We start from the raw sequence: 72,089 nt of genomic DNA, 5'->3' as shown, positions 1-72,089 counted from the left end.
GTTTTTACTGAACTACTATTCATAGTTACCTGTAAACACTACATATGGTGGAGAATTCACATTGAATCAATCCACATCCTTAAAACGAGCAATTTTTGTGCACCAGAGACAAACATCAACATTAAAATTGAGTCACATTAAATTTTTGTAAAAAAAAATGTTTTATAGTTCTTTATATATTTTAACAATTATGAAACAATAAATTTGAGTTTATATCAGTTGTAAATAACCACTTGAATTGGGGGTCACCAAACATCCGTAAAGGACCATTTTCTCTGTGTGGGACAGGCAGACAAATTTTTACTAAATTTTCAAATCAACATTTATCGGTACAATTTCAATGGGGATGCAACCTTTGTCTTATAATGAATATGTGCAAGGACAGTTGAGACTTTGGAGCAACCGACAGACAACTGTTGCATGTAAGATGGATGCACAGTAACTTCCATTTAATTTACATACAATAAGCTGTATCATGCTAGAACTGTACAGTAGTAGTGACTACTGTATTTTACAGTACAACGGTTTTTGCTGTTGATGGACTTGACCATATTTAAAATGTTTCATTGTTTTTCTTGTCTTACCAAGGGTGGTTTATATGATTGCTTCACTGTAAGACTATGACCACTTGTACTAGTGGTGCAGATTGAACAACATGAAAAATCCTTCAAACTGTGTGTACAGTAAATATTGAAATGACCATCCCGACCCGGCCCCCTCCCTTCTGTTGCTTTTTGTACTTTAGCTAAAATGGAGAGATACAGATCAGTTGTCATACTGTACAGTGATCTGTTAATTGTCAGTGATAAAGGTATTTTAGGTCTCAAATAATACAATTGGTCATATGTACTGGTAGAGTTTTCCTACTTATTTCTATGTAATGGAACCATATAATGTCTACCTAAATATGTGTGTATCTGGACTCTTCCAATATAAGAAAGGGATGTGGAACACATTTATTTAATAACATTATAATACATATTTCATCACAGTCATATAGTGCCTTTGTTATGTGTATTGGGCATAACTTTAAATAGTTTGACCAATTTTTAAGTTTTGAGCACACGTTATCTAGTTTTAAAGCACCCTCTGCTTAACTAATGAATTATATTACTATCAGTGCAGAACCAGAGTGGCATCCTTAAATTCAATCAAGTTGGGGAGTCAAGAGATAACAGATGAAACATCATCTTGCTTTTTAAGAGTTTCTTTTCAATTGTGGCATTGAGTACAGACATATCGTCTTGTACTGTGCATTTCTGATGTCCTTCAATCGATTCACACAGAGATTTCAGTAACTACTGTAAATCTTAAAGTTCTGTACTACAGTGAAAACTGAATCGTGCAGATATGATAAATCGGTAGCATGTGTTTTAAGGATTACAGTACGGACTGAATATATGTGTAATTTCATCAAATGCAACTGGATTTGTTTGATTACACATATCCTCAGTTCGTACTGTAATCCTAATAGCACATGCTACTGATATATAGCACCATTCAGGTTTTACTTTGGTAAAAAAATTTCAGATTTACAGTAGTTACTCTGTTCTCTGTGTGTATCGGGTGTGTCCTTACAACATGTAGACCACCCCACCTATGACAAACTATGAACAACATTAATTTGACTACATACTATTAAGATCAATGTATTTAACTAATTGAATGTAAAGTAAATCATGCACCATTCCCCCCCCCCCCCCCCAGAAAAAACACAGTTTTGGAAGTATGTTTTTTTTGGTAAATTTAGAAGCTTCAAAACCAATACTGAATGTTACTTATTGAGATAACATCTAAATTCAAGATTTTGCTTGACCAGTTTCAGCTCTCACCAAAAAATGTTATGACTTCAACATTTACAATTAAACATCAAAAATGTATTACACATTATTTTCCTCATGAAATAACATAACTTTGGAACAACATTTAGAGCTCTTGTCATGGAAATTGAGGTACTACCTCAAGATTTTGGTAATGAAATGCTAGACTTTTTAAATCATTTGCAACATGTTCATGGTCAAGCACCATTCAAGGGCTGGGACGTCTTACATATATTCATATTTCTTATCGAATTTCCAGAGCTGTGATTCTCTTCAGTTGTGGCATCATGCAGTGCACTGTGCAGTAGGCTGTCCTAAAATGTCTTGTTGACAGGATATTTGCCTTTGAGAATGCCAGACTATATTGGTGGGGTTTTACATTGTAGCCTTATAAGTAGGGTTTTAACAATAGTTATTCTTTGTACAAAATTATTAGAAATAGATCACTTCGCTAAACAATTACATCACTACCACTTCCACCACCCCTCCCCCTCCCCCTCCCCCACACCACCAGTCTTTCCCAAAAGAAAATGTCAATTTCCAAAATCCGATCATGGATGTTTGGCTGCATCTGGCAAAGCCAGTATGCAAACCAGAATTAAACTCCCAAAGCCCATACATACCTGAAATATACTATACATTAGTAATGATAAAACCTTTACACTAACATGATGGAATAGGAGCAAATGATGAAATAGTAAAGTAAAGCTCTACCGGTAAGACAGTCCAACCCCTTCCATCCTGTGTTACAGCTACAGCCATATGGGTGGGCGAGGCAGAAAAGAAATTTACCGCATTTTTCAGATGCGTCAGTGCTAGAACATTGCTTTTCACATGTGTCTCCATATCTGTTACCTCCGCAACCTAACAGAAAAATATAAATTAATTAAAATTCCACCCTTGTCACGTGAGAAGCATCTCAAAATCATGGATATGCAACTTTATTGGTTTCCAGTCAACACAGAAGCTGCATGTTTTTTGTCATGTGCAGAACACTAAAATCTTTGAAAACATTAGATCAGAAACAAAAAGTGCAAAGGTTTATATGCATACTTTTGAATGTTTCAAGTGTATTCAACAATGTCCTATAATGAGGCTAGTAAAGTTGACCTCAGTGTCATCAACACATTCAAGACATTATTTAAAAATGACAAAATAGGATACATACACCCTTTAATGCAGAGTTGGCCAGTTTTAACCAAGACAGTTTAAACCGCCCGGTTTAAACCTGGTTTAAACCAGGGGGGTGGAGTTTGACCACATAAAAGTGGTCAAAACTAATTTTGTGCATAAACTGACATGTTTGTCAACCCAATAAGAGATTTTCATCTACAGCAAGTATCTAAGCCAAGTAGGCCCCTATCAAGCATTGTTCAAAGGACACATGTGGAACACAGATATACAGTATTATTAAAGAGTAGGCCTACTGACACATATATAAATTTCCATGAAACTTCCTTACTACAATTTACAGTGTAAAGTTAAACTGCAATTGAACTTGGAACAACTAATTTACTACAGCTCAAAAAGGCATTTCAAGACTGATTCTTGGGAAGAGAAGCAAATGGGAGAATACCTTAAAACAGATATTATGATCACTCCAATGGTATGCATAATACTTCACACTACCCAAGACCTTCTGCAGAACTTTGTCCGGAGCTTCCAAATTATTTTAGAGTTTTGACCGGTTTAAACCAGGTTTAAACCGCTTTGTGGTCAAAACAGGTTTTGACCAGTCAAAATCAAACCCTGCTTTAATGTATTTTACTGAAAAAAACATATTTGAGGATCCGTGAAACCATATGCAGCCTATAGTCACAAGTATGTTGGCTATCAATAACTGAATTCAATTGGCATGTTTCATGGGAACTTGATTGAAAGAGTCGTGCTGATTTTACTGATGTTATCTCACAATCACCATCACCATCACCAGCACCATCACCAGCACCATCACCATCACCATCACCATCACCATCACCACCATCACCATCATCATCATCATCATCATCATCATCATCATCATCATCATCATCATCATCATCATCATCATCATCATCATCATCATCATCATCATCATCATCATCATCATCATCATCATCATCATCATCATCATCATCATCATCACCATCACCATCACCACCACCATCACCACCACCATCACCACCACCATCACCATCACCACCATCATCATCATCATCACCACCATCACCACCATGACTATTACCACCGTCACCACCGTCACCACCGTCACCACCGTCACCACCATCATCATCATCATCATCATCATCGATCATCGATCATCATCATCATAACAATAAGGTCCTGTCTACAAAATAGGATTGCATATAAACCATTCTTGCTACTCTCTAGGTAAATTAATACTACCTGTAAGTATCCTGCAATTATTAAACTTACAAGTATATAATCTGGATTGGATTTTCAACTTTCTGGACACACTGATGTGCAAGTAAGGCCTAAAAGTCCCTATTTCAGAAATGCCTTTAGTCTGCAGATATGATAGTTGTTGTTGGTTTTTATTGTTTTTATTATCAACATCATACCTTTACATGTAAGATACAAGGTCTAAGCTTTGAAACTTTAGACTTGAGCAATTGCTTCCTGCCCTTATTTAACATCATATCTTTAGCATGAGAAGCGAAATGGATTACCTGTGGGAAGTTCAATAAATTGTTTTTTTTTCCTGTTATGATTTGCAAAGTGCATTATGCAGAATCTCTATCTGTCATAAAGATATGTCAGGTATACCTTTGCTTTCAGTTAAACAAGGAGAAAAGTGTTACCTTCTTCGCAATTTGCTCCTTTGAACCCAGGGGCACAAATGCATTTTCCACTATTCTCATCACAAATGCCTCCGTTATAGCAGTTATCACATATACCATGACAAGCATATGGACCCCATCGTTGAGCTGGACAAGCTGGTGTTATGAAAAGATCATGCAAAGATATAAATTATGATATGCAGCTCAATTTCACATTTTGGATCACAATGTACCAGCCAGGAACAAGTTTTGTACACTTTACTGTACATGTAGCAACTTCTTGTATCCAGACGATCTCTAATCTGGTCTCAATGGGCTTGGCTGATCCAGGTGTGATCACTTACATACCACAGTGACAAAACTGTAATAATTTGGAGAAAAAAAACAGTCTGAAATACAGACCGTTATCATTTGTTTGTATAATAGTTGCGCCTTCATATTTTGATCATATCCTCTCTTTAAGCAATGCACAAGTTTCTCAAGAACGCTCTCCTTGATCTCACACTTGCTTTGAAATTTACAAAATTGAGACAATTGCTTCTCTTTATTACTTGTGATGCTTATTCAACACAAAACATTTATATTGATAAAGGAAATTCCCCTAGAAAAACTACAGATGAAAGAAAGACCTATCTGATGTTCATAAATAAATGTAACTAATTCCAATTAGTCCATTTTTAATTAGAAGTAATTTCTGTAACTGCGGCATTCACCTCTCACATTTTGGACTGTAGCAATTTAACTTTGTGAAGGATGTTCATAAAAACACCATTCAAACCGGAGGTACAGTAATCTATCTCAGATAACAGAAATTCTTCATAGGATTTCAAATTAGTGAATAAAATGTTTTAATTAACTCTATAGATATTGTCAGACGTTTTATATTATTTAAATTAAATACCAGTTTAAGGTGATCTATAAAGTTGATTATTGGCCAATAGAGTGTAATCTGATGACTAAAGTTCATAGTTTAACGAAAGTGCTGGATTTTTTTTGCATCTGGAAGTAACAACCAACATCTAAAAAATAATGTAGAAGTACAATGTTTTTAAAACTTGGTGACATTTTATAGATGCATCTGGCAACAGCATGTTAGTTAATGTCATTATGGCAATACAAAAGAGAAAATCTGTGAATGGCAAAATACATTTTGTGGATGTTACGACACAAAGTAATATTTCTGTTTCAAGTGCCGGATTGTAGATGTTTGTCAAAATCTTGGCAAGTGTGTGAAACGGCAAGTTTTATACTTGTACCTTGTTACACAATAAGCAAATTTCTACAAAACTGCAATTTTCAGATTATTACAGTTCATACACTTAGTAAATCTTTTCAAAATAGTAAATTTTCAGATTATTGCAGTTTGGCACAGATACATTACCTCAGACTTTTGACAAAAAGCATACTGTGCAAAACACTGATTTTCAGAATGTTAAAGTTTTTGAAATCTAGTAAATCTCATAGAACACAAATGTTCAGAGTTTGCGTTTTGCAAGATGGTATTAAGCTTGTAACACTCTCATTGTCAGACTTAATGGTGTGGCAGTGAGTGCAATTAGATGTCAATGTCCATATATATTCTGTGCTTTCTTACAATAGTGATGAAGTGAGGATCAACACTTTGTGTCAACATTTCAAATCAACCACATTCCAAGGATAGCGGATATAACATGCAATGTTATACAAGGAAACTTAAGCTTTGAATTACTTCTTCCATGAAAACATCACCACTCGCGATCTTCATAATTGGGAAAGGAAGGATTTATCTTCTAAAAATAGTTCACAAATTGAAACAACCATTAATCTAGTCGCAAGACATAGACCTGTGATAGTCAAATGACCTTACAGAATATCCTATATTTTATTAATATGAGATTGTTATGGTGTCATGAACCACAATCCTGTTGGGCTTTAACACATTATGATAACGAATGTCTCTTAAACAAAGATGTGTTTAGTAAATGGCTATTAAGCAGTTCATATCTGAAATATGTAAGTGATTTACAAACCTCTTACTATCAACAGTTTTAGACCTTGTGTTGCATTAATCCTCTGGCCTTGGATATGACACTCATAGACACCAGCATCATCTACCTCAACTGGTCCACTGATGACCAAACTATCATCTCCATTAAAAGCACTCTTCCTTACATCATCCTTCAACCATCTGAAGTCTGCAACATTACTCGATCCGGTGCTCTTCATACCAATGCTTACATCTGTATCACCCGCATTGACAGTTAATGAGACCAACTCATCACTGGGTACAATATCGGCTGAAATCAAGGACATTGTAACAATATATACATGAGTTATATATATTGGCCTGTGTAAAATTTATGTGGTATTAAATACTAAATCAAACATTTAACAAGTTCTTCTTTACAAAAATATTGTAAGAACAATATTTTTCAGCACTTCTTATATTACATGTATATAAACATAAATGCCTCAAATAACTTAATGCTGCAGCAACCACATCCAGTAAAACTCTAGAAGAACGGTTAAATGGTATGATACAAAATTAGCTGTATTTTTACAATTTGCATTCTCCTGTATATTAACAGGCTGATGATACAAAGGGATCAAGTGTCAAGTATGGAATCGCATTAAAGTCCAAGATAAAGTTGATGCAAATTGTGCAAAGAAGCATGTAACGTTTTATCATTTGCTTTACATTTTCAACCAAATGTCGTCTTGTTACATATTGAAGTTGACATTTACACGGTCATTATCCTCATCCACATGACTGCATTGCAATTAAAGCCATGTTGAAAGTATAGTGCAACAATCGTCCAGATTGTTTCATTAGCAGTACCAATGCAGACCCTTAATTGCACTATAATGTTTTATGTAATCACTTCAACCACTTTTGCTACCCAGCTTGAATATTGTTCCCCCAAAAAATGTTCTTGTCAGGAATACATTTGTAAATATGCAATATATGCATATATGCAATATAACAGGAGACTTGTAATGTGTTAAGCTCATATTATGTAATCTATTCTAAACACGCTGCAGTAAAACGTCCACATATCATTATCATACCACCTGTGATAACGTTGTATTATTATGTAATGATATAATGTATGACAGGCCAATAACACAGGCCAATAACTACAGCTGTGAGTAACTCACCATCTGATCTCATAAATATCCCGGAGATTGATGTAGTGATCTTTCCATTTAATGCAGCTTCACATCCAAACACCCCAAAGGCGTCATTATTTCTATTATTGTCCAATGTTACCCTCCAATGTTTATAAGCACCACCAGCATTCCAGGCTGGAGCTGGTGGATCTTTATTTTCAACATCAGTATTCCTTGTCCGAACAGTCCTGAAAGACTCTACATTGGCAGTCTCTGCAATATTATTGGGTTCACTAATGTGACACTGGTAGTGTGTGTTAGTATTTTCAGACTCAAAAGGCTTTACTCCGAGGAAAGTCATCTTTACTGGCTCTATTGAGAGAGAACATGTTAACTGTTATTGAAAAGAAAAGAATACAATGAGATTCTTGCAAACAAAACAGATGTATGCTCTTATATTTAACTTTATACTATCCTCTTGTTACATTTAAACAATTTTTTGTATTATAACATGAGGCAAACAAATTTCCTAGGATATTTCCCACCTGTGTTGGAGTTATTGGGGGTCAGGGTCACAAAGAAACTAGTACACCAATAAATGTATGTATGTATGTATATGTGATCTTCCCGCATATTATGGCATAAATTTTATGGCAAAAATATTATGGCATAAAAACAATTTGCTCTGAATCATAATATAACCATAATATAACCATAATATAACAATATATAACTACAAACAACATCACTTACAAACCAGAGAGCCAAGTGGCTGAGTGATAAATTCCTCATTTTAGATTCAAGAACCTTGAACAGTAATACTGTTTAGAGTTTTAAGTGTTAAACATTACTCACATGAATTTATCTGCAAGGTCCACACTGTTTGTAGATTTCCATGTCAACTTACATGTTAATTCATGCTGTACTAGAGACATTTGTGTATTCAAGAGCTTTCAGACTTTAACTTCTAATAATCTCAAATGACAGTTGACTTCCCAAGAAGCAAACTTATTCTGGTATTCACTAATGTAGACCTAAATACCAAATATTATAGTAATTCAAGCTTTACATGTTTAAGTTATCAAGTTTACAAGGGTCTACATAGTTGACTTGAAATGACCGTAGATATTCTCCAAGCTCAACAGGTTCCTTCTACTTACTAACATGGATCCACTTTCCTAGCATAAAATTCATTCAACATTTTCACGGTTTACAGACTCGACCTATATTGACCACAAATTATCTTGTTCTTGTACTCACTCTATACCATTTGTGGTCATTGTAGCTTAACCTTTAATACAGTTATCATATTTTAAAGGTTTTCAGAATGTGACTCCACCAATTCAATTCAATAGGTAGTTTGCACACAGCATGGGGATCAATACACATCCCAAGTATGAACTTAATCTATATGTGCTAGTTTAAAATGATGGTGTTCACATACAGGGGCTCACATACATACACATTCACATGCCATCACACATATCATCACCATCTCACAGGTCACTTTGCCTCTGTCAAAAAATCAAAAACATACAAACCAGTTCTGAAGTTAAGACTACAAAACGTTGACAATATAACACATAGTGTTCACACTGTACTGTAGACTGCTGTGCACAGTATTCATTATATCATGTATATTATATTCAATATTTCACATATACCTTACACGTGTGATTGCAAACCTGTAACTTGCATTTGTAAAATGAAAGCAGGGTTGGCAATTTTTGTTTTTATTAAAACAAAGCAGCTTGACTAACTTAGGATAAATCAGATATTTGTTATTTGAAATGTTATGGTATTTTGTAATCCAGTGTGTTCATGCAAAAATGTTAGCATTCAATTGTTACTAATTTTGGTAGCTCCCAAAATGCTGGCTATTTACTGACTTAAATGCCAGTGGAATTTGCTGTATAGCAGTTAAAAATAAGGCTTTTGTTTACTGCCAGTAGACATCAAGAACAAAAAAACATAATAAAGTTAAAAACAAGTGAAACAAGTAAACAATCATAGTGATTCCCATAGGAATCAAAAGCCCTGTAATACGGCTGATTAGAAATAATGTTTTTAATGGATTGGCTGCTTTCTTAAGCCTCTGCAGTAAAGGTGTGTATTGTTATTCAGAAAAAAACAAGTGTGAACTTTAATTGAGCTAGGAGTTTCATTGTTACATAAATAACAGGACTTTCCTTACTGACTTTCAACACTATTTGCCCTTGCATAATTTGGAAATAAATGTAAACGTTAAATCTTATGCAATCAAATACAAATATTTTCCCAAAGTCTTGCGAACGTTGTGTCGGGATAACTTACCTAGTCTTTGTTTATATTGGTCGACCTATATACAGACCCGTCACTTAATACCTTAACAGCAAGAACATAAACACGTAAACAAGTAAAATATCGTCATGATTTCCATAGAAACCACTTATTAACCGCAGCTGTTCATTTCTCAAAAAGTAAAAGGGATATACAAAAATACAACCTAGACTGACAGCTGTGGTTTTTAATGATCTACTTTACATACAAATTAATTAAATGCCTGAAGCCATCCATTCATACCATTTTTGCCCTTCCATTCATAATTGAAGAAAGTTGGTACAATTCTTCATTTCAGAAGACATTTAGGCAAAATAGAATAAATGGGGACATTGTTTTCCTTTCTTATGTTTCCAAAAGGTAAGATCGGAGTAATATGAAGCACTGTATACGGAATGCCAAATGTATCAAAAATGTCCAAAACTATATAAGCATGTCCAAAAAAATATAAGCATGTCCAGCAAAATATAAGCATGTCCAAAAAAATATAAGCATGTCCAAAAAAATATAAGCATGTCCAAATATATATAAACATATCGAAACTAATATAAGTATGTCCAAAAATAATATGATCATGCCCAAAATAATATGAGAGTGTCGAAAAATTATATGAACATGTCGAATGTAACTGCTAACTTCAACTTTTTAGTGAACATTTTGACATCTGAATTCACGCCATCTGTTGCAAAATATCCAAAAAAATATAAGCATGTCCAAATTTATATAAACATGTCGAAACCAATATGAGTATGTCCAAAAATAATGAGAGCATGTCCAAAATAATATAAGAGTGTCGAAAGACTATATGAACATGTCCAAAATATAAAAAAGTGTCGAAAAATAATACAAAAGTCTCGAGCGTAACTGCTCGATTCAACTTTGTAATGAACAGTCAGGCGTTTGAATTTTACGCCATATGTTCCAAATATCAAACTTTTTATTTTGGTATGCTGAAAACAAAAACACCATATCCAGCGTAACTTAAGACGATATACAGTTCATCCATTACCGTATTAGTGTGTGTGTTAATATTTTAATGATATTTCGATCAAGAACGATTTTATTTTCGAGGAAATATTAGTTGAGTTGTTTCGTAGCGCGAGTGATCAACCTGGCCCCAAGGTGCTGTAACTATCAGTGAGTTTAATACGAAGAACCACTGTGTCCAACATTCCACGCGGTTTAATCAATAATATGTAGTTGGCGAGTTCTTCCCACGTTTCCATCTTGAAATTTAGTTAAAAGGTGAGAGTGAAGATTAAACGTTGAATACCCCTAACCTAGGCTTATTTTTTTTTAAATTCTGGGCTAGTGTCCGACTTCGCCTGGTAACCGTAATTAAGTGTCACAATTTTCCGTTAAAAAAGTAACACAGTATAGTAGTTCATTTTCACTGCCAACGTACGCATGTGTGATAACTACTGTACGTTGTTAGCGCTTGTGCATGTTGTACGTACTTTCGCACGTGAACTTCTTTGCCTTCGCAACAATATATGAATAATCTCAGCACCTCTAGGCAGGGCGAAACCACTCACATTACGTAGGGATGTAAAAAGGAAAAATGTTAGGTGATGGTCTTGTTTTTACATATTTTGAATTATTTGCGTCACAAAAACAGAAGAATGTTTCAATAATATATTGTCATAATGATAACCATTGTGTCAGTTGATACAAAGTACCTCCAAAGAAGGTATTGTAAGCTAATTTTTTTCGACATACCAATATAAAAGTTCGATATTTGAAACATTTGGCGTGACTTCAAACGCCAAAATGTTCATAACAAAGTTGAAGTTAGCAGTTACACTCGAGACTTTTATATTATTATTCGACACTCTCATATAATTTTGGGCGTGCTCATATTATATTTTGACATACTTATATGTGTTTGGACATGCGCGTATTATTTTGGACATGCTCATATAGTTTTGACATGTCTATATAAATTTGGACATGCTCATATAAGTTTGGACATGCTTATATTTTTTTGGATATTTTGCAACATATGGCGTAACTTAAAACGCCAAAATGTTCAATACAAAATTGAATTAGGCAGTTACATTTGTCCCTCTTGTATTATTTTTCGACATTCTTTCAATATGTTGGACATGCTCATATAGTCTTTCGACACTCTTATATTATTTTGGACATGCTCTTATTATTTTTGGACATACTCATATTAGTTTCGACATGTTTGTATAAATTTGGACATGCTTATATTATTTTGGACATGCTTATATTGTTTTGGACATTTTTGAAACGTATGGCATGCCGTAACTGTACCAGTTAAAACAATGCACATTGTTTGAGCAGCATATGTAACACGGAAGTGTTACAGCTTCAGACATGTTTCAAATTACCAATATGACAGTAACCTTTGATATATACAGGCATAATAAAGCTACAGTAAGACTCTGCTGTAAGCAAGCATACAGTTACTTCCTCTTAAGATTGAGACTAGCAACAAGACCCATTATATAAATTCAATAGTGCGTATATTGCATGCTAAAGGTTAAGGAAAACAGTAAACCTTTTTATCAGAAACAGTACAGTGATCTATAAGACCCATGTAGATATAAAAATGTAAAACAGGATGTTGAATTTCCTGGTAATTGAATAACATACACCTAACCGTTGTTGTAGGATCTGAGAGATTGAATATCTGATAAACATATTGACAAAGGTTTTAATTTTTCTTTCCTGCTTAAATTACATTCATGAAATCATAGCTACCATAGATGAAGGGAATGGGAAGGGGAATTGAAGAAACCGTTTCAAATTGAAAAAAGGCACTAAAGAGACGATGATGTATAGCCCTGATTTTCTTGAAGAATGAGAGGTGAACAGAGTTGGAGATTGAATGGCTTATAGTGTAACATGATTTTTGATGTACATTACCCAATGCACCAGCATTATCAGGATAATTACATCAATATCACTTTAGCTGATATCGCAAGTCTTGAAAGGATCCAGATAATCTACAGTAAACTTAACATTTTGATACTGCAAGGGTAGAAGTTGCGTTGCTTTTATTATTTAGTATATATCATATCCCAAGTATAGGCATAGCATTGCTACAAAATTTATAACATATCAACACTGTGGACTGCTGTGAAAGCAACAACACAAATACAACATTACCATTTTGTCCATAACTTAGGAGTATTTGCCACAGCAGCAACGTAGTCACAGCAATGACCTGCACTTTGTAAGTCATCTTTTCTTCTGACAATATCTTTGTTAAACCTGAGAGGAAATTCAAGTGAAGATATTTATATTATGAACAATCATAAACCTCCGTAACACTATGTTGTGTACAGGTGACTATCTATGTCTACACTAAACAGAACATTTCTGATGAATTGAATCAACTGTTGACTGTTTGGCATCTCAGAAACAGAGGTTGAAAATCAAAGAATTGTCAAAAATGATTATTTTTCAATGCAATACACAATTGATACTTGAAGGAAACAACATTTAAAAGTATGCAGGTTCACTATTGAAACTGGTTGATCACTTTCTCATGGTGGTCATGAAATGTTTCTTTCCAAACATGTCAAGTGAATTGAAGAAAATGCATCTGGTCCTATTAGCTGGCATTTGAAACTGGCATTTGAAACTATAGTGCTTATAGGAAGGTTTAAATTACTAAGTAATGTACATGGACTTTGTTAAAAACTCTTTAATCTGAAAACTCAAATATTGATGAATGAGCATATATCAGTGTACTATAAATATTGTAAATGTAGGGAATAGGGATGTGACAATACAGTTAACATGCATTTTGGAAATTTCATGACTTTACCAGATAAACAGAGAGTTAGCCAGATAGCCTAGTAAAGTGTGCAAGTATTTCAAAGTGCTATATTTTTCAGAATCAGAAGGTCTAAATCATTATTTTTATCAAGTTGTCTTGTATACTTTCATGTCCTGCTTTAAAGCCCTTGTTTCAATTGAAAACGATTAGGAATAGTTCATACTGCTCTTACAAGTGCTTTGAAGCATATGATATGGGAAGACATGTGCATTGACTGTAGCAAATTGCTAAGATTAATTAATAAGAAAAATTATCCCAATTGACCGATTACATGAACAGCAATGTTGAATACATTTTTGCTGCTCAAAATATTCATCCAAATATTACTGTCAAATTTGAAATAAATTTCCAATGGAATTATGTTATATTAAAAAGTTAGGTTTAAGGAGCCTAGGCTACTACATCCTACAGTACCAGTACAAAATTTCAAAAAAGTGACAATGACCATGATCACCACAAACACTACAACAACTTGAAGCCACATATTGGAAAGGTTTGGAGTGTCTTAGAATTCCCTGTGAGCCATTAATGCACAAGTTTTTAATGAATGTTATCTTACTAATTTCCAGTCCTTTTTAGGAAATTAATTTAATGAATTTGAACATGAACTGAAATAAGAATAGCCATTTAGGCTAGGACTACGTCTGGTTGACCAAAAGAGTTTGCCAGTTTTGTATAGGCTTCTTAAAAGTTCTTCCTGAAATTTGTTTTCTTACTGACGTAGGATCATACCACTTCTGTTGCCTGTGTCTCACTAGTTCAAAACAACACTTTACCTAACTTAGGCTACGCGAAATGCCCCTAGCCTTTAAACATAACGACCCTAGGCAAGGCTACCGTAGATTGAAGTGTATAAGACCTAGGAGTAGGATAGGACTAGGCTACTTATATGGAGCCCAATTCAAGCTAATTGTGTTTCCATGTCTGCGTATGGTGATGATTTAGCCTAATAAGCTTGTTGGCCTATCCCAATTTCTCATGTAACGAATACGAATGCTTCACATGTGAACATTCATTAACTGCGCAGAACAACTATATGCAAGCAATTTGGTCAACATATCCAGGCCTATCCAAAGTTTGAAAATCACCTCCCGGTGATTGAACCACACACAATAGGCAGATTACTTACCGCTGCAGGAAACTAGTCACTATCCTGTAAATCGATCAAAAGTATCTCAGTGCAATGGTTCATTGGGTATGTACATGGTTAGCCTTCTGCTCTCTCTTCCGGCATGTTTTCGTGTAAATTGTGCAAAACATTAGTTGCCTAACCTAGCCTGTAGGTGTATTTATTTTTATGTGGAGTCAGTGTACGGTAGAGTAGAATGGACACCACATTGTAACGATAACAAAACCAGTTACCACTTTATCGAGATATACTAATTAACGGTGCATAAACGGTAAATGTTTGCATAAAACTGGAAGGGCACGTGCCCCTCTGACCCTCGTTTATCCTGCCTTGTTTGTTACTACTGTTTACAGGGCCGGATTTAGGAATGAGCGACGTGGGCAGTTGCCCATGGTCCCCCACAACAAGGGGCCTCCACATATTTCATGAAAAAAATCTAAGGAAAATGTAGGCTGACACGTATCATCAATCGAAAATATTATTGTTATGATTGATCATGATTGCTCATTTGTACTGAGAGATATTGTAGCAACCTGTTAATTTGCATACGGTAGGGGTGGTATCAATATATTCATTTGTACTGAGAGAGGTGGTAGCAACCTGTTTGCTTGTAATGAAAATTGGGGAAGCAAACAGGCTTACATATCGTAATGAAAATTCTTGAACGTAAATTTACTTCAAAAATCACAAATTACTGCACCATGTTGCATCTAAGCACGGTTAATTAAATCAGAACATTACAAAGGGGAGGGGGAACCCCTCCCTTTACACCCTTCCTCGGACGGCGAACACTTGGGTGCTGTGAGCCTCCACTACCAGGGGCGTATCCAGGATTTTCCAATAGGGGGGCGCCAGGCATGAATGATCGCCGTCCTGGGGGATGGGTCTAAGGGGAGGGGTGGACAAATTTTGCTTTCGAAGAAGGGCTGAAATGCAAAATGGTGCCATATGTGACCCATATGTGAAACGGAACAGAATATGACAAATGTCAATAGGTATATGAGAGCGCAATAAAATAGTCAATAATCGCGAATAAGTTAAAAGTAGTGAAAAGCTGAAAAGGGCGCCAGCAGTCAAATTGAGTCCGTCAGGTGGGGGGGGGATCCGCCCCCTGACTGTATATATGGACGCTCCGCCACTAAGTAAGGGGATGTTGGAGAACTGGCTGAAATGAGGCAAGTCATTGGCCTAAGACGAAGTTGTGTTACGCTTACCGGTACTCACACTAACTGCTTCCACTTTTCACGGGGCGTGAAGACGCGGTTGGGGTGACAATGCGGTCTATAGCCAGAGGACGGGCCGAGGGACCAGGGTCCCCCAGCAATTACTAAAATTATTACACCTATATAGTATACGTGTGCATCTCAATTTTTTCATTGGGGGGCTGAGCCCCCCAAGCCCCCCGGTTCCGCCGCCACTGATAAGCAACATTTCCAGTAAAAATGGACACAAAATGCACAATTTAGTTTGGCTGGCATGTCACTTAGTGTTTATAGTGATAATACAAACACAAATACCATCTATGTTTCTAAAACTATTATGCCTCCGAACTTCGCCAGAACCTTTTTTTGGCAAACAAAAAATAAAGCATTCGGGAGGGGGGGGGGGGGTTGAGTGATCACCGACATCTCACATAAAGGTCGTCATCAATTTTTTTTTTTTTTTTGGCAAAACTTTTTTTTGGGGGTGACGGCCAATAGGGGGGGGCGCGCGCCTGTTGCGCCCCCCTGGATACGCCCCTGACTACTGAAGGTTGCCCATGGGCCCCACATGTCTAAATACGACCCTGAGTATGCTATGGGGATTTTTTAAGGAAGGCCTAGCTGAATTCTTTAGTTTTGGCGTGTTTGGTATTTCTCTTATCGTTACCGGATGCCATAGCTTTCACAATAACTGCAAGTCTTATGCTCACATAATATGACAGAACAGGACTATATCTAGGCTCTCGATCACGACAATGTCTGTAAATTAGCTCTGACGATGTCCTTGCAGTCCAAAGTGCGACGTCATTCTATAGGAAGTTTCATAGAACTACAGCGTCGCTGAGTAATTAGAGTACATGTATGTAAATATTGTACTGTTTGGTAACACTTCCCAAGTAATGAAGGTTTGGCCATAAAACACTTTCAACACGTTTCTTGTCAAATGTTGTTAACTTATATTTCAAAAGAAAATGCAAAGGTGTTCATTCAACAAGAAATATATGCTTTTTCCGCTTCCTAAACGGTCATATGATGCAACGGACAGAAAACGACGCCCCTTTTTTGAAGGGGTCTTGTGAAACTGGCAAAACGCATCTCGAAGATCATTATATCTGTCCATTATCGTTACATTTTCGCGGGAGTGTCATTGATAAACGCTATCTATGAAACATAAGCCTTCTGGGTCGACTTATATAAATGCAATGAATTTGTTTAAGAATTGTATACTTTGGGTCGTAAGCTGCAAGAATTTGTTTTAAATAAACGACATCGGTGTGCGCAGGGACGTCGCTAAAGGGGTGTGTGGGGTGTCTCACCCCCCCCCCCCCATCTCGTTAAAACTGACGATAGTTGGAAAATTTCCGACTGTCGCACTCTAATTTACCTATGCCTATTCATACATTCTTTTGATTGTGAATGACCTAAAAATTTTGTTCAAAATTGACCTTTACTCAGTCATATTTACCACGTTTTCCTTGCCACTTTGAGAAATTGTATCTCGCGATCCTTATACTGCACCATACAAAACTTCGTATGATTTTGAATACTCTAAAAAAAATGCCTAATTGAACTACTGTACAACGTTCGGTTTACTTATGTACTAATTTTGCTATTGGGTGGATTGACGCTATTCGCTAGCTTGAAATAAGTTCAGGATATATATTGTCTCTATGTTAAAAACACGCAATGCTAATCTACGCAAGCTTAAAAGTGCCATTAACATAAGAAAAACTTTGCCACATAAGTTGACATTTTTCAGTTAATTGTTTAGATAACAAGATTAAATCTTATCAAAAATCAGAAAAATGTTGGATTGCTCAGTTGCTATAACTAAGTAATTGAACAATTCTCTGCAAAATGTTTAACTGACAACTTATCGTAAATCGTCAATTTTTCTGAAAAATGTTTAACTGTTCACTTCATTCTTACTGAGCAATTGAAACATTTTCTGCAAAATGTTTAATTGACAGCTCATCGTATCTCGTCAACTCAACATTTTTTGCAAAATGTTTAATTGTTCACTTCATTCCAAATGCTCAGTTGGCATGAAGTGAACAATTGAATCATTTTTTCATGTGAGTAATAAATAGCCCCGCTTCCCCCAAAGAAAATGATATTAAGCGCGCTAAGAAAAAGCACTGTATTTTTCGGTAATTCACTATGTCGCCGAATATAATTTGTTGAAAAAAAAAAATTACCCTTTGTTACATTAACATAGCTTTTGTAGTCAGTAGTCTATGTAGCCTTAACCCTTCAACTACTCCAGAAGTTTGATCACGGGAGGAGGATACAGTGTGGATAAATAAATGACAAATTAAAAAAAAAAAAAAAAAATCAGTGCCCTGGTGACATGATTCACGCTGCAATTGCCAGATGGCTAACATAATGGAACAAAATTTAAAACAATATTTCTCGTTGTGATACAAAATGCTATGAGGGCGAAAATTGTGCAGCAAGTTTTCTAAGCAAGCCACTACTTCAGCTACTAGAAAAGTCTTAGTTCTTGGTAGTTTATTTACAAATTGATATCTTGGCAACCAAGTTCAAACTGACTTCAAGTTGTAACTATAGACGGTTCTATGCTTCTCCCGTGTGGAAATTATGTTTTCAAGTTTGCATTTAAGCCCAGTATGGTAAAAAAAATATATACATTTGTTTTCACTTCAATGAAGAAATATCACTCCGAAAGGTGATAAGAATTCTGATGCAACGATGAGATAAAGTGTTCTATAAGTACTCTGACAATTATTATTATATTTCAGCACTAATATATTTATTTTTTGAAAATTTAGAATTACAAAAATAACCGAACAGGTTTACTGTAAATAAATATTTACTGACGGAGGAAAATGATCGACATAAAAACTCCACACAATCCTTATAAGTTGCTCTAATCAGAGCTGCAAATTCTCCTTTTAGCTACTACATAAATAAGCTTGAATGTTATGAATTATCGTCAAATCACTTTATCGGTGCTGTACGTGGTTGCATAACATTGGCTTATCAGTCAAAGGGTCAAGAACGTTTCGCCAGTACTGTTTTTCTTAGATGATAGAAACTATTTAAAAAAAAACTGAAGAAATCGTTTTTAAATGACAATTAGACAACAAAACATTTCTTTATTTTCTTCGTGTTTTCGATAACACTGATGGATTAATACGGACAGGTTTGCTTTTCCTCTGTATATGCTGCTTGTTTAATGTTTATATTTCTCTTTCTTACTTTTTGATGTCCATTTTTATTTTACATTTACTTTTTATTCTTTACGTTTTTCTTATGTTTTAAATACTGCTCGTTTAGTGTCATACTTTCAAATATTTAATATTTATAGATTTTGTAACTGAGGTCCTTGGGCAAGTTTAGCCTCAGCTAACCAAGTTACCCTCTACTATGCGAAGTTTAAACAAAAAAACCATAATAAATACGAGGAAAGCAAAACAGATAAAACATATACAGTAAGAATAGTTATTTTCTGTTGTTTAAATTTCTGTCTGATACAGATCATCCGTTGTTTCTCTTTCCAGATTTACGTAAATTGTCCAACCGCAATCACTTTCACGTTTACATTACAATAACACGTTGAACCTTAAAAAGTGAAACCTATAGTCACGGTTTTATAATCTCTTGTTTATTTTCTCATGCCATAACGTAATTTTGTATTGGATGTATTAATATACTGATGTTGAAATACTTTAGCTACTCCACGACTACACATCCTCGTGTTTTTAAAGAAATAAATGCACCAAGTATAGGAAGCAGAGCAAACTAGTTTCACTTATCAAATGTTGTGATGTGATTTGAAACTTTCCATGCATTAGTCCTCGGCATTATTGAGTGTACTTTAAATACCGTTACTTTTTTTTCTTTGTTAAACCATGCAGAATATGTCACTCTCCCAACAAAACGTACTGGCTATACCGTTTACGGACTCGTTTCCATATACGATTTATTGTGAATTCATACTAACATACGGACAATATAAAGCTTATTTTATGCTGGTTGTCTATATAGAAATGTGCATTTATTCTACGAATTCTACAATGTAAAATAGAGAACAAAGTTGCATGGACGGTCTAACAAATGACAGAAAGATATTTTGTGATCGAAACTTAAAAATATTTGTGTAGAACAATGGTTTCAAATGATATCAATTGTGGATACGATGACTGTTACTATTATAATGCATGTCTAGTCAACATCAGTGTCCAATTACTGACCGTCATATACCAGATATAACCAGTGTTATTTGTCAAAAGTTTATCAACCGTTTTTAGAAAGCTTCTAAATTCCAATTTAGACTCAAGAAGAGAAAAATACATGTATAGGTGGTATAACAATTGACAAGAAGATACTAAAAAATCTAAACATAAAATTGAAATTTCTCACATAAAAAACAAGATGAAAGGCACGAGTGCTTTTATATATTCAATTACCTGTGTTAAACAATGAATGAAGCAGAGTTTATAAAGTAACGTTAAGTCCCATTTACCGAAGGAATTTACAAGTTTTTTAGAAGTGTAAATTACTAAAACGAGATCTCAAACTAAAGAATGTTAAGATGCAACTTACAAGTCCTGGTAAGTGCCATTACCGGCAAACTGGGAGGCAATTTTAGGCAAATATTTCCTTGCTATGATACGCCAACCGATGTCCGCTTAGATAGTGTCAGTTTGGTCCCTGTCTGGGAATGCCACCCTCCCCCATTTATTCTTTTAAAAAGGCCATGGTATATACACACATCAAAAGCATCAATACGTGACATTTGGGCGATACGTGATGTCTCTCCGCTGCCCGCTGGGGATTTCACCCAGGCTACGGCTCTTTACTGAATTATATTTAGACAAAGAACTTTGAATTATTGTTACACATACACGTTTTCATCTATTATTGTAATTCGATTACATAAAGTTTTGTTCTTAACACACACACATCATTCATGTCATTTGCTTAAAGCAGTGATATTCATAGTTATGTAATACAAATGTTGCTAATATCTTGCAATGATTGAAGCATTTATTAAAGACAAAATATCACTGAGCATTATACGTGACCTGCGTATTATTTTGCGGTCTTCTAAAACATACATATTTGTGTTTTGTTATCATATGTTGGCATAAACTGGTTCTTCCGGATTATCTTCCTTGAGAAGGTGATGACAAAGGCCGTAATCATCCTGTGTACAAAATGAGGATACATTATACGAACTGCATTTAAAAGTTACAACTGCGTTTTACTGTGCTCGTTATTTGTGCTTTTACACTACATTGCTATACCACATCCAAATATTTTGCAAATTAAAGGAAATTGTAATCAAGATAAAGTTTTAGATATATTTGAAAAGTTTGCATTAGTCATGTTACTGCAAAGTTCTTTAGTTAAGTGAATCACAAAGACAGGAAACTTGGACTACATTCCGATGACGATCGTAGGTGGGAACCGGCTTTTACCAACCATTATTATTGTACGAGTGTTAAGTGTGTTGCGAGGCTAGCGTGTACTTCTCGTACCCTCGCCTGCACCAGAGACCGGCACCCCTATTGATCATCACTACAGTGTAGTCACTGTTAACGACATTTGCAAAAAAATAAATTTTTTGTTTTTAATTTTCAAACCAGAAAGGTACTATCACGAAATACTCCTTCCAGTAACACTTCATATCCGCATTTTGATGATATGTGAAGGGAATCTCGTTTCCGGTAAGGGCTGAACGGGGAATGTATTATTTTTGCGGAGGACATTCTAACCGCTACTCTTACATGTGCGCATATGACAAGTGGTAGGAAATATCCCCGAAAGACAAGTTGATTAGGTCACACAACCAAAAGGATATTCTTTTCATTTTTTAAACGAGTATGAGTACTCAAATAGAAGCCAGTGTACTTAGTATGGTGGAGTACATTGCTATGAGCAACACGTGAACCAACCTTTGAAAGTATCATAATATGATTGCTTCCTCTCAGCTGTCGAACTGTGTTGAATAAATCAACTTCGTTTTCCATCCTCATCCTTTCCATTTCGGATTTTACTGCCAGGAAAATTCCAGTACGACCAGCACCATTTCTATATAATAAGTATTAAGGAAATAGTGAATGAGTACAGTATCACAATGTACATGGGTTCGCTGTTATATTCTTAGATACTTCGACAATGCTGAAAATATCCAGTTATTAAGATATTTCAAGGAAAACAATTGAATTCACTGCAGCATGAACGCACATCACGATGCCTATAACACTTCGAATTTTTCATGGATATAACACTATGGCATCACCCTGTATCTGATAGATATTCTATATACTTTCACCAGTAGGAGTACCTTTAAGTTTGTGTGTGCTTAGAATGCCTTTGTCTTTGTATGACGTGTTATGGGAAGATGTTTTTGCAAGGAGAAGCAGAAGATCAAGAAAAGTTATCAATAAAAAAAAGAATACACTGAATAGTTTTGTGCAGAAGAGGACAGTATACCCTGAATGTTCACTAGAATTATGTACGGCATGCTCATTCGTTCTCACTAAAAACATCGTTTGGGTGAAGGATAAATCTGATTGTTTTGACAAATTCAATAATTCATCAATATTTCTCCAAAATTAGAAGTGGTATTGTAAGAGGACAACATAAATATTATTTCTTGCCAGACCAAGCGCCAAATATTTTTGTTGTTGTTGTTGAACAAACCGGGATTCGAACTAATGACCACTGGATCCCCAGCCCGACGATCTACCAACTGAGATTCCGAGCCCTTTGTATGTGGCAATCCCAATATAGCCATGTATATGCTATGGCGCCAGTCAGTAGCTACATTTCCTTGTATCTAGTGTAACCAGGATGTAAACCTCAGTCTCATTCGACACAATGGAGGGAATGGACTTCATGAAAATATCGGCTTTTTATATATACTGTAATTCTATAGTAAATGAATAATTGGGAAAAGTCAGTTTTGCGTTATTATGTATATATATATATATATATATATATATATATATATATATATATATATATATATATATATATATATATATATATAATATATATATATCAAAAGACAATCAAAATGTAAGTGAGATGAAACCAATCACGAGCACCGTTAACCTACATTATCTGATGATGTAGGCTTCATGCTAAATCTTCACTGCAGCCGAACTTTACTTTTGATGAAGTACAGCTTCATATGGCAACATTTTCAGTTAATGAAGATCGCCTAAGCCAAGTTGTGGAAGCATTCCTTCACAGATATTTGGTTTCTTTGCAGTATCAAAATGGTTATTGATAATTATGTGCTATATAACATTAGAAAGAATGCTTTCGTGGAGGTCTCGATGGTCTCACTCTGAGTTTCGAACATCCATGTCTCGTTCTTTGATTAATAGGTCTCGACATCAAGCTGGTCAGTCATGTCACCTAGCATATCTAGTAATCTGTGGAGACAAACAGCTACTTGAAATTATACACCTACGGAATGGCCGTCTTGATTGCTCACGAGCAATCTCTTCACGTTGTATAATTACCGGTGCTATATAGCCTGTATGTTTATAGCACACTATACTTATAAGTTAAGTATATTCCTCATACTACGAGACACTACGCAAAAAAAAAAAAAAAAAAAAAAAACCCAGGCTACAGCGAATTTCATAATCAAACGATCGAAAACTCCATGCACAATACCAAACAGTATTATATTAATTTGATAGTTAATTTATGTAAGAAATGCATTAGCGTAAAGAAGAATGATGGTATTTAATGAGTAATTAAGTACATTTTTTAACTTACGTCTTAAGTCACCGGTATGATGACAGCTAAACCTCTAGTAACCAAAGTGGCAACTGGTTCGGGAAATATTCCTTAAATAAATATAATGCATCAAACTTTTATACCTAGGATTTCCGTTTTAAATTACTATCAAGTCAAATGATTGATTTCATATGTTCGTATTAAATTTACTAAATAAGTTACTCGGCTGTTTAATGTTAGGCTACTTACCCTCGGTGATTAACTTGTGTGCACAGTGTAGTTGGCCTAACAAGAAATGCAAACTGAGAGTGTTGCTGTCTACCAATTTGAACCTCAATGGTTCTGGACAACAATAGCTCACCGATATCATTAATCGTATTCATCACTATTTCATGGCTGACTAACTTTTTTTAAATATTTTTAGGCGTTTCGTTGATATTCTTTGATGGTCAGCCTTTCATGGTGCATGTTTTCTTCTCAACGGAGCATTTTTTTTTCAGACAATGAGCAAAGACTGGCATGTTTCAATGATTTCATAAGATGTCCCATAGAAAGTGCAAATGGTTTACCATATTTATTAGCAAATTTTATAATATATGATAAATTACTACAATATAAACAATTTCAATTTAAATAAGACAAACGCTTTAAAGTACCACATAATACAAGTTCCACTTGTTCCCTATTTATTATATAAAATAACTCAATTTACGGAGCTTTAAATCAGTCCAGAAAAAACAATATTGGATCTCCTCGCTTTGAAAAAAAGAGAGATTAATATATAAGAGTTCAAACGACTGCTATATAACCGTCGTACTATTCAGCCTTCTAAATTAAACCTCGTTTTAAGGTTGCAGACAACGTAGGTCATTGTCTAGTAGAGATACCCTACTTAGGATACTCTTTAAGGCTTAGTAGTGAAACTATAATGTAAACGTGCAAACGTCACCTCAAGTAATTTGTATCGTGAGTGGAATGAACTAGCGTTACGACTGGAAATCCCAAACTAATCCTGATTAATCAAGAACGAATTTTACTCCAGAACCAATTATCCGCGATTTGTGATATTTCTTTGTGGTAAAAGGAATGAATCAGCAAACGTTCAGCCTTTGCTCACTCATACCCGCAGTGTGAAATGGGGGTGTAGGCGGTTTTACACTATCTAACGCAGTGGCGTAGGAAGGTACTTTTGAGTGGGGGGGCTGAAGACTGATGGCCGACCTGGGGGAGGGGTCTAAGGGGAGGGGATTTTTTTGTGGCATTTCCAGGTGGCCTCAGATGCAATTTGGTGCAATATAGCACACTTCAACACCCACTCCATTTTAAAAATTTTGTTGCATTTTCACCTGGCCTTAGATGCAATTTGGTGCTCGAAATGAGATTTTTTTCTCATTTGGAAATGAAAAAAGGGTTTTCTGACTTGCGAAGCGGGGGGCGGAATGATACTTCCGCCCCCCATATTTTTCACTGAGGGGGCTGGCGCCCCCCCAGCCCCGGTTCCTACGCCCTTGATCTAACGCAACGTAGTGGCCAAGAACCTGAAGTATTTCTTAGGGAGGGCCCGAAGAACATGAACTTATAGCATGCTCCTCATGGTGAAACATAATTGCACCTATTAGGTGAATTGAGTGTACTTTTAATAGTAGGAAAGACTATCGTAGGTTCTTATGACCAACTAGACCGGTTTCTGCTCTCAAGTTTTATAGGAGGAGCTTCATCAGTAGTAAGCCTTTGAATATTTTATATTCGGCATGAGCGTCTCGTTCTCAAAATGCATCTATTTTCTGTGCACGAGTTTTTATGGACTCATAGTGCATCTATAAGAGCATCTAAAAGAGCTTCCTGTGCACCTTGAGAGTCAGCTGATTTTTCGTTAGTACAAAACCTTGAGTTAACAAGTAAATCTTTGAGATTTTGGGCCCTTTTGTAGGCAAGAATCGGTTCTTTTGGAAACAGTTTGGATAATTCCGCGTGTTGCGAAATTAGGTGCCAATGTTTAAAAAGTGCTTTTTTCAGATGCGTGGTTTTGATATGGGGTGTATAGGTAAGCTTGAACACCAGTGGTGGTTCCTTTTGTATAGGATTGGTAGTGAGGTAATGCCTACGGTTTTCAAATTTTATGCCTTTAGTGGCTGTGGCAATTTCCTCTTTCTTATAGTTACGGAGTAACAGTTTCTCTGTGAACGCGTTCTTTTTCTGTAAGAAATCAGTCTCGTTGTTACAGAGACGTGCGTATCGTAATATTTCCCCTTTAATGAAGCCTTTAAAAGTGGCAAGTGGGTGTGCAGAGTTTCTGTCGAGGTATTGGAAGGTTTCCGTGGGTTTAGTGTGGACTCTAGTGTCTAATAACCCATTGGTTTCGAACCTTGTACCTTTGAAGATTTTCAAATCTAGGTATGTTACCTCGGTGTTTGATATTTCTACCGTAAACTTTAAGAAGTGGTGAATTTCATTCAACCTTTTTACTAGGTGTTCAAGTTCCTGATTTGTACCGTCGTAGAGCAATAGAATGTCATCTCTATAGCGGAGCCATTTTAAGATTTTATTATCTGTCGGTAAAATCTGGTTTTCAAGTCTATGCATGACGATATCGCAGATTTCCGGAGAGGCTTGGCTACTCATGGCGCAACCGATCTTTTGTAGATAGAATTGGTTATTGAACTCGAAACACTTTCTTGTTAAGATGAGTTCAATTAGTTTGCGCATGGATATGGAAGATATTTTATTTATTCCATATTCGCTTTTTTCCGTCTTTTCATAGACTTCTTGACATATATCTAATGCCTCCTCTTGGGGAGTATTGGTATACATGGCGACGACATCGAGTGTAGCAAGTAGTACCGTTTTTGGTAACGGGGTGGCTTCCAAAATTTGCAGAATGTGATTTGTGTCTTTCACATAAGTGCTTTGTTTTATTACAATAGGAAGCAAGAAATAGTCCAAAAATTCCGATATTTTTGCGGTCGGTGATCCGTTTCCACTTATTATCGGTCTACCGGCAAATTTTGAGTTAGCCGGGGTGCTTTATGAATTTTTGGTAGCACATATATGACCAATGTGCGGATCTTGTGGTTATATGGTGACAAGTACTCGAAGGTGCTTTTATCGATCTCTTTTGCAGAGAACATTTCAATTAGTGTTTCCTGGACTAAACTTTTAGTTTGAAACGTCATATCACTTTTTAACTTTTCGTAGTGGTGACTAGCAAATTGCCTCTCAATTTCTGCCTGATAGTCTGAGTGATTCATTATAGCAATGTCTCTACCTTTATCGAAGGGTTTGACAATAACAGATCGGTCGTTTTTTTTTCCAAGTAGTCCTCTAGGTTTTTACTAAAAGTCATGTTAGGTGACCATGTAAAGGGTAGACGGAATTTTGTAATTTTTTTTTGCAGTTTATTCTGCATGATGAAGCGGATTCTCATTTTTCATTTTAGGTCTTTTAAAGACTTGAGAAGATCACTTCGTTTAGGTTTTACTGGAGTTGCTATGAACTTCAGACCTTTTCCCAGCGCAATAAACTCTATATTGGACATGTTTCTGTCTGATAGGTTCTTTACGAACTTCTTTAGTGTTTCTGCTTCTTTTCGAAGATTTTGGGCTTTTGAGTGACTACGTATAGTCTGTAGCTCCCTGTTGGTGGTGCGGAATTTTTCGGAGCTTTTATTAGCTTTCACTGATCGGACATATTTGCGTCTTTTAGATGACGATGAGAGAGGTTGAGAGAGAGAAAGTACATTTTGCATGTTGGAGGAGAGGAAAGTAGCTCTTTCTGGAAAAATTTGTTGGCCCTAAAAAGGGCCGTTTTTCTCGAGCACACTCCTATTTCTACCTTTTATAAGGTGACACTCTGGTCTCCTCTCTTTTCGCTGACTTCTGGAGGATGGTCTTCAAAAGCCTGTGTGCCTCCGGAGCTTCCAGAGTTGACTCTAAGTCCGTCGCAGTGTAACTTTGGCGCTTGCGTTAAACTGTTAAACATAATTTTTAGGGTTTGCCCAAGTGTGGTTCATCTATTTGCAATAGTTTTAACGTTTCATCATTAATTGACTATTGTATATACAGGTCAAACTATGAATTAGAGATTTTTGTGGCTGTGTTTTGTACATTAAATAACACATCTTGAACGAAATGATAACAACTAGTAAAACTCAATCTCTTCATCCACATATTACCCGAACTTTATCAAGCAAAGAAACCAGATTCAATGTGCATCTTACCGCGAGACACGTTTATTCTTGTTTAAAGCAAAACTGGCTTACCATTAACCCCATACGTTAGTTATCATACACCATGGAGAGCTTCACCTTAAGCATTTAATTACATCCATCTTCAATTGACGTTGCCTTTTATAACTAGAATTTAATTTTCATTATTTCATATTAACACAAGTTCCTGAGGCTAGCCCAATGAATGATATTGCAGAAGTCGATGGAGAAGATCAGGAAAATGTGAAAATATCTTAGAAGGTTTGAATTTTTATATTTTCATTCTCCGAGATATTGTCAAGTTCTTCATTTTAACTGAATGCCAACACTATTGGAAATGGCTACAGTTTTGTCGATTATTATATTATTCGGTAACATTCCTGTATTTATTAAACCTTATAGTTGATACGAAGCCATTAATGAACGTTCTTTCAAGGGGAAATTATGCAGAAAAGTTGGCTGCCCTTTTTCATATTATGCTTTGGTAAACAAGGTGGCAGCTTATCTCGCTGGATTTGATTGTCCAAAAGCATAAGAACACTTAATGTTTTACACTTGTAATTGTATTTTAATCCGTTCTGTTTTCCTAGGTTCCCACTGATGACATATCATGTAGTTCTGGTGTGACTGTGTTAACTATATTCTATGCATCAATTAACTTGGAAACACTACACGAAGGCAAATTTACCATAACAGATCGTTCAAATACCTCATTGACGCTCACTGATCTCAAGTCAGAAGGGAATTACAGCATCCAAATGACGCTGGCAACAAGTGGAGGTGAAAGTTCTAGCAGTGATGAAATTTACTACTATGTTCCAAGTATATTTGTTAATCTTATAACTTTCTAATTTTTATGTGTTATATTGAATAACCGAGCTTTACATCATATGCCATAATTTATATATTAGGATTTTTATAAAACAGATAGGATAACGCTTTTCATTCTTCAACGTGACTACGTTATAATGACTCTTACGCGCTGATCAAATTTATGCTGCGAGCATCCGTATGATAAAGAATGAGAACGTGCGAATTAAAGGACTAGTTTGGTGTTTGTATTGTACACATTGCATCACCCTTGATACAAACTTTGTATTTTTACATGGATCAAATTTGAAAATATTGAGATTATTAACGTAACGATACCTGTACCACCAGGGCACAACAATAGAAAAGTAACGTTTTTCTTAGAGATAATTATCTCCGTGTAATAGCCAAAAATATGATGTTTCAACAACGCAGGATGACAGATGATATGCTAAGGTGTATATATGTATGTTACATTCATTTGGCTTATCTATATGTTTTGTATTATTTAAGCATTCACTTGTTGCATTGAATTTGAACCACCTTGATAAATAGCTTACATCATCGCTAAAGTTTAGCAAATGCTTATATTTATGTTGTCCTGATATAATTTGATCAAGCTTTATTGTACGGTCCAAATATTTGAATAAAACTCATTATCAACAAATATAATAATACGTTCCAATTGTCGGTTTATTGTTGCTACCAGTATCATTCAATCAATTCATGAACGTCTTATAACAGTTGGTTAATTTGAGGAACCGTTTATCTGTTTAAACCAATGTTTGTACAATTTTTAACATTCTTCACTTTCTACAGAAAATGGATTGCAAACAGAAACTTCTTAGCACACATACCTATGCATAACAATTGATAGTAATTAATTCTTATCAAAACGTTAAAATTTCTTTAGTCGTGGACTTCTAGTAGCACGATATATATAAATAAATAAATATATATATATATATATATATTGTTTACTTTACTACTATTGTTTTTTTGTAGTATCTTTCATATTTTACATAATAACTTGTCTAGGACTTCCAGAGTACCAAGCCGCTCCAACAGTCATTCATGTCAGCTCAGATTCACTAACAGTTAATTGGCCTCCATGGGATGGCGTCATTGGGACTCCTCCGGTGGTTGAATATAGATTATTTACCAAGGAGTCGGAGAGCGAAGACTGGCCGAGTACCTTTATCACAGTTAATGCGAGCGACGACCAAGAAATGTATTCTGTGATGATGACACCATTTGAACCAGACACAGAATATGACTTCAGAGTTACAGCTGTGAGAGGAGGGCCTAATGGAGATGGAACACCGGGTCCAGTCTTAATTAGGACTAAAACATACTGCCGCGGTAAAGAAATATAGAAGTTCAATGTAGAACAAGTTATTAAAATAAATACGGTAATTGTCATTAATGGTGGAAGCATGTGAAGAGGACGTCAAAAGAATAACAATGACACTGTTACAGAGTTTTCGATCTTAAAATATAATATTAACAAATAGAAAAACAGATACAACAAGATACAAATACTAGACAAACACATTGATTGAAGTCCCACCCTTTCTATGATTCTAGCTTTTATTCAATCCATGGTCACTACATTGGTTGCAGAGAGGATTATTGGTTTGATCTATGTTAATCACGATAAAGCTTACGTGACTTAAACGACAATTTGAAATACTACACCTATATTAGGGGCTTGTGGTTTTATGACCATTAGACATTTTCTCATCAACTGTATACTCATAGGATATTTCTTTATCGCTTTAAAGGTGAATTAGACACAAGTCTTCATACCATTTGCGTATATAATACTTATCAGCTGTGTATATAGACTAACACGTGTACGTGTGTAATACAAGCAACATGGTAGAATATGTAAATATTTCATTCCACTTATTGGTCCGTTTAAGGATTCAAATCCATTACTTATCTTGTTAAGAAAATAATGTCATGATCTGTTTTGCAGCAACTTCGTTATATATTCACAGATCCGGGCATCACACCAACTAATGCCTATAGCTGGGGACCAACAGGAGCTTATAAATGTGACTTGGACGGTATAGTATTAAAACAATTATAGTATCACATGTATTTATGAAGTCGTTGGACAGATACATCTCATTTAAAGCGAATTGTTTCAGTTACTTAAGTTCTTATTATGAGTATTTTGGATAATAAACAAACACATTGAACATTGACTAGTGATGTTAATTTGTAAAATAGGCATATCCATGTATTTACATGCACATTTTTGAAGTCGTCTCAAATATTTTGCCCTCGTGTTAATAACAATTTCTCGACGAGGGGGCGTATGTTTTTATTTATATTACTGAAAAGATTGTCCATAAGCACATTTCAGCCTTACAAATGTTGGTTCAATGGTTAATCAAAGTAAAAATATTTTGTTTTTATCAGATCGCAAGAAACTCTCATGTCTATCAAAAAAAAAGTGATAGATTGTCAAGTTCATGCCCATAGTCTTATTTTCTTCATTGTTCGTTTTCTTTCCTATTCTTATTCTCAGTGATTCTCTTCTGTGAAACATTAACTACTCAGTGGGATACGTGGACTATTGACAGAGACCAAGGCATTCCTCCAATCATAGCCTATGTTCTTTACCACAAGAACACGTCATCTAGTCAATGGCAACGTGGTGAAAATGTGAAACACAACGCATCTATGGAAACCCATTTTTATCAATTTGAGAACTTGATCGAATGTACACTCTACAATTTTAGTATTGCAGTTGTAAGAGAAGGCTATGGAGGAGAAGGATATCCACGTGAACATACAGACTCACCAGCCTGCAATAAAGGCAGTAAGAACATTTGTTTTTGACCCAAATATAAATAGCTGCAGACACCTTTCATGATTAATTAACCCTAACGGCTTAAGAGGTATCGAGTATATATTTATGTATATATATATATATATATATATATATATATATATATATATATATATATATATATATATATATATACACACACACATATATATATTATATATATATATATATATATATATATATATATATACCCCGGGTAAGGAAAAGGGGAGAGAAAAAAAAAAGAAGAAAAAAGGGAAAAGGAGGGGGAAAAAAAGAAAAGGAGGAGAGAAAGGAAGGGAAAACAAAAAGAAAAAAAAGAGAAAAAGAAAAGGAGGGAGTAGAAGAGAGCCAAGACCTCGGGAAGAGAAAGAGGAACAGTCATAGTTAAAGCGCTGATCCCTATTATATACACAGGGTAGCCAGTGACAGATCAAGGATTACGGAGGGGGTGTGCGCCTCACTCTACCCCTTACACCGACAACTCCATTTTTGACGTTTCCACTTTTCCTCTCTCACTAATGTATCTATATAAATACTATTTATGGTCTATCATAACGTCTGTGTGTGTATGGACGCCTTAAACAACTGTACAAATTGTAGTATAATTGTTCTATATGGAACCAACTGTGGCTGGTCTTGAACTCGACCGAGTCGTCGAAGAACATGACGCATTTCGGGAAGGGGACGACCGCCCCCCCCCCCCGAGCAAATTTTCTTTATGACATCGCTAGTAATTTCAAAATAGACAATGCTTAGATGCAACTTACAAGGCCTGGGAAGTGTCATTTCCAGCGATCTGGGAGGCATTTTCGGCCAAAATTTTTATTGTACGCTTCGCGCCAACCCATGGTGGCGCTTCGCTTAGATAGTTTGCCTACAAGCTTCGCCACTTCCTTGGCAAATACTCGCTACACGCCTGTTCGAATTTGTAAAGCAAAGAGCAGATACAACATCATATCATGATGTTCATCGTGGATCATGCATTTCAATCATATCATGATGTTCCACGATGAACAGCCTCAAAAAACTGTCTATGTGTGTAGTCAAAGGCGTAGGAGCCCAATTGGATTTGGGGCTGTAACGACTTGCTCGAAAAAAAAACCGAAATTTTTCGCGCGCGAAGCGCGCGTTCAACATCTCGATGCCAATATCATATAAGCAAGCATCGGTCATTACATTGCATGGCATCGTGTTCCGCACGGTCCGTGAAAGTTGCACAGTATACCGCCGGATGCTAATGTAAACAACCAAATGTCTTATGTAGATGGAGAAAAAGCATTCATTTACAGCATCCATTTATGTCAAAACTCTCTTTTACAGTAGTAATGTCGGCCAAGCTTAGAACTTTATTTGAAATCCCAAGGAGGTAATTTTTAAGCTATTCATTGCTATGTATTTTTCTTTCAGTAGGTGCCCCCCAAAAATGGAAAAAAAATTGGTTGCGGGGGGGGGGGGGTTGCAGCCCTTTCTTCTACTCGTGCAATTTTGACCTGTCTATTAGGGGTTGAAGAGGGTTTTTCTATATTGGTTGTCCATAGATTTAATTTTGTGCAACATTATGGGTATGTTTTGAAGTGATTTTTATTCACGAGAAATGTGAATTTTCAAATTCTCAAGAAATAATGGGCTTAAAACCTTCAAAAGTGGGGCTTTCGGATATTGTGGGCCGTGACGTAGAATCACCTACAAAAGCAATGATCCATAGGACATGCAATGAGGTCGAACATGAAGTGTGACTGGTTACAATCTTCAAAAAGGTTATGGATGGAAAAAAAAAAATTTTGGGAAATACTTGGTTCTCAGGCAAAAGTGTACATCTGGTTGGTCATTTTCAAGCCCGAGAAGTGCCATTTCCGATGATCTGGGGGGTATCAAAACCAGAAATTTTCGTGAACGCTCCGCGCCAACCGATGGTGGCGCTCCGCTTAGATGGTAATTCGCCCCCCCCCCCCCGGGTTAGATCCTGGATACGCGACTGATATATATATATATATATATATATATATATATATATATATATATATATATATATATATATATATATGTTGGACTAGTTGAGACTAGTGGAACACTAGTAGTTGTAACTCAGAGTTTCAAGCGTTGAGCGATCATCAGACAACTCAATATATATAAATATATATATATATATATATATATATGGGTGGGTGTGTATGATAACCAGTTACATAGTTACACCAGTTTTTTGTGATTAGTAGATTAATACCTCCTCCTGCTATAAAAGCCTACTATGAACTGTATGTAGCACATTAAACAACATGCTCTCTGCATGTAGAGCTTAACTATAACTCTGCTTTGTTTTCGTGAAAGAACTAACAGTGATCACTTTGAGAATAAATTACATACCATGTTTGCAATCCAAGTTTTAATACAAAAGAAATAGGGGTACTCTCTTTTTCAGTTTCTTTACTGAAGGCCGATTGAGAGTGTAACATTATAACTAACTAGGAAGCTTCTTTTACCTGTAGGAAAGCAGAACCTCAATTCTATTTAAAACCTTATGTATTGGTAGGCAGGTGTAACCAGACAGGGGAACAATTGGCACTTCGAAACATGGCCAGACATGGATGTCCCACATCAGGCTACACCTTTGATCGGACTGGCAAACAAGGTTAAACTGTATCAAGTAACATATGACGGTCCCCCTCTGGTACACTGCAGGTATTCGTTTGCTTAATTCTGTATTTCTTTTATCGCCAATTGTGTACAATGGGTACAATGGAACATGTGTACAGTGTACAAAATCGCCAATTGTTGCAATGACCTATGCATTAGTCTAGTAAGAAGTACAATTTTGACACTTGCCATGAAAGGGAAAATTGCCCACTGTCAGAACATGTCTCTGATCGTTTAAAAGTGCCCCAAATAACCTGTCCTGGGCCCCTCACAAGTGCAATACGGCAGTTATTGCAATTGGGATTAGCACATCTTAAAGAACTAATAAAGTTGTATGAATAGCCTCGTCACAGATGGCCTGATGGTACATCATATTACACAACAGTTGTAAACATGACAAGTGTACTGTAAAAGACCAGGTATTCTGCAGGTAATGTATATTACAACGATATCACAAGGTTGATCTTGATTTGCAACTGTGGCGACTGGAAAAAGTAAATGTGTAGGAGGGTTTGCTGGTCCTGGAGTGGTGTCTTATGTAATATTGAAACAAAACAAGATCTCTTGGGGTTGGGTATACAAAGTGGCAACTCCACTGGCAGCAATCAGGAATCCAGAATTTAGCACACTTACTTCTACCTCTTATTATATTAATTTTTATTTTCATGGTGTTTCTGTTTGGTATAGTGCTGGTGTTGGAAGGACAGGTACGTTCATAGGACTGTACAGCCTGATGGATGTTATCCAGACCAGATTGAGAATCGATGCCTTTGGTTACGTTGAACAGATGAGACAGAGTCGAATTATGATGGTACAAACTGCAGTGAGTACATTATAAACCAACTCTACATCCAGTTAGCCATACATGCACACACTTGGCTCACCTTACCTTTGATCCTTTGTTGTATAATTATATATAGATAGTTCCACTTAACAATTGAACACCTTTAATGATTCCACTCAGCTTGCACATTGTCAAACAATACGCAATGTATTTAACTTTATATTTATACGTTGCTTTCAGTGAATAAACAATACAATTTTTACCTATTGCCTTGATCTTTATATATATATATATATATATATATATATATATATATATATATATATATATATATATATATATATATATATATATATATGCGATATTTTAGTATCATATAGTGTTGGCATATTGCTTTATTGACAGGCTCAATTCAGATTTCTACATGAATGTCTCTTGGAATTTTATCTGAGTGGAGATACTGTGATATCAGCAAAAGATATTGCATCATTTAGTATCCATGACAACCGGGAGAAACTTGTCAGGGAATATTCTGTGAGTACAAAAATCACCACTCAGCACATGAACAGTCAAATATAATACTTTGAACAAAGATCAGACACTGTATTCTCATTTTATTCATCATTAACTGCATTGTTCTTAATTCTTCATTTTATCCATGATGTTTTATTTTAACCAGCATGCAGTGCATATTTTTTCTCTAACATTTAAAACTTATACAATATAGTGACAGACATTAAGAGATGTCAGAGGTCTGGAAATTTAATTGGTTGTAGCAAGGGGAAGATTGATAACCTGGTTCACCATAATTTGCTGTATTTTCATTTTCCAGTTTCCAGAAAAATTATAGCATTAACATTTTTTTCATCCCAGCTTTTAGCGAAATTTGACAAAAGGTTGAAGAAAGCTAATGAAGTTCTTCCAGAAGAGGCAGACAAGTCCAGATTCCCATCATTGTTACCAGGTAAGTGTAAAACAATGGGAAGAATGAGCTGCCAGAGCTAACAGATATGCAAGATTCCATCCACAAGACACTAGCAATTAAGGCACTGGTGCAGGCTTCAGATGTAGCTTTAGTACAACAAACATCCCAATAGAAATATTAAACTTTAGAAATATGTAACGATGGACAGCTTAAATACTCATGAAAGTAGAACTAAGGTTTATCGCATTATATGTAACACCATAGTAACACCAGTCAGTAAAATGTTCATTATATGTGCCTATAGAAGACTGAACCTCTTTGGGTTGTGCTACATAGTAATCAAACCACATGCTTTGTACACTGATATGTGATTTGTAGAGCAATCTTTTACTAGCTGCTTTGACTTTACATTCCCGAATACGTGTCACTTAAGGGTTTTCATGTTATAGCAGTAATATTAACAAATTTTGGCCGCAAGAAATACTTGCTTAAGCCCTTATTCTGTCAGTTATGTCTATCTGCATAGCTAAGGACTTCTAAGGTCAACCTTTGATCTGCAGATATTGTAGTTAGATGATTTTTATCATTAACTCAGTCACAATAGAATGCAAGGATCACAGGTGACCCAAGACTCCAGTGGTTGACCAATGTGAGCTAAAAGTTGATGACTTTAGGGCACTACGACTGTTGTCAAGTACTTTAGATGGTATCATTGTCATTATCTAAATTATCTCTCACAGCAAAATATTCCGTTTGCTGTTGAAACAGAAATTAAGTTGTTAATAGTTCTGCACTTGTTATCCTTTAACGTATGTTATTGATGAATGATAACTCATATTGCTACATTTCATGTTTTTTTGCAATTGAATCAAAGCGTCCTTTCATTGAAAGCCAGAGCAATTCCCAGCCAAGTAACTTCATTAATGCCTGTTTCACATCTGTAAGAATTCCTTGCAATTGCTTGTTCATCGCTTTCTGATATAGATGCTTTGACTTAGATGAAAAACATTCCAGAATTGTTTTAAATGCTTGAAGCCTTTCAATTCAATAACTTCATCATCTTGATTCTTTTTATATTTTTATAATTCACAATAAGATATTTAACTGGTACAAATGGAAAAATTAAAGTGTGTAGAGATGCTAAAATGTTCTTTAAATAAGTTATTTCAAATGTTGTAATAATAGCAAATATATCAACGATTAGCATCGATGAATTTCCGGCTTCATCAGTGTCAAAATGGTTACCCACATAGTTAAGAAAATTTAACTTAACAAAATGCTAGCTGTTTATATAAAAATTGTAAATATCAATCACTAGTAAAAGTGAGAGATAATTGTTTGTTGGATGCAACGAATGTTTCAGCGATCGGTGTGATTTATTTGAGGAATCTCTCTCTGCTTTATTCATTTAATAGCAGGGGGAATATTTATCAAGGATTGCTGTAATTATTCTGTAAACAGTCCTCAGCTACTAATCACAACATTTGGTGGCTGCAATAGTACTTCAATGATTTCACCTGACCTCTTTAATCTCTGATTCCACAGCTTCTATCGAGCTTGTATTATGTTTTATTGTTCAAAAGTGGCATTAACTTACTACATATATTTGTCATATTTCATCCAGTCCTTGACCAAAAAGGAAGCCTTCATTGCAACTCAGTCTCCATTACCAGCCACTGTCGAAAATTTCTGGTCTCTGATCTATGGATGGAAGTGCCCTCTTATTGTAATGCTTAACCCACTGAATCCAAAGGATGAGGTAAAATTAACTTCACTAAGTATCCTAAAATATGAGAAGCTATTCTTGTAATATTAGCTTTGTAGATTAATCATTTGGATCATTTGGTTAATTTCGCATATAAGCATTTCATGTTAGAAAAGCCTTGGTAATTACAAAATGTTAAAGTTAAGGATGGTAATATAGTTCTTTTCCCCAGGAGCACCCCTTCATTACCACAGGATGTAGAACATAGCAGATGGATTGTGATGGATGGTATTCTATTCTTCTCACCAGGTTAACCCCTTCATTACCCCCAGGAAGTAGACCATAGTATAGTGTGTGTTATGGATGGTAATATAATTTTCTCTTCAGGGGAGTACCTTCATAACCCAAGGAAGTAGACCACAGTAGATGATGTGTGATGGTGTGTGATGGATAGTGATCTAATTATTCTCCCCAGGGGAATACCTTCATTACCACATGATGTAGACCATAGCAGATGGTTTTTGATCGATCGTATTCTATTCCTCTCACCAGGGTGACCCCTTCATTACCCCAGGATGTAGACCACAGTATATAGCGTGTGATGGTGCGTACTAGTTGTTTCATGGTAGATGTTCATCAAATTGAGTCTTATTGTTTGTTCTGCCCGTGAAATGTGAAACAATTATCCTACTTCCTTTTCACAGCTACTAATGTACCCTTAATAAGCTTCACTTTCATTGGAAAAAAAGTACAGATCATGCGCTATGACAAGGGAACTAATTCCATACAACTTACCTTATCAAACAAAATCAATATAGGTCTGATGAATGAAAGATGGTTATAGAAAGTGGTTCATTTACCATATTAATTGCATTAAAAGCCAGTAGCAATTGTTCAAACAGCCAGCTTTGTTCAATTACTTTTTCCTCAAATTAAAAACAAAACTGAAAACTAATAAGGTCTCATGTGCATGATGAATTTCCTCTTTCATGATACGTATGTTATTCTTAATGTTTAAATGCTACAGCTATCTTCAGAATGGCTCAGATGTATTTATTTACACATTATGTAAAGACATGTAGGATAGTAGCCATTTTAGTCACATTATTTTCTCAATCATGGGCTTAAATACATAGTTACATCTTCCTCCAGATTGGCTCAGATGTAGTTAGTTTTGCATTAGGTAAAGATGTGTAGGATAACAGCCATTTAATCCCATATGTCAATCATTGGCTTTAAGGGTTACATAGTACCATATATATCCAGAGTGGCTCAGATGTAGATAGTTTTACATTAGGTAAAGATGTGTAGGATAACAGCCATTTAATCAAATATTGTCAATCATGGGCTTTAATACATAGTAACATCTATCTCCAGAGTGGCTCAGATGTAGTTAGTTTCTCATTAGGTGAAGATGCGTAGGATAACAGCTATTTTAGTCACATTATTGTTTCAATCATGGGCTTAAATACATAGTTTCATCATATTGACAGAGGATACTAGCCATTTTTCTATTGCATGTTTGATTTATATCATTGCAATGTTCTGCTGGCATGTAGAAAAAATATTTCAGTTAATGTTAGATTTATATTATTTTCCAAGAAGTATTCCTATTTTTGGATTTATTTTAATTATACTTCTAATTCTTTTGCAAATTTTAGTTTCTGATTGGTATTCATTGAACACTATTATGATAAGTCTTTACATTTTACCTCCTTTGCATGCATTGATAGATGTAAAGATCCTTGGTTTCATTATTCATTGCCTCATGTCTGTATGATCGGTTGCCCCCTCTCTTTAATTTGATACCAAACACTTTACTTGTTGATTTCATTTGTCATACAGGACTCCTTAGTTTTTATTCTTCCAGTTGATTTCAGTAAAGATTTTAGTAAAGAATGGAGTCTAATTGGTACCTAAATGACATAAATAGTTACTATAAGGTTCAAAAATATTGACAAACCGCTATGGTTACCTTAAGGCATAGATATATTGACAAATCACTGTAGTTACCTAAATGCATAGAAATCTTTACAACTCATTGTAGTTACCTACATTGAAATATTAACAAATAACTGTAGTTACCTTAATGCTTAGAACTATTGATAAATCTCTATATATTTACCTTAGTGCTTAGAACTATTGATAAAACTGTAGTTACCTTTTGATGTGATGAGGTCACTGGTTTCAAATCCTGTTCTAGCTGTACATGTGTTTGCTTTTTTTCCTCAGTAATTAAGCACATCTATGCTGACCTAATCGAATAAGTTTAAATCGAATAATTGTAGCATAATGTGGTGAATTATTTTGTGTTTTTAATTCATCATATGGTATCTTACTTTGATGTTTCCATTTACAGAGTTGCTGCAAGTATTGGACGGACTCGTGTCCATTTGAAGTTGGTCACATGACTTTGGAGCTGACATTTCAAGAGAATAAAGGGTTCTATGTTCATAGAATGTTCAAGATATCTCACATTTATGAAAAGGTAACTGAACGTATTCATTCCCTGTGGCGCATAGTTGTTCACTTAAATCATCCAAATTGTAAAGTTATCTCTTAGATCTTTGATAAATCCATATTCCCCATTTAAGGTGAAGAACAATGCTATGAAACTGCTTTCTGAAATAAGTTACTAAAAGCATAGTATATCGTAAATATTGAATAAGAAAGTCTACTTGAATGGATAAGATGTGTCTTTCACTTAAACCCTCAACGTCTGAGTCATAAACAGTCTTCGACTGAGAAAAGTTAGTTTTGGGAAATATATACTGGTTAATAAGTCAATCGTCTGCAGACAAGTTTGCATCCCTTATAACTAATAACAGGTTGTTGCTATGCAGCCAGGATAGTGAGGGTACCATTTATATAATCAAGTGTATTCAGTGTTTATTTAGGTTGTCAGAAACTGAAACCCACATCTGTTAGTTTCAGGTAATTTAATTTTTAGGAGTTTGAAGAAAATGCAACAGGAGAGTTCCACCTCTGATGTACGGTTAATGAACTAAATAGCTAGCAAAACCAATCCATAGAACCTATGTAATAACACCCACACCCACAACCCCTCTGTTGCCCTTCTTCCGCGAAGAACATTTCTCTGATTAATTCTAGGAAACTATGAGAATCAGTTATGCATTTGGAAAACTTCTTCACTCAGTTGTGGTTCCTATGTTCTTTCTGTTTCAGAGAGTCATGAAAGTCCATCGCATGCACTTGAAGTCTTGGGATGAGGAGAACCTTTTCGATATCACAAGACTCATTCATGAAATGGATACATTACTAGATGGCATTGCAGCAAAAGGACTTCCAGTTGGTCACTGCATGTTAGTATTACATAATATTAGAGGGATTATATAGTGACACATAGTATTCTAGATATGTAAAAAGACTGGAAATTTACAACGCATAACATTGCTCTGAGTAAAGTTTTACAGATTTGGAATTTCATATGCCCATGCTAGTTTAGGGATCAATTGCTTAAGGCTGCCTTTCGCATGTTTTTGAATAAAACTTCCACAATCCTAAAATTTGGGGAAATATTGCTCTCAACTATTGTCATGAATGAAGGATTGAAACAGTTTAGAAGCCAAACATGGCAGCCTAGGTAAAGTAATATATTCTTTCTACATCATTAGAGGATTATAAGAAAAATACACAGATGTTGATGAATGTTATGATTCATCCAGTTGTAGTATAGTGAATGAAATTATAAATCAAATACTGTCTGGAAACCACTTATTTTTCCAACAATGAGCTGTTTTACAGACAATTATATGGCTGTTCCATGTGGAATCCCATTTCTCCAATTATTGCCAATCTTGTTATGGAATGATTTGAACAGCGTGCTCTAAACACTTATCCAGGTGTATCCCCGAAGTTGTGGCTCCGTTTCGTCGATGACACCTTTGTTATCACCAGTAAGGACGAACAAGATAACTTTTTCACGCACATCAACAGTATTAACACCAACATCAAATTCACGCAAGAAGAGTGTCATAACAACAACCTCGCTTTCCTGGATTGCCTTGTTCAGATAAATCCTAAACGCAAACTTAACACGGTGGTGTATCGCAAGCCGACCCACAGAGATCACTACCTGCAATTTGGGTCACACCACCTGCTCATCCATAAGCTTGGCGTCATCCGCACCTCCACTACCGAGCCGATACAATCATCAGTGATCAAAGTGACATTCCATCGGAGAAAGATCACATTGAAGGAGCGCTAAAGAGGTGCGGTTATCCAAACTGGGCATTTGAAAAGGCTAAAAAACAAAAGCCAGATACAAACCAGTGCTCTAACAACGCCAACCCTGATTCTGAATCAACAACCAAAACGTTGATAACCATCCCCTATTATTTGGGTGTCTCTGAGAGAGTAAAGAACGTGTACAATCTTTTTGACATAAACACCGCATTCAAGCCGACCAACAAACTACGCGGCAAACTTGTCCACTTTAAGGACAAGACCCCCAGAGACAAACAATCTAATCTAGTTTATGGGATTAAGTGTGCACAACAAGACTGTCCTGAATCATATGTTGGTGAAACAAAACAGTCTATAAAAGCCCGTGTTGCCCAGAATCGCCGCCCAAGTTCAAGCGATAATCAACCGGATTCAGCGGTGTACACACACGCCCAAACAACTGGGCACCAAATTGATCCCAAAGACGTTGTCATTCTAGATCGTGAAGAGAGGTGGTTTGAACGAGGAGTTAGGGAAGCCATTTGGGAACGCGTGGAGAAACCTCCCCCAATAAAAGAGGGAGGTTGCGTTTGCAACTTTCAACATGCATGGAATCAATAGCTGTTATTTCCCGTCGACTCATGTGAACAATCCATCAATATCGGATCTACACCTCTGCAGTTGCCAGATGAAGTTCAATGATATTGGACGAAAATTTGCAAGTACTAAAGGCCAGTACAGTATTTGATTTATAATTTCATTCAAAAATACACAGATTTCGACATATCATATGTTTTGCTTTGACAGTGATCTTGAAAGGTAACACTGAACCCCGCTGCCTAGCAACAGAGATCATCTTAATACAGTTGATCATATTGTGTTGCTAGGAATTAGTCAATGCTAGGCAAAACTACAATCCAACATTGGAAAAAATAATGGATTGCAAGGAATGGTCAAATATCATGTCTGCCAGCGGAAAGAAGTAATTATAATGTCTAGAAATTTATTGAAGAATCATATTTTTATGATTGTAGTTGTGCTCATAAGGCTTCCTTGTGAAAAACACTGAGGAAGTAATTTGTTAAGAGATCTTGTTCTTTACAATCCCTTATTGACACTATGACTTTGAATTGTGATTGGAAGAGGCATCCTCACACATTTCTTGAATAGACATGTGGCACGAAATGACAACGTTTTGTCATACTATTTTATAAATGGCATGTAGCAGGCAAAGTTTTCATGTGTGGCAGCATTTGGCTTCAGCAAGTGCCAGAACTTTTATTGTGGACAGCCTTTATTTAGATGTATTATGTACTACTAGCCATGATTGATAATTATATTACAAATACCAAACAATTATCGCAGAGTTTGCTCCCAACCTGCATTGATTTTACCTATCGGATAAGCCTACCCGATAACAATATGGCAATATGTGTGCAGAATTTACTACCTCGTGGTGACCATGTTGAATGCCAAAGATATATGATATAGTAAGGTATGTTTGTTTTACGGGATGAGCTTCCATGGAGAACTGATACAGTTACCTTCCTCATTTCCTGTATGCATGTGGATTTGTCATTTCCAAACTTGTTTTGGGCGTATCAAGTTTATACGCTCTTATGTCTATACTTCCTTGTTCTCCATATAATACTAGGATGCACAGCATAGCCAATGTTGGCAGTTTCCTTGTTCCACAGGGTTTTATTATATTTGTCAGAATCTATATTACTACAGCACAACTGTTATAGAATCAACAGGACTAGGTCAATGGTGATTTTGAAATATGAAATGCAGGAAACTGCAGAAAGAAACCTCTTAAATTAAATCTCTGTCAATCTAATTGTCTCGTGTTGAATTTCATCCTTATAAATTAACTCGAGTGCTAACCCAATATTGGGTTTCAAATTGACTTCCTTACGAGAGCCACGGAGAAACACTGTAGTAAATATAGGGTGCTTAACCGTTAGGCTGTCTTAAGTGCTTGCACATGCTATAGGTGAAAGATTGTGGGCGGAATTCATTTTCGTGAGCCTGATGGAAATCTCTTGCAGATTTGCTGCTCTCTACACATCACTTGCTGATTTCAGTACTGATGAAATCATTGGTGGGAATATGAATGGTATAAATCATTTGTTACACAAAATTTGCAGTTGAGAAAAGAAGTTTGATATTTTGCTTGTTTTATAGCAGAATTGTTCATGGCATTTTAGGGTACTCAAATTTCCACTCCTACATATATCTAGCCGTCTATTAATATTGTTTCTGTTTGGTCTTCTACTACTTTTGAATTTTTTTTCAATTGCAACATGATGGTCAAGTCTGACTTTAGAAAAAACGTCCTCCTTAAAGTCACTTGAGCATTAATAATTTGTTACTTGATAGCATCAACTGACCCCCCCCCCCCCCCCGCCAATGATTATAAACACAAGTGCTTTAATGGCCAGCACTACAGCCTTGTTCACATTAAAAAAAGCAGGACTTAGGGCTATTGTTGATATTAAGTCCGCGAGAAGGATTATCAATTAGGAAAATGACGTGTTCACATTTAAGAATGGGTGAGTTTCGTATTAAGTCCGCTTGCGAGATTAATTTACTGTGCAGACCTGAAAAATTCATACCAGCTGTTTACATTTCTCTGTGGTTTGCCGTTGCCAAATATGTTGTACTAATGTGGTACGTACTACTCCTTACACAACTTCGCCATAACGTTCAATCATTGCACATAAACAGTATAATGTATATATTCAAATTTCAAACTAATCTGTACCACTACATACCAGTAGACGTTAACCCAGGTTTTTACTGCTGATAATCGTATTTGAGGCTAATTCAACATCGAAGGCATAAAGACCAATTGTAAGGTCTTCGGTACGCTAAAGTAACCCCATTTTAGGCTAAGCAATACGTAATGGTGTTATCCTTTTAGTAACCGTCGTAGCAACTGATTCCAAAATCATCGAAATAAACATAAAGCTACCGATTATGGCCTCTTCAAAAATCTTATGTCTACTGCACGTTCAAAAATACCCGCTAAAAAGCAACTGGATATAGCGGATATTATAACTAAAACCTCGGGTCCCTATAAGTTTGCGACCATTCACATTAACTTATTTAGAAATAAAAAGGGATTGAAGAAACCATGAAAGGAGGATTATTCTTAAGAATGCATAAGGACTTGAAGTGCGGGTACGCGAACGTTCACACTAACGAAGTAATCGCCCTTGCAGACTTAAAGTATGGGTGCATTCTCAATTGTGAACGGGTCCCACATTCCAGTGTAAAGGCAAATTTGGCTTAACCACTGAAATATTACACTGTGTGTTTAATCATGAATTATTGCAGAGGAGCATTCACCATTGATAGCATTACCAACTCTGGCACTCAAGTAGATAATCAAACTCTCATGTTGTCGGCCAAAAACAGGGAACCCAGGCGGCATTTGCTATAGGCAGGGGGAGATCATTAAGCACTCGCTAATCTATTACATATGATAAGTACACTTAAATTAGTTGCCAAAATAAATCGCAATTTAATATCATAAAACTCATGTAAAGAAGTAAATTTGTTTTTTTTCTCTTTTCTGTAGTGATGGTGTTGGAAGAACTGGCATATTCCTTGTAACCAAATCAGAGATGGAACGATTGAAACTAGAGAATAGAGTAGATGTGTTCAGTACAGTCAGGCAACTGAGAGGAAGTAACCAACATTGTATTCCTACACAGGTATTTTATACAGTGCTGTTGTATCTGTATATAGGCTCTTCATATATCATAGTCAATGAGGGCAGAGTCTTAAGGACATGAAATTGTTATATGACACAGTAAAGTGGTTTTAATAGCATTTCTGAACTAAATATCTGTACTTTAAAATTTAACATGGACTTACTTACCTCATCTGCATATGCGTTATCCTCTTATACTATGCTAATATTGGTCAAGTCGTTAACCAGTGGGTGTGGCTACCAGCCTTCCAGGCCGTAACTCCTCCATCCTCTCTTGGCCATTGGTATGGAAAGTCGTGAAAATGTGTCCAATTTTGATTGTATTGATAACATAAGTCTTTGACACGGGGGAATTTTTATTCTTACCTTCTATGTGGCTAACATAATCCTACATCGTTTTTGTGCAGTTTTAGCTAAGTACCATTCTTGCATACGTGTTTTTTTTTAATGACTTTTATAGCCAACATTGTTTACGTCATTTCGGGCCCTTATATTTTATCTCCATACATATTGCATGTTAGGATATGTTAAATTACTAGCGCTATTTCCCATACTTATATATTGGCTTGTTTGCATTTGATTCAATTCACATTGATTCATCGTACACTGATGGTCGATTCGTTAAACCCTCCTTGATGTTTAATGGATCAGATTCAAGTGTTACTATAAGGATTAGATGCATGATTGATGTTTTCTTAAAGCTTTGGGAGGAAAATATACCGATTTCTAGGTCAGACTTCGTACATAATTAGCAAATAGAAGAACAAAATCTGGGTTTAGAATTCTGAGTTATCACCAACACTATACGTTAGTGTTGCTATTTATTTTCAATTCCCCAAGGTTTATTCATGTCCCCGCGAAGACCCTTACATGTCTTTAAGGCCCCTTCGGAGTTACAGGTCCCTGGCTGGGATTGTCCTTAGCAACTCAGTTTTGAGATCCCTCCCCAGGATTGACCCGACGACTTGTTTATCGTAAGAGATAAGATAAGATAAGATTCACTTTATTAAACCCGCCACGGGTAATTAAATGCTCGTTGTACAGAATAAGATGGATATAACATTAAAATACAGCACATGGAAATTGACTCACGTAAAACAATAAGACAATAAAATTCGTCTCAAGATCGGAAGAGGACTGACTCATAGAGAGACACAGACTTGACTTCTTTTTCCTCAATGGTCATAGGCTGGTTAATAAATGAAAGTAAGTCATCTCTAACACCAACCCAAAGGCCTCACGTAGCTAGGAGCATTATTAGATCTAAAAAGGGACTGGGTCCTCCCAACAGAAGAAAGGTAGACGCCCTGTGACTTCTTACGAAGGACTTTCTATCCGAACAACATTCAAAGGCGAGATCATGGCTCAAACTGATTGGCCTGATGGCGGACCACAAAGGAATCCTATCAAGGTGCAAACCCTCAGATGCAGTCACTACAGATATACCTTCAGTGGTACAATCCAAAGGATCCGGTGAACGTTCCTCACCTGGTTGACCAAGCGACACGTTGCCTCGGGCAGACTGTTACATAGAACCACACAGTCTCTTTGATCAGATACCACAGCGACAGTGGCTTATATCAAATACCAAGGTGGAGAGAAGTCTCTCTTATTAGGTCAGAGAACATGGATCCTCCTTCTACTGTGTGACAAACACAACATAGACATCCACACTTTTCATCAAGCAGGCAATTCAGAGGCAATTCAGGTGACCATCTCTGGATCTATTCGCAACCTCAGACAACGAGAAGCTCCTGTTGTTCTGCTCTAAACACTTAATCTAGAACCATGGGCAACACATACACTCTCATTTCCTTGGACAGAACTGTTGACTCGCGCGTTCCTTCCGTGGTGCTTTCTACACAAGGTCCCAGTGAGGCTACACGAAAATACAGGGACATGATACTGATAGCTCCATGTTGCACAAGCACACTTGCTTCCCACTACTGTAGAGTCTACTCATAGATCTTTCACTCAAACATCCCGAGAAGGACCCCTACAAGTCCAGGTGAGATGCCGACTTCACTACAGAGGCTTTCACAGTCTACATCTCAGTGTGGAAAATTTCCAGAGATACATGGAAGCAGATAAAATTCCACCGGAAATTACTGCTTTGGCAGCAGATGCCCGCTGGGTCACTACAACTAGCATATACCACTCGAGATTGAAGTAGTACTTCTCGTGGGCAGCCACTAACTAACTATTACGCTGGGCTATTGCCGCTAACTCTCACCATCACATGGAAGCTTCTACAATAGAATTTGCTGGCTTCTTCACACAACTCTTTCATGAAGGAAAACAAATTAGCACAATAAAGAAATGCAGAGATTGGCCATAGCGGCAGTTCACAAGGACTGAGACGGTACAACTGTGGGCATTAACAAAATATTAGCCCGTCTTGAAGGGCATATTCAGTTGTCGTCCACCATTCAAGAAACTGACTCCTTCATGGTCCATTAACCACATACTTCAAAAACTTGCAAACCATCTATTGAACCAGTTCTTTACACCATGGGAATTTGTCACATTTTAGACATCTTTCATTGTTACATCGGCGTCAGCAAAGCAACGAAGCTGTCTATACGTCTTGGCGACCAAACCGGGATTTATTGGGTTTGAACCGAGTGGATTACACCTACCACCTGAGTCAGAGTTCCTGGCAAACCAGTCATCCTCATTTACCCCAGAGGAAATCTTCCTCCCAACACTAGCCTCTATATCGTCGTCAATGACAGAAGGCAAACTTTGTTGTCCAGTCAGGGCACTAAAGTGGTACCTATAGAAAATTAAACCAGTCAGTACGCCACAGAGGCCATTCATCCTACCAAGATATTCCTTTACCACAACCTCAAACTGACTCTGTTGAGTTGGATTGTCAATCTAATCAAGCCCTACTCAACAGACAAAAAACTGGCAACAGCTTCTGACGTTGGGGCCAACGCCAGGTCTTACATCTCAATGGAGAAGTCATAAAGGCTGCGTCATGGAAAACTCCCTCATACTTTGTGTCATGTTACTTGCCAAACAGTTTCAGCAGAGGGCTCCTTTGGTAGAGCAGTAGTGTTTCGGGAAGGACCTCCCCAACATTGCTAGTATGAATGCATATTTATATGAGGTAATTGTGTGTTATAAGTTCCCCGAAACTTCTTACCTGGTTTATGATTTTGGTAACCACGCACTTACCTCATATATGCTAACCCACCCAGCCCCACTATGGAACATCTCTTTGGAAAGTGAGAAGCCATAGTTATCTCTTCACATGCACCCACACACACACCAACGTGAACGTTATCCCTAATATTGGTGCCGGTCTGAAGACAGGAGTGCATGGAGAGCAACCTACTCAAATAAAAAAAAAATACATACATACATACAAGAGAGATGATTCTCAAACTCAGTGAGGTGAGCTGTATATAAATTCCTTAAAAAGATCGTATATTATTACTAAGGTCTCTTGTCCTTTTTACTTATACCTTGGTTATATGAACCAACCCTCACCTTGTTCGCCGAGTAGCTTCTCGCTGACACTAGCCATGTAACGGAAGTGGATCCTAAAGAGAAAGGAGTCGGCCTGGATGGATGGTAGCCACACCACCCACCAGTTTAATGACTTTACCAACTTGGTCGTAGTAGGCATAACAATTTGTTTGCATATGCTCTTTTGCAATCTTGCTTAATATCTCTTGCATGCCCTTCTGAGGTATAACATGAGACAGTGAGAGCTAAAATTGATAATTTACCATTCTTTCGTTGGGATTCGTCACGGGAAATATAAGTCAGTATTCAATCGATGAAAACGACAGAATGTGATTTTTTAAGTAACCAGAACCACTTAAATGGCTTGGTGTTGAAAATATTGATCGTATGACCGTTGTGGGTAGGTGTGTTTTTCATAGGTTGTATGATACATGTGTGCAGTAACTTTGGTGATTCTCTCTCACAGGTTATGTTTTCATTTATTATTCTCAGGATGATTACGATCTCTGTCAGCTCCATATATGGATTCACCAGAGTCAACATATGGCAACATCTAAGCAGAGCTGACATACCTTTACCAAGTTAGTAAAAGATACATGAAAGCTGGGAATACATTGGTCTATATAGTAACCAGTTAGGTTAACTATCAATCAAAGAACATCGGGAAAGGTTCTTGGTTTAAGCTTGCTTTTCTGATACCCAGAATGGAATTGTAACATTAAATACTAAAGGCTAAACTTTCTACTAGTTATTGTAAATTTATAATCATGAAAAATACATTTAAAGAATAGTAACCTTTGATACATGAAAATATATTGGAAACAAGTAGCTTCAGCTTTTGAAATTAATGAGTGTTATCAAGTGTAATGTCGCAATGGATTTGCAATGTAATATGGTGTTTTATGACTTTTACAGTGTGGTAGTACCTGGTGTTTGATGTTTGTCAGCATTCCATATGGTATTCGAATATCAGTTAGTGCATGAATAAATCATGTTTCTTACTCTGGTACTAACAGTAGCTGTTAATTCAGTTAAAAAAACAGTTTTTTCATATTGTTTTTTATAAAAAAGAGCTTGGCGTCTGTTTCAACAACTGTCCAAGAATAGATTAAAACCTTGATAAAGTAAAGCACATATTTGAGTTGCATTTTTTATTTCAAAATGAATTTTTAAACAAACATATTTGATCCTGAAATGTAAATGAAAACATTTTTCTCCTGAAATAGATTGTTTACTTGTAAATTATTATATATATATATGTATTTTTGCCATATATGCTAATTTTTACTATATATTTTATTTTTAATTCATAAAACGAAAATCCTTGTTTACTCCAAACGAAAATATTATTAGACATAAGCATAGAAATAAGATATGACTCATAATTGACAAATAAGTAGTTCTGCTGTAATATATACATTTGTAAAGGTTCCCCTTGGACCTTTTTCCGCAATAATTGGCAGCGAAATGAAAAGTACAAAATGTAACATAATGAATGTATGATGCTAGATAAGTATGAGGGGCACTGATGGAATTAATACCAAATAAATCTAGCCTATACATGAACCAGATGAAGGACTGAAGAAAGAACGGATCACATATTTTTGTGGAACTGGGAGTTGTTTAGGGGTCCCAAGTCTTTTTTGAGGCCGGTGATGTGAGAATTAATACAAAAGATCCAATTAATTTCTTTTCGTACACGTTCAGTTACAGATTTGACATTTGAGTCAATTAAAACTCACTTTAGGTATTTAAGAAAATGTCTATGACGATTGAAATGTTAGGCAATGGGGAGTCCTACAATATTTTCACAAATTGATTTATGCCCTTAATTATGCTGAGCTATTGTTGTCACTTGTTGACCATGGTCTAAGACCCTCCCCCTTCTCTTGTGAGTCTTGCAATGTCATTAATATATCTACTGTATACGTTGTTAAAAAGGCACTTAAGTAAAACAGGTTCTCAGTTCTGCTTATATGTTTAAATCACAAGAAAAATCAATTCTTGATGATTTCTAATACTCCTTATATGTCAATTGTTAGTCATATCTTATTTCTCTGCTTTTGTCTCCATAGTTATAAATATATATATATATATATATATATATATATATATATATATATATATATATATATATATATATATACATATATATATATATATATATATATATATATATATATATATATATATATATATAAACAATATACTACAATTACCTGCTTATCCATACTCAGAAAAGAAGTTGTATATATATTACAAACTGGGAAATTGTAAATATTTTTAATGAACATAACCATTAAGTCCATTCAGGAAGCATGACACTTGACAGTACATACCAATACTGTTTGCAAGTATTTAAAGTTTAAAGCATTTCTTAACATTTAAATCATATGTGACAGAAGATATTGATTGTTTATGGTATGGTAGATAATTAAACCAAACTTGCAATGATATTTGACTGGAGATATCGATTGCTTACAGTATGGTAGGTACCTAAACTGAACTGGTATCTGCCATGCTTCTGCTGGAACCTGTGTCTGTGTGAACACAAATCTGATGTGTCAAACTGTTATTAATGTTATAAAAGTTACTAAGCATTATATCACTCAGAGACATGTAAAAATAAAAATATAACCAGACTTTTATATGACATCCATCGAAACTGTATTGAAATGATACAATGCTAACATAAAGCAAACATTTCTATGCCAGGTTACAAGGATATCATCTCTTTCATTTCTCTAATACATTTCAGCTAACATAAAGTTTGGCGTGTTTCTAATATTGTCCTTTTCTATTTCAATGATAACCTTAGAATAATTTTTTTTTCAATTGGAAGACAAAAGTAAGAATGATGAAGCATAAAAGCAAAAACTGGAAAGTAGTATACTAAAGAAAAAAAAATGAAGAAACATTTTTAACTGCAGAAATAAAACTTGGTGTTCAAATTAATGTGATAGGTTGGAAGGTTTAGAATATTTCTTTATAAAGTATCATGGGTCCCTGTATTCTGAACTGCTCTGGCCTCAGAACTTGTAATAAAACTCTGACCATTTTGTGATACTGGCTAAATTATTTCTTGAAATGTTTTGAAATCAAGTTCGAGTATCTGTATATCTTAACATGATAGGCAAAGGGTATGAAGATAATCTAAAAATATCTTGATATATTTACAGAAATTTCTTGAATGATATGATGAAATAAAAAACATATTCTGCCTCCAATTGAAAACAAAAGCTAGAAGATATGAAACAAAAGCAAATAATAAAAAAAATATACAATAAGCAATTTAATGTAATATAGAAGCAGAAGAATTAAAGAAAATATAAACCTAATCATCATGTTTTATCAACCTTCAATCTAAAGTCCTTAAAGGTTCCACAACACTATTAGAAATGCAAAATATCTTTATACACTTGCATTTAATATTGACACTGTTTGATATGTATACAAGGTTATTGTAACACTGTAAAAATGTAATTATGTCAAAATCATAATTTGTATGCATCTTTGTTAATCGTAATGAAAGAAATTTATATTTCACAATGCAAAGTAGCCATTATTACCAACAGGCCACACCACACAGGTATTAGCAAGCCTGGAAGACCTTAAGTATTACGATGTGACATGTAAACAAAGTATTTCTTCATTCTGGAAATGACTTGCAACTGCTTCAAAAATATTTTTGATATAAAATAATGAACAAGAACACATTGCAATGTGGAAAAATATTAAAATAGACTTTTGATTAACAAAACAGTTTCTTTTTTAATTATTACTCCTTCTAATTTCAAGTAACCTACTATATAATCTGTAAGCTGAAGTATAAAACTTTTCTCTGGAAAGTAGAAAAAAATCTGAGAAACGTAGCTGTCAAGAAGTCCCGAATCATGACAAACGAAAATCCTTTAATACTATGCCTCCATTATATTCTACAATATAGGTAAATCCAAGAGTGTAACATTCTGCATCCTTCTTTAGATATTGGCATATTCAGGTTCTGCTGGATTAGCCATTTTTAGCAACTGATGACACAAGATATAGTCCTCCTGATGAACGAAAGAAACAATGTAAACTTCTCATGGAGAAACATGGCTGACTGATGTATAGGGATCAGGGTGGAGACTAGCAAAAGCTGGAAATATCAACACCTATACAATATTGAGTATTCCAAACAATGCTGGTATATATAGATATCTATATATATATATTTAGTCAGATGAACAGTGGGGTCACAATTTAATCAGCAAAAAGAACATGGTTAAGAAATTGACATTAAATTAACTTGTATGAGCTGGGTTACCTTTGTAAGAACGAGACTGTGGTTACTGCTCCTCAGCATTCTGACGCTATTGAAAACATTCAGCTTGTTTTCAACCGTGATTCGTTCCATTTCAGACTTGACTGCAAGAAGGACTCCAGTACGACCGACACCATTTCTGCAGAAGTGTCAAATAAAACAACTCAATCACAAGTTAACTGAATTTATATAATATTTAATGAGTTCACCTACCATGCTGAAAACTGTCTTGAAAGTGGTGATACAGCCTAGGAATGTTTTGAATAAAGCTCAGTAATTTGTATACATAATTCTGTAGTGATGAAAAACATTGCTATAAATGTTTTTTATTTACGTAAAACTTATGGTCTGAAATAAACCATATTTTTCTGTTGTTTCATCTTGCTATACAAGCATAATGTATGGTAAAGATATACAAACTCCATTGCAGTCTCTCATCACTTTGAGAGTAATGGGAGGTGCTCATGAAATATGTTCAGTCCTCTAAAGAAACATCTTCATTCCTCCATAACTGGTAACCTTATGGCGGGATTGATCTTGATTGAAAACTAATAATTTAGTGGTTCTTTCCACACACCTTCAAGTTGCCAACCATGAGCTCAATCCCCCTACCCCCACCTCACCATAAACAAAGAAAGTAAAGAGTTTTCACCACAAACACAGAAGGGATCTGTCACTACCTCTACAATTCAGCACTTACAATGTCGATGATGTCTTTTAAATGCAAGTGGAGTAGGGATAGGCATTGGAGTTGTTCTAGAGGCTCAAGTGTACTATCTGGAAGACTGAAATATATTTGACAGGGCTAACTTGGAGCAATTTATCAAGCTGCACCAGAGAAAACTTCTCATTCAACTGATTTTATCTCAACTGTCTTTATTAGAAATGACTTTTAGTGCTACGGGGGAACTATTTACCTATATAGAACCTCATATGACATCTAGTTTGATATGGCTTTATATAGATATGTTTATATATAAATATACATATATATATATACATAAATATATATAGCATTTTCACATTTCATATCAAGTATCTGCAATTTTGTTGCTTTTGAATTCATTTCGGTTGTGCATTGGTATAATAGGTCATTTACAAGATGTAATTTGGCAGATACCTGCTTCTATTGAAGGACAGACTGATATACACATATGGATGAGGACCTGTTTCTAATGTATTAAACTGTTATCCTTTGCTCAACTGGCATTCAAACAGGTCATTGGGTGCCTACTATAATTCTACCCAGCCACAAACATTTGCTGGCATTTAACTACAATACACTAAATTACAAGTTTCCACATCCGCCAGTTATGGAAGACGTATGAAGAGATTGTCCCTCTCGATCTATCTAGTAAACAACTGACCGATCCTTGAGAGATGTAAGAGAATGTTTTCTGCTCTCTTAGAAGTTCTCACTAAACCATTATCATTTGAAATTTTGAAGTTACCTTTTCCCTGAAGCAGCTGTTGCTAAAATTCCTTTTTTCTTTGATACTAGTGCTGCTTGCCACTTTACTACCATGTTCTTGACACTGATGAGCCACTATGCAGTAACAAATACAACTTAGTAAACTGTAACCTCAAGGTTAACATTCAACGTAACAATGAACACACATCATCAAATATGAATGGCACTATGGCCTTTCCAAGGTCATGACAAGCTTCCCTAAACAACTTTGATGGCAGGGACATCTTAAATTTTGTAAGTGAAACAATGCTATTTCTTAGGCAGTTGTTATAGTCATTAAGTCAGCTCGTGGTACGACCATAGAGCCACTACTGATGAAAAGGCAGCCAGTCATGGTTCTACGCACCTGCAATGGACCACCTTTGGTCCTTCCAGACTGTACTTTTCTTCAAGTATTTCAATCTGTTTCATTAGCTGTAAAACATCACTACCTTCATTCCAGGACTTCAGCATCAGGTGGTGAATTGTGAAGTTTTTCTGCACAAAGACATATCGTAATAGGAGTAATGCGATTATGATACAATAAGTTGTGAACAGGTTGACAAATACATCTTAATCAGCATTTAGTTAGCACCTTCACTGCTTTGTGGTAGAAATGATGAGGGATTCATCTCAAACACAGAGCTTGTAGTACTGACTTTTTTTCAGTTTAGGACTGTCAAATTGCAAAAATGAAAGACATGACAAACAGTGAAATCACTGTCGAGTTTGAGTCCGAGTTCTAGTCACTTCAAGATTAATGTATGTCGACCAGTTACAGAGTTGTTTACAATTGACAATATACAATCATGGACCTTAAATATGAATGTAAGAGACTGACTTGGGTCAACTTGCGGCTTTGATAAGCCAATGAGGCTTATTTGCGAGTTCCTGCTTAGAGGATGATCTAAAATACATTCGTACAGACTTACACACACATTCTGTCAGACAGTATCCTTTACATTGCTTTGGTGATACATGAAGCAACATTAACTTATCGTATGACTGATAGCTTCAGTAATATTGGAAACCTCTGTCCTTTTAATTGAGCTCTCAATTTTCTACAATTAGGGTCACAGAATAACAGCATTGGTTGGCTCAAAGTGCTAGACAGAATCAACTTGTTACATTACGAAGAGAGAGAGAGAAAGCTATACAACGGGATGATGCAAATATGATGCTGAAGTATATAACGCCTTTAATAAAGGTGCACAAATGCCAGTTTGTGGAATGTTGCCTGGTTCTTTATCCTAGGCTGGATTGAAATATTTGACGTCCAAGATATGTCTACGAGCGACTAATTGAGGACTCGTTGCACTTAATGTATCTGGTAACCGGCTTATACTGTATGTACTGAAGTGGAGCTCATTCTCATATTTCAGCGCTCTAGCCAGCTACTATCATTTGCATATCAAATGGTGATATCCCAAACCCTGCATGCATCTACAACCAGGAATAAAGTATTCACATACACTGTTGGTTATTTTATTATACATCTGCAATGGCCTTCTATGAATGTGCTTACCTTGACATATGAGTGTGTCAACTCAAACACGCGGTACTCATAGAATCCCATATCTTGCTCATCTTTTAGCTCTACCATCAGGTAACCATACTCGACTGATCCACTGTCTGGCCAATACTGGCAGCAGGACTAAGCAGGACATAAAAAGCACCAAAAGTATTTTAATGAAATATGGAAGCGGAAACTTTTCCAAAGTTTTGATTGCAATTCACTCTTGTTACTACAATATCTCTAATAGTTTTAATTAGACAAAGAAATGGAAACTGATCAGAATACTGTTACGAGGGCCCATTGTAGCCTAACACTAGTCACTGCTAGTAAGGAACCTAATGTTATATTATACAAAGTATTTGAAATTTCCTACATGATAAATCAATATTTGAGAAATTAGGTCGGGTTACCGTGTCAGAATGCTATGAAACGCTATTGCTCTGGTATATTCCTTATAATGACGCGCTGGTCACGGGTTAACGTCGGTTTACGTGAAATCGCGTGTAAGCTGTGCACACATTTTCGTGGATTCTCTGGAATGTTCGCGAGATATACAAAGGACTTCCGGGAAGGAAGAAAATGGGTGTCGAGTTATTACTCTGGTGTATCGAGAAAGATCTGGATGATTCTTGACATGGCGAATCGTATAAAAACCCGCCCAGATCGGAGAGTTTCTCAGTTTCTGAACGAATACAAGCGACGACACATATACCATTCTACTATATATCGTCAGTGCTCAACTTCCATACCAAGATACCAAGATTGATTCTACACTTCCATTCAGAAGTTTGAAGAGGACTTTGCTGTAAAACTACAGTTTTCTAGTCTTTATTTCGGAGAAGGTGAAGAATTTCTGTCTCCGTTGAGGAAGTTCGTTACGCCAGGAGTTAGTGGCTATAAAGCTGATTTTGTACTGACTCTGGTAATATGTAGTCGGCGAGAAGTTCGACTTGTGCTTCACTCGATTGTGGCTGGAAGTCCGTCTTCTATTTTGGAGCATCGCCGGAAAGAAGGTTACTGCTGTTTCTGGGATCGCGAGAAACTTCGTCGAGGACCAGTGGATTTCGCGGTACAACGGACCGAGAATCGTCGTCATCAAGGCCGTGGCCGCTGAGGGATATCGCCGTTGGAAGAGACCAGCGTGTTTTAAAGTGTATCCTACTTTGTTAAGCTTGTGAGTAATTTTCTATATATTTGTAATTACCATTTGTTGTTATTGGTTCAAACTCCATTGTTCAATATAGTTTTACGTTCTCATCCAAATTCTCTAGACTCGTCAATTTGTCTGTGTTCCTCTCAAAAACGAACCCAGGCTTGTGTCTCGTTAAAAATTAATTATCGAGACCTCTCGCATTCCAACGTAACAATACAAATAGAAAAACTGGTCCTTCAAAAGTGCTGGCTAATCTTACAACTGATAAAATTGTACAAATGGTAACTTTCAGATGCAATATATAAACCTCATCTTATTCGAGTGCTAACTGACCTTATACACGGATAAAGAAATGAAAATGGCAACTGATCAGATGTAAAATAAACCTGATATTATAGAAGGGCTGGCTTATCTTATAAACTGATGAAGATAAACTGATTTGGAGCAAATAAAATAAACTTGATCTTATATAAGTGCTGGCTGATCTTACACACTAATAAAGATATACATATGGTAACTGATCTGATGCAAATAGTCAACCTGATCTTCTATACAATTGCTGGCTGATCTTACAAACTGACTAAGATATACAAATGGTAATGTAAATGATCTTTTGCAAATGGTATTAGTGGTCAGATACATATAAATGAAACTGATCTTTTCAAGTGCTAGCTGATCTAACAAACTGATAAAGATATACAAATGGTAACTGATCAGATGCTATAAAATTTAACCTGATCTTATACAAGTGTTAGCTGATCTTATAAACTGATAAAGATGAACAGATGATAAACTGATATGATGCAAATAAAATAAAGCTGATCTTATACAAGTGCTGGTTGATCTTACAAACTGATAAAGATATACATATGGTAACTGATCTGATGCAAATTATAAAGCTGATCTTCTATACAATTGCTGGCTGATCTTACAAACTGACTAAGATATACAAATGGTAATGTAAATGATCTTATGCAAATGGTAAAACAAATCTTATACAAATGCTGGCTGATCTTATAAACTGATAAAGATTAGCACTTGGTAACTGATCTGATGCAAATGGTAAACTTGAACTTATACAAGTGCTGGCTGATCTTACATACTGATAAAGATATACAATGGTACTGTTACTGATCAGATGCAATTGATAAAACTGATCTTATACAAGTGTTAGCTGATTTTATGAACTAATAAAGATGAACAGATGATAAACTGATATGATGCAAATAAAATAAAGCTGATCTTATACAAGTGCTGGTTGATCTTACAAACTGATAATGATATAAATATGGTAACTGATCTGATGCAAATTATAAAGCTGATCTTCTATACAATTGCTGGCTGATCTTACAAACTGACTAAGATATACAAATGGTAATGTAAATGATCTTATGCAAATGGTAAAACAAATCTTATACAAATGCTGGCTGATCTTATAAACTGATAAAGATTAACACGTGGTAACTGATCTGATGCAATTGGTAAACTTGAACTTACAAAAGTGCTGGCTGATCTTACATGCTGATAAAGATATAAAAAATGGTAACTGATCTGAGGTGTGCTGATGAATGGGTGCTGATCCTACTGTAAAGGAGCTGTGGGTTTCCACTCGCAGTATAGCCAATTACTCATTTCCACACATAACAATCGGTACATTTTTTAAGGAAATCACAGGTTGAGGTAAAGCAATCTTAGTGCATGACTCTGTATTTCTAAGCGTAATTGCATGACACTCAAAACGTTCGACTATTTTTTTGAACTCCGCATATCTGATTCTGAAGATCAAATGCAGCAAAAGTCTTGGTGTAGAGCATGTGAGTCTGACATCAATTCCAGTGACTATTCATTGCCTACTGCCCTTCTGTTCTTGATCTCTGTGTTTAGTTTGATGAAACCAGCTCACATTGCATTGTGCAAATTGCATAGGGAAGTCTATTTAAATGGATAAGACGAGTCTTTCTCTTTTTACTCCAAAGTCCTGTTGCAGTCGTAAACAGTCTTTGAATGCAAGAAAAGTTATATCATTAGAAACAAAATTCTTTTTCATACATTTTTTAGTTTCAAGCTACGAAAAAAAAGAAATCATGAGTGCTGTAACAGCAAGTTTAAGATGGGCCTCTATGATAGAGCCATAGGAAATTCAAGATGGTAGTAAACGTTGGTTATCTATGATGAACCCATCGGAAGCTGAAGCTGTTTCTCTCTCTTCAGCTTGATCATCGATGCACATGAATGGGCGAAAGGAGTTGATATGGCAATATCTCTCCAACTGAACATGAATTCTTTAAAGGTACCTGTACCAAAGACGTGTTTTCTGCATGGTTTCCAATCAGTTTCAGGAATTACAACAAAGATGACCTTGCTACTTATCTCATTATTTTCAGTTTCATGCATATTAAGTAAAATCACTTATTTTGTCTGGACACATCCAGCCTACTTAGGATGCATGCATGCAGGCAATAAACACAGGGTTGCAAGGATCTGGGGTGACCTGGATAACATTGACAAAAGCATGCTCCACATATAGTTCACATTGTACTTCACACACAGCTCACAGTGTGCATCAATGTGAATGAGGAGAGAAGACAAGTGTAAATTGTGAATGATGTTATAAAGTGTATGGGAAAAGATTAAAGATTATAAAAATGTCTGGAAAGTTTGAAATAACTTGCGGTCACGGCATATTTCTACAGCCCATTTCACCAATGACAGTGTTTCTTTGACTTCCTTGACACAAACATTGTTTTGAACCAGTAACAAATATAGCAGGAAAGTGTAATTTTAATGAATTAGAAAAAAGCAACAACCATGATCAAAGCAATCAATGCATATTGCAGCACAATGGCCTTAGGTTTAGCTAGAGAGAAAACGTAGAGCGTCCAATTCCATGAACTGGATGTGATATAGCCTGGGTTCCATGTATCAAAACTATTAAGATTGTGGGGGCTTATGTGCCATCTTTAAAGCAAGTGGAGTAATCAACCTCCTTTGACATTGATATCTTAAGTTATGTTGCACATATAGTTTTTTATTTCAATTTACTCTCCAAGACAAAGTACGTTTATTTCCCTTTTCATGCGCTAAAAATTTTATGTGAGGGAACGTCACATGCTTGACATTTTGCTGTGCTTCTTGCAGAGTATGCATGTGTGGGAGAGGGGGTTGGGGGGATGACTGTTTCTATTGTTAAATTGCACAGAAGGATCAAGCATTTCCTTTTAGTGTACTTTTGTTGTCACTTTTTTTTTACCATCTTCTTTTTTATATATCTTCTTTACTGACTATTTCCGTTGGTTAAAAGGATGTATTAAGATGGGTCACGATTAGTTAAAATCTTGGACCAAACCATATAGAAATAACACGACAGAAATAACACCACCAAAAAGAAACTAAGTTAGAGATAAAGACTGATAAAATATTTGAATTTAATGTGCAAATTTGCAAGGAGGGTTGTAGATTGTATAAAATCACTCACCTTAAAAGCAGTTCCAATGTCTAGCAATTATGAAAGCAAATTAATGTTTGTGGTTAAGAATAAAAAACAGTAGTTGCCCATGACTGCAACAATATATCTGTCTTAAACAAATAACTAAAGGCAATAGAAACAAAGACATTGAGTGGATACACAGTACCATGTGGCTCTCAAATATTAGTCTGTCCGTGCTAACGAAGAGAAAATACTACAATTAGTACAAATCTACAGTACAAGAATTTCAGAAGTCGTCGACCAATGAATGATGTATCAAACCTTGGTTGTCAATATCTCACAGGATAGGAGTACTTAGCTCTCTAACTTGAAACAAAGTGAGAATGAAGGAATCAGTAACATGATCGACCCCAATGTTTATATGTTTGCTCCCTGGTCAGACCAATAATTTATCTGGGATCTCTCAATGAAGAACAGACTCTTACGATGTGTAGACATTGGATGTTTAAGCCATCTAAAGATTTGTAGGTAAACTTTTTCACTATGAATAACCATAAATTGTATAAGCCTCGGTACTTCCTCATCATCAATAGTATCTTACCCTAACTGGCCTTAATCTGAGAAAGAGGAAATGTCTGCTGAGGTGTGCTAGAAAGTTACTGAGTTCGGTGTTGGTTGAGTAAATTTTCTTAAATCACACCAACTTTGTTGTTCTGTTGAGAGCCTCCTGTTAAAATGATCTATGTACCTACGAAGACAGGAAGACAACTACATCCAGGTATGAAACAAAGGCAACCATCGCTTGGCTTGCTCACTGCCGTATGAAAAGTTGGTTAACTTTTACTCAGTTAATTTATTCATTAGAGCTAGGAAGCTTGGAAGCAAAGCATGAAAGATGTCACCCGTAGAACAAAACCGACAGCTGCGAAAAAAACCTCAAAATGAGTTTCCAAAAAAATCTTAAATTCACAAAATTATGATGATGGTTTGCCTGAAATTAATCTGAAAGACATCAAGATAAGCCATGCTAAACCACATTGTTAATATCATCAGCCAAAGCTGTCCAGTACATAGCCTTGACCCTTCTTATTCCATACTTTCATTTTGTGAGGGGTTGATAACCACACATAAAAAATGCAACACACTACTGATTTTGGTGTACAAGAGTTGTTCTTACCTCATCTTTTGGATCAAGTTGGTTGAGCATTGCAATCAAAGGACATTTCCAGTCATAGACTAGTCTCCAGAAATCTTCAGCTGTGTTTGGCAATGGTGACTGAGTGGCAATGAAGGCATCTTTCATGACAAATGACTGCAGATAATTAAGAAAAATGGTTGAGGGGAACAAGAAATAAAGATATAAGATAAACATTGCTTCCGCGTAAAAGAAATTAGCATGCGCCTCCAAGAAAAAGAAGTCAGTATTGTTAGGAATGTATATATAAGAAATTAGCAAATACTATCTAATGGACTCAAGCCTTAGTAAATGCTGAGCAGAATATGATTTTAAGATAATCATCAAGTAGATACGTTCAAACTTACGGATGCAAAACATGCATTGATGAAATTGTTGGAACCAAACTTGCTCATGCATTGGAGGATTGGCGATCTTTTCTCCACTATAAAGCAATTAAAACATTAAGGAAAGACATTTGAGGTAAGTGAGTACGACTGAGCAACATAAAACTGTGATTTTTTAACTCATGACGATTTCAATTATATATATATATATATATATATATATATATATATACATATATTACCTGGTTTATGTGGACGTTGGCATATGACAGGGTTACGGGGACTACTAGATGTACACATGCTAGGCCCGTAAAAATTAAGTGGTTTTTGCTGTTATGGTGAGTGGAGCTATCTATACCTTCAGAACTGCAATTTTATTTATTGAGAGAAAAGTCGGTATACATGATAGTGTGGACATTATTATGTGGACAGTCCCCATAATCCCCCTGTATACTAACTTTATATACATTATACATAGCAGGCAATGTAAAAACGATTGTATATGCAAGGTGAACAATATGCGTACATTTTAATACTAAAAGAAAATCCAGACCAAAAGTCTAAACAAGTGGCGAATCCGTAGAATTGCAAATCTAATCGCCACACACCAAATACAGACATAAACTACTGACAATACCCATGCAATCTACCCAATGTAAGGGAAATGTTAATGATATGGGTATAAGCCTTTTGACCCTTTATAATGTACTCACTTTTTGCCATAATAGTGTATATGTATGACACAAAAAACAATTACCAAAGTTAAAATGAAGTATATTCGTTTTATCGAAATATGTGGTTAGCATGGTTATGGTCAGTGTGAATTAGATTAGCTGATTATTTCTGAATAAATTCAAGAGGAGCTTTGTTTTAGAGTCAATATGTTATACCACATCATGTGTATAAGATTATGTGGACGGTCCACATAATCCGCTCGTACACTTACGATTATATATTCCAATTGAGATTACGTGTGTTACAGAAAAAAAAAAGACGTTAATACTACTATATGAATATATTCAATACATTCAATACACATGATTCAAACAGATCTACGAGTTCGGTAAATACTGGATATAAAACAGACCCATATTTGACGGGTTGATTCCTTACTGAATCTATCGATATTTGGTGCGGGGTCCTTCCTTTGAACACAGTTATTTTGAACTAATGTAGTTGATAAATTTTAAGCCCTAATTTTGGTTTATAATCAATAAACAATACAATGAAATGTGTATAAGATTATGTGGACGGTCCACATAATCCGCTCGTACACTTACGATTATATATTCCAATTGAGATTACGTGTGTTACAGAAAAAAAAGACGTTAATACTACTATATGAATATATTCAATACATCCAATACACATGATTCAAACAGATCTACGAGTTCGATAAATACAGGATATAAAACAGACCCATATTTGACGGGTTGATTCCTTACTGAATCTGTAGATATTTGGTGCTGGGTCCTTCCTTTGAACACAGTTGTTTTGAATTAATGTAGTTGATAAATTTTAAACCCTAAGTTTGGTTTATAATCAATAAACAATACAATGAAATGTGTATAAGATTATGTGGACGGTCCACATAATCCGCTCGTACACTTATGACTATATATTCCAATTGAGATTACGTGTGTTAGAGAAAAAAAAAAGACGTTAATACTACTATATGAATATATTCAATACATTCAGTACACATGATTTAATTAGATCTACGAGTTCGGTAAATACAGGATATAAAACAGACCCATATTTGACGGGTTGATTCCTTACTGAATCTGTAGATATTTGGTGCTGGGTCCTTCCTTTGAACACAGTTGTTTTGAATTAATGTAGTTGATAAATTTTAAACCCTAATTTTGGTTTATAATCAATAAACAATACAATGAAATGTGTATAAGATTATGTGGACGGTCCACATAATCCGCTCGTACACTTACGATTATATATTCCAATTGAGATTACGTGTGTTAGAGAAAAAAGACGTTAATACTACTATATGAATATATTCAATACATTCAATACACATGATTCAAACAGATCTTCGAGTTCGGTAAATACAGGATATAAAACAGACCCATATTTGACGGGTTGATTCCTTACTGAATCTATCGATATTTGGTGCGGGGTCCTTCCTTTGAACACAGTTATTTTGAATTAATGTAGTTGATAAATTTTAAGCCCTAAGTTTGGTTTATAATCAATAAACAATACAATGAAATGTGTATAAGATTATGTGGACGGTCCACATAATCCGCTCGTACACTTATGACTATATATTCCAATTGAGATTACGTGTGTTAGAGAAAAAAAAAGACGTTAATACTACTATATGAATATATTCAATACATTCAGTACACATGATTTAATTAGATCTACGAGTTCGGTAAATACAGGATATAAAACAGACCCATAGTTGACGGGTTGATTCCTTACTGAATCTGTAGATATTTGGTGCTGGGTCCTTCCTTTGAACACAGTTTTATTGAATTAATGTAGTTGATAAATTTTAAACCCTAATTTTGGTTTATAATCAATAAACAATACAATGAAATGTGTATAAGATTATGTGGACGGTCCACATAATCCGCTCGTACACTTATGATTATATATTCCAATTGAGATTACGTGTGTTACAGAAAAAAGACGTTAATACTACTATATGAATATATTCAATACATTCAATACACATGATTCAAACAGATCTTCGAGTTCGGTAAATACAGGATATAAAACAGACCCATATTTGACGGGTTGATTCCTTACTGAATCTATCGATATTTGGTGCGGGGTCCTTCCTTTGAACACAGTTATTTTGAATTAATGTAGTTGATAAATTTTAAGCCCTAAGTTTGGTTTATAATCAATAAACAATACAATGAAATGTGTATAAGATTATGTGGACGGTCCACATAATCCGCTCATATACTTACGATTATATATTCCAATTGAGGTTACGTGTGTTACTAAAAAAAAAAACGTTAATACTACTATCCAGATACATTCTATAGACCAAAAGAAAATATTTAGGTTGTGATCTTTCTTAACCAGCTGCTTTTATGACAATTTTTATAAACGGTCAACAGTATTATCATACTAATATTAAGGGTAATGGATTGGGGTTATTCTTTTGGGGTTTCCTATAATAATCCCAACCCATGTAACGAGGATTGTTGATGCCAGCTTACAAATGTTTTTTTTTTTGCCAATGTTCCCAAATAACGATTTGTTGAGAATAAATTAACCTAAAGGAAAACCGTATGACATGCCAAAAAATACATATTTGATAACGTTATCTGTTTTTAATATTAATCTTGATATGCTCAATGATACATGATTTAAACAGATCTACGAGTTCAGTATTTAAAGGTAATAAAACAGACCCATATTTGACGGGTTGATTCCTTACTGAATCTATCGATATTTGGTGCGGGGTCCTTCCTTTGAACACAGTTATTTTTAATTAATGTAGTTGATAAATTTTAAGCCCTAAGTTTGGTTTATAATCAATAAACAATACAATGAAATGTGTATAAGATTATGTGGACGGTCCACATAATCCGCTCGTACACTTATGATTATATATTCCAATTGAGATTACGTGTGTTACAGAAAAAAAAAGACGTTGATACTACTATATGAATATATTCAATACATTCAGTACACATGATTTAATTAGATCTACGAGTTCGGTAAATACAGGATATAAAACAGACCCATATTTGACGGGTTGATTCGTTAGTGAATCTATATATTTGGTGCGGGGTCCTTCCTTTGAACACAGTTGTTTTGAATTAATGTAGTTGATAAATTTTAAGCCCTAATTTTGGTTTATAATCAATAAACAATACAATGAAATGTGTATAAGATTATTTGGACGGTCCACATAGTCCGCTCGTACACTTACGATTATATATTCCAATTGAGATTACGTGTGTTAGAGAAAAAAAAGACGTTAATACTACTATATGAATATATTCAATACATTCAGTACACATGATTTAATTAGATCTACGAGTTCGGTAAATACAGGATATAAAACAGACCCATATTTGACGGGTTGATTCCTTACTGAATCTGTAGATATTTGGTGCTGGGTCCTTCCTTTGAACACAGTTGTTTTGAATTAATGTAGTTGATAAATTTTAAACCCTAATTTTGGTTTATAATCAATAAAAAATACAATGAAATGTGTATAAGATTATGTGGACGGTCCACATAATCCGCTCGTACACTTACGATTATATATTCCAATTGAGATTACGTGTGCTACAGAAAAAAGACATTAATACTTCTATATGAATATATTAAATACCTTCAATACACATGATTTAAACAGATCTACGAGTTCGGTAAATACTGGATATAATACAGACCCATATTTGACGGGGTGATTCCTACCTGAAACATATCAAGATATGAGGGTGTGTAGCCCTTATTCAGAAGACCGTTATTGTGAATTAATGTAGTTGATTAATTTTTAAAATTTTCAATTACGGTTTTAGTTATAATCAATTAACAATACAACATCATACGTATAATATAATGTGGACGATCCACATAAACCGATTATACAATTACGATTATATATTTCATTTAGGATGACGTGGATTATTAAACAAAGACCTCAATGCTACTATTGCATTCTGGGGGCTCTTTAGCACAGCAGAGAATACTGTCAGATGTTCCTTTACGGAAATGTCGTGGTTAGGTTCTGTTTTTACCTGCATGGTTAACCGTAGTAACTAGAGACCAGGCCATATTACAGTAACAAGAAAATAATAAATCTCTGGGTACAAATTTTTAGTAATTGTGAATGCGAACCTTAATAATAGATTAATTTCAAAAATTGACACGGTGGTGACACTCTGGTACATATAATAAGCAATAAAACAATACAACATGTGACGTAAAATCTCTTTAACTATTTCATTAACAACAACAACATTATCCCCCAAACATATGCAAATATGTCGTAGACATTAACCTCACTGATAATACCGTTTTACTAAACCCATAACTCTCTTAATTAGACTATAAAACACATCAATAAGCACTTAACCATCCTAAATTACATCCCACTTGACTATAAATATTCATGACATGGCTGGCTATGTAGCTAAGTGCACCGCTTACTACGGATGAGTATAAAAACCATTCACGTTACACTACTATCCTAATACACACTATTTTCTTAACAGCTTCGTTTTAAACAATTAATATTTGAATGGTTATGAGTATTATCTTACAGGATATGGGTAATAATAAGTTTTATTTTCACAGGCTTTTTAAGTCGGGGGGGGGGGGGTAAGGTTGCGGAGGGGGGGGGGGGCAGCAATACCATCCATAACTTTGCACCGGTGGTCATTGAGGTCAGTTTACAGGAGTGGTTCATTTCCAATGTTTCCAATTAAAGTTGAGATCAAGTTTCATTACAATGTAGGTAAACCGACTTCCATGCACAAATTTAATATGATATGGCTATCTATTTTTAATATCAATATTTCTATGCTCAATGACACATGATATAGACAGATCTATAACTTCGGAAAATAAAGGATATAAACAGACCCTTGTTTGACGTAGTGATGATTAACTGAAATATTTCGAGATTTGAGGGTTTGGCCCTTGTTCAGAAGGCTGTCAGTGGGTATTAGATTAGCTGATCATTTCTGAATATATTCAAGAGGAGCTTTGCTTAAGAATCAATATGTTATACAATATCATGTGTCTCAGATTATGTGGACGGTCCACATAATCCGCTCATATACTTACGATTATATATTCCAATTGATATTACGTGTGTTACTAAAAAAAAAAAAAACTTTAATACTACTATCCAGATACATTCTATAGACCAAAAGAAAATATTTAGGTTGTGATCTTTCTTAACCAGCTGCTTTTATGACAATTTTTATAAACGGTCAACAGTATAATCATACTAATATTAAGGGTAATGGATTGGGGTTATTCTTTTGGGGTTTCCTATAATAATCCCAACCCATGTAAAGAGGATTGTTGATGCCAGCTTACAAATGTGTTTTTTTTTTTCCAATGATCCCAAATAACGATTTGTTGAGAATAAATTAACCTAAAGGAAAACCGTATGACATGCCAAAAAATACATATTTGATAACGTTATCTGTTTTTAATATTAATCTTGATATGCTCAATGATACATGATTTAAACAGATCTACGAGTTCAGTAATTAAAGGTAATAAAACAGACCCATATTTGACGGTTTGATTCCTTCCTGAATCTGTCGATATTTGGTGCGGGGTCTTTCATAAGAACGGTTATTTTGAATTAATAGAGTTGATCAATTTTCAACCCTAATTTTGGTTTATAATCAATAAACAATACAATGAAATGTGTATAAGATTATGTGGACGGTCCACATAATCCGCTCGTACACTTATGATTATATATTCCAATTGAGATTACGTGTGTTACAGAAAAAAAGACGTTAATACTTCTATATGAATATATTCAATACATTCAATACACATGATTCAAACAGATCTACGAGTTCGGTAAATACAGGATATAAAACAGACCCATATTTGACGGGTTGATTCCTTACTGAATCTATCGATATTTGGTGCGGGGTCATTCCTTTGAACACAGTTTTTTTTGAATTAATGTAGTTGATAAATTTTAAGCCCTAATTTTGGTTTATAATCAATAAACAATACAATGAAATGTGTATAAGATTATGTGGACGGTCCACATACTCCGCTCGTACACTTACGATTATATATTCCAATTGAGATTACGTGTGTTACAGAAAAAAAAAGACGTTAATACTACTATATGAATATATTCAATACATTCAGTACACATGATTTAATTAGATCTACGAGTTCGGTAAATACAGGATATAAAACAGACCCATATTTGACGGGTTGATTCCTTACTGAATCTGTAGATATTTGGTGCTGGGTCCTTCCTTTGAACACAGTTGTTTTGAATTAATGTAGTTGATAAATTTTAAACCCTAATTTTGTTTATAATCAATAAACAATACAATGAAATGTGTATAAGATTATGTGGACGGTCCACATAATCCGCTCGTACACTTACGATTATATATTCCAATTGAGATTACGTGTGCTACAGAAAAAAGACATTAATACTTCTATATGAATATATTAAATACCTTCAATACACATGATTTAATTAGATCTACGAGTTCGGTAAATACAGGATATAAAACAGACCCATATTTGACGGGTTGATTCCTTACTGAATCTGTAGATATTTGGTGCTGGGTCCTTCCTTTGAACACAGTTATTTTGAATTAATGTAGTTGATAAATTTTAAGCCCTAAGTTTGGTTTATAATCAATAAACAATACAATGAAATGTGTATAAGATTATGTGGACGGTCCACATAATCCGCTCATATACTTACGATTATATATTCCAATTGAGGTTACGTGTGTTACTAAAAAAAAAAAAACGTTAATACTACTATCCAGATACATTCTATAGACCAAAAGAAAATATTTAGGTTGTGATCTTTCTTAACCAGCTGCTTTTATGACAATTTTTATAAACGGTCAACAGTATTATCATACTAATATTAAGGGTAATGGATTGGGGTTATTCTTTTGGGGTTTCCTATAATAATCCCAACCCATGTAACGAGGATTGTTGATGCCAGCTTACAAATGTTTTTTTTTTTGCCAATGTTCCCAAATAACGATTTGTTGAGAATAAATTAACCTAAAGGAAAACCGTATGACATGCCAAAAAATACATATTTGATAACGTTATCTGTTTTTAATATTAATCTTGATATGCTCAATGATACATGATTTAAACAGATCTACGAGTTCAGTATTTAAAGGTAATAAAACAGACCCATATTTGACGGGTTGATTCCTTACTGAATCTATCGATATTTGGTGCGGGGTCCTTCCTTTCAACACAGTTATTTTTAATTAATGTAGTTGATAAATTTTAAGCCCTAAGTTTGGTTTATAATCAATAAACAATACAATGAAATGTGTATAAGATTATGTGGACGGTCCACATAATCCGCTCGTACACTTATGATTATATATTCCAATTGAGATTACGTGTGTTACAGAAAAAAAAAAGACGTTGATACTACTATATGAATATATTCAATACATTCAGTACACATGATTTAATTAGATCTACGAGTTCGGTAAATACAGGATATAAAACAGACCCATATTTGACGGGTTGATTCGTTAGTGAATCTATATATTTGGTGCGGGGTCCTTCCTTTGAACACAGTTGTTTTGAATTAATGTAGTTGATAAATTTTAAGCCCTAATTTTGGTTTATAATCAATAAACAATACAATGAAATGTGTATAAGATTATTTGGACGGTCCACATAATCCGCTCGTACACTTACGATTATATATTCCAATTGAGATTACGTGTGTTAGAGGGAAAAAAAGACGTTAATACTACTATATGAATATATTCAATACATTCAGTACACATGATTTAATTAGATCTACGAGTTCGGTAAATACAGGATATAAAACAGACCCATATTTGACGGGTTGATTCCTTACTGAATCTGTAGATATTTGGTGCTGGGTCCTTCCTTTGAACACAGTTGTTTTGAATTAATGTAGTTGATAAATTTTAAACCCTAATTTTGGTTTATAATCAATAAAAAATACAATGAAATGTGTATAAGATTATGTGGACGGTCCACATAATCCGCTCGTACACTTACGATTATATATTCCAATTGAGATTACGTGTGCTACAGAAAAAAGACATTAATACTTCTATATGAATATATTAAATACCTTCAATACACATGATTTAAACAGATCTACGAGTTCGGTAAATACTGGATATAATACAGACCCATATTTGACGGGGTGATTCCTACCTGAAACATATCAAGATATGAGGGTGTGTAGCCCTTATTCAGAAGACCGTTATTGTGAATTAATGTAGTTGATTAATTTTTAAAATTTTCAATTACGGTTTTAGTTATAATCAATTAACAATACAACATCATACGTATAATATAATGTGGACGATCCACATAAACCGATTATACAATTACGATTATATATTTCATTTAGGATAACGTGGATTATTAAACAAAGACCTCAATGCTACTATTGCATTCCGGGGGCTCTTTAGCACAGCAGAGAATACTGTCAGATGTTCCTTTACGGAAATGTCGTGGTTAGGTTCTGTTTTTACCTGCATGGTTAACCGTAGTAACTAGAGACCAGGCCATATTACAGTAACAAGAAAATAATAAATCTCTGGGTACAAATTTTTAGTAATTGTGAATGCGAACCTTAATAATAGATTAATTTCAAAAATTGACACGGTGGTGACACTCTGGTACATATAATAAGCAATAAAACAATACAACATGTGACGTAAAATCTCTTTAACTATTTCATTAACAACAACAACATTATCCCCCAAACATATGCAAATATGTCGTAGACATTAACCTCACTGATAATACCGTTTTACTAAACCCATAACTCTCTTAATTAGACTATAAAACACATCAATAAGCA

General features: G+C 35.3%; 4 protein-coding genes across 7 annotated transcripts in view; 2 read left to right on the top strand and 2 right to left on the bottom strand.

Moving 5' to 3' along the window:
- Positions 1-15,380, bottom strand: part of LOC139984703 (receptor-type tyrosine-protein phosphatase F-like) — a 61,951-nt gene extending 46,571 nt beyond the window's left edge. Inside the window, exons 1-6 of one of the 3 annotated variants that reach the window (XM_071998739.1) lie at positions 14,953-15,380; positions 13,148-13,252; positions 7,739-8,062; positions 6,610-6,876; positions 4,622-4,756; positions 2,535-2,684 (exon numbers count right to left, since the gene is read on the bottom strand). In XM_071998739.1, the coding sequence (XP_071854840.1) occupies positions 2,535-2,684; positions 4,622-4,756; positions 6,610-6,876; positions 7,739-8,062; positions 13,148-13,223 (952 nt within the window). In that variant the 5' untranslated portion in view covers positions 13,224-13,252; positions 14,953-15,380. The remainder of the gene's footprint in view (positions 1-2,534; positions 2,685-4,621; positions 4,757-6,609; positions 6,877-7,738; positions 8,063-13,147; positions 13,253-14,952) is intronic. The other 2 variants (XM_071998721.1, XM_071998729.1) reach the window with 2 other exon arrangements.
- Positions 15,381-28,269: 12,889 nt separating this feature from the next.
- LOC139984790 (receptor-type tyrosine-protein phosphatase epsilon-like) lies at positions 28,270-36,186 on the top strand. Of its 2 annotated transcripts, XM_071998833.1 has the most exons (7): positions 28,270-28,347; positions 28,677-28,908; positions 29,935-30,258; positions 30,900-30,968; positions 31,436-31,729; positions 34,272-34,420; positions 35,063-35,181. In XM_071998833.1, the coding sequence occupies exons 2-6, from the start codon at positions 28,845-28,847 to the stop codon at positions 34,373-34,375; spliced, it is 855 nt and encodes a 284-aa protein (XP_071854934.1). In that variant the 5' UTR covers positions 28,270-28,347; positions 28,677-28,844; the 3' UTR covers positions 34,376-34,420; positions 35,063-35,181. The 2 variants fall into 2 exon arrangements, with proteins under 2 accessions (XP_071854934.1, XP_071854942.1); XM_071998841.1 differs by lacking the exons at positions 28,270-28,347; positions 28,677-28,908; positions 29,935-30,258; positions 30,900-30,968 and adding exons at positions 35,565-35,693; positions 36,033-36,186 and having other exon boundaries at positions 31,540-31,729; positions 35,063-35,198.
- A 1,579-nt stretch (positions 36,187-37,765) lies between these two features.
- LOC139984888 (receptor-type tyrosine-protein phosphatase alpha-like) lies at positions 37,766-51,260 on the top strand. The gene is made up of 5 exons (XM_071999016.1): positions 37,766-37,843; positions 40,149-40,277; positions 40,976-41,112; positions 45,561-45,696; positions 49,665-51,260. Exons 1-5 carry the CDS (start codon positions 37,814-37,816, stop codon positions 49,737-49,739), a joined length of 507 nt encoding a protein of 168 aa, XP_071855117.1. The 5' UTR covers positions 37,766-37,813; the 3' UTR covers positions 49,740-51,260.
- A 555-nt stretch (positions 51,261-51,815) lies between these two features.
- Positions 51,816-62,637, bottom strand: LOC139984807 (receptor-type tyrosine-protein phosphatase alpha-like). The gene is made up of 6 exons (XM_071998877.1): positions 62,564-62,637; positions 62,199-62,333; positions 56,451-56,579; positions 55,293-55,423; positions 53,479-53,614; positions 51,816-53,224 (listed from the first exon to the last, which is right to left on the bottom strand). Exons 1-6 carry the CDS (start codon positions 62,609-62,611, stop codon positions 53,153-53,155), a joined length of 651 nt encoding a protein of 216 aa, XP_071854978.1. The 5' UTR covers positions 62,612-62,637; the 3' UTR covers positions 51,816-53,152.
- Positions 62,638-72,089: the final 9,452 nt, after the last annotated feature.

Source organism: Apostichopus japonicus, chromosome 2, assembly GCF_037975245.1.
Source record: "Apostichopus japonicus isolate 1M-3 chromosome 2, ASM3797524v1, whole genome shotgun sequence".
Taxonomy (NCBI): Eukaryota; Metazoa; Echinodermata; class Holothuroidea; order Aspidochirotida; family Stichopodidae; genus Apostichopus; species Apostichopus japonicus.
Note: the sequence above shows the minus strand (reverse complement) of the source record. Positions and strands in the feature narration are given on the sequence as shown.

Excerpts from the sequence above, each read along its gene's own strand:
- LOC139984790 (XM_071998833.1), top strand. The coding sequence starts at position 28,845 with ATGACGCTGGCAACAAGTGGAGGTGAAAGTTCTAGCAGTGATGAAATT. Across the intron at positions 28,909-29,934 it reads AATTTACTACTATGTTCCAA|GACTTCCAGAGTACCAAGCC; the intron begins GTATATTTGTTA and ends TAACTTGTCTAG. Across the intron at positions 31,730-34,271 it reads ACCAGCCTGCAATAAAGGCA|GCAGGTGTAACCAGACAGGG; the intron begins GTAAGAACATTT and ends ATGTATTGGTAG.
- LOC139984888 (XM_071999016.1), top strand. The coding sequence starts at position 37,814 with ATGCTTAACCCACTGAATCCAAAGGATGAG. Across the intron at positions 37,844-40,148 it reads CACTGAATCCAAAGGATGAG|AGTTGCTGCAAGTATTGGAC; the intron begins GTAAAATTAACT and ends TTCCATTTACAG. Across the intron at positions 45,697-49,664 it reads AACATTGTATTCCTACACAG|GATGATTACGATCTCTGTCA; the intron begins GTATTTTATACA and ends TATTATTCTCAG.
- LOC139984807 (XM_071998877.1), bottom strand. The coding sequence starts at position 62,611 with ATGAGCAAGTTTGGTTCCAACAATTTCATCAATGCATGTTTTGCATCC. Across the intron at positions 62,334-62,563 it reads TCAATGCATGTTTTGCATCC|TCATTTGTCATGAAAGATGC; the intron begins GTAAGTTTGAAC and ends AATTATCTGCAG. Across the intron at positions 56,580-62,198 it reads AACTTGATCCAAAAGATGAG|TCCTGCTGCCAGTATTGGCC; the intron begins GTAAGAACAACT and ends TGTCCTGCTTAG.